Consider the following 71,903-nt stretch of genomic DNA (forward strand, 5'->3'; position numbering starts at 1 on the left):
TTCTAGTCTGAGAAAATCTCATTCCAGCTGATAGGGAATCCAGAGTGGACTATCTGTTACTGAAGTTCTGTGCCAGACAGGAATGTCCTGTCCTGGCTTCATTGGCTGGTAGGAGCTGAGGAGAGCATGACTTCAGTGTAAACACTGCATTCATTCTAAAAGTGCAGCAGCTGAAAGGTGGCTGCTCACTATCATCCTCATAGATGTTTGTCTTGAAGAGAGATCCGAGTGACACACTTCCCTGGCTACCTGTTTACCCCTTGTACAGCACAGATATCCATGCAGGTTAGGGGAATATCTGCTTTATGGTTTCTATGGCCCTTTTTACCTAAGAGGAAACTTAGAAGACATAGATTAGTATAATGAACCACAGCCCCTGCCACTGTAATTGGTCTCCAGGCCATAATTTGCTACTCATTCTTTTCTTCCTCTAATATCCATTCCAAAATTCCATCATTTTCAGATATCACTGTGATGATTAATTTTAGATGTCTACCTGCCTGGGTTAAGTGATACCAAGTAGCTGGTAAAGCATTATTTCTGGGTGTGCCTGTGACAGTGTTTTTGAAAGAGATTGGCATTTGAATCAGTGGACTGAGTAAGGAAGATCTACCTTCACCCAATGTGGGCAGGTACCATCTGATCTGCTGAGGGCCTGGATAGAACATAAAGGCAGATGAAATGCTAATTTGCTCTCTCTCTTCTGAAGCTGGGATGCCCATCTTCTGCCCTGAGACTTGCACCAGTAGCCCCTCAGCTTCTTAGGCCTTTGACCTGGGACTGAGAGTCACACCACTGGCTCCCCTGGTTTTTAGGCCTTCGGGCTTGGACTGAGCCATGCCACTGGCTTTCCTGATTCTTCAGCTAACAGATGGCAGTTCGTGAGACTTAACTTCCATAATCACATGACTCAATTTCCCTAATAAATCTCTATTATATCTATCTATCTATCTATCTATCTACCTACCTACCTACCTACCTATCTATCATCTATCCATCCGTCCATCCATCCATCCATCCATCCATCCATCCATCTAATCTATCTCCTATTGGTTCTGTTTCTCAGGAGAACCCTGACCAGTATAATCACCTTGCAAATCTTGGTGGTTTACCTAGTGATGAGACCCAAATCTTCATTCTTTAAGGGCCTGAGGCCTTAACAACCCTATCCTCAGCCCAGAGTGGCTGCAAATATGCAGTTAAAATTGAGCAAGGCTGTACCACAGGGTGCCCGAGTGAATTACCTGAGTTCTACATATTTTCCTTTTTGTACCAATTGTATAAAGCATCTTAACTTCTTCCTGCTGATTAAGGTCAATTACCCCTGCTAGTAATTGACTCTTCTCACCTGCTGGTCCAGGGAAACAAGAAGTCTTAAGTGCCCAGGTGATAATTGTAGCTTATAGTTCAAAGGGACACTTGCTGTGTCCCCTCGCAAAACTGCACCCCCTTGAGAAAAAGGACCTCTAACTTTGCATAGCTATGAGTTGTTGGGATGTGGGATAAAGTTTACTCCAGTGTATCATTTGGAGTACTGATAAATAGGGCTACTCCTGCATCTACCTTTTGGTTCTTGTACCTATGTGTTATTATTATTAATGACACAGCACTGTATAGAGTTCTCTGATTTAACACATCTAGTAGGTCCAAAGGATGCCACCCCATCCTTGCAGAGTATTTCTTCTGAGATCACACATTAACTATGTCTTTAGATGACCATTAAAATATGCTACGATTATAGCTTCTTTCTATATAGTATCATAGGTGACATGACCAGTGGATCCTATAGTTTCAGGAGCACTCCCACAGCTCCTTCTTTGTGAAGTGGGTCCCTGGGTTAGATGCCATGCTACGTGGACTTCCGTGCCTGTGGATCATGCATTCTATAAGATTCCAGATAGTGCTGAGACTGTGAGGGGGAGAAAAGGCAAACCTTTTCTGGAAATACTTATCTATTCCTGTGTGTGCAAACTCTTAACCCTTTTAGTATGGAAGGGGCACAATATAATCAATTTGCCACCAAGTAGCTTTTTGGAAATTGTGATATATTGGTGGCTTAGCATAGGTCTCAGTTTCAGGAAGGTTGCAAACTCATAGGCAATAGTAACTATATTAGCCTTGGTAAGTGGGATTCCAAACTGTTAGGTATATGCATAACTTCCCTCATTTTCCACACTTCTGAAGCAGCTGGCTTGATGGAATGGTGGAAAGGCCTTTCGAAGGCTCAGTTACAGCACCACCTAGGTGCCAGTGCCTTGCAGGGCTGGGGAAAGGTTCTTCAGAAGGCTGTATATGCTCTGAATCAGTATCCAATATGTAGGGTTGTTTCTCCCATAGTCACGACTTATGGGCCCAGGAATCACGGGGTGGGATTGGGAGTAGCATCACTCACCATTTGCTCTAGAGATCCACTAGCAAAATTTTTGCTTCCTGTTTCTGTGACTTTATGGTCTACTGGACCGGAGTTCTTGGTTTCAGAAGGAGGAATGCTTCCACCAGAAGACACAATTCCACTGAACTGGAAGTTAAGACTGCCAGCTGGCCACTTTGGGTTCCTCATGCCTCTGAATCAGTGGACAAAGAAAGGAGTTACAGTGCTGACTGGGGTGACTGATCTTATCAAGAGGAAATAGTACTACAGCTCCACAATCGAAGAAAGGAAGAATAGTCTGGAATATAGGAGATCCCTTAGGGCATCTCAATATTATCATGCCTTGTGATTAAAGTTAACAGAAGGGTACAACAACCCAATCCAGACAGGACTACTAATGTCCCAGAACCTTCAGTAATGAAGGTTTGGGTCACCCCATTAGGTAAAGAACCATGACCAGCCGAGGTGCTGGCTGAGGGCAAAGGGTATACAGAGTGGGCAGTGGAAGAAGAACACAATCACATGATCAGTTACAGAAACAAGAACTGTAATTGTCATGAGTATTTCCTTTTTATTTTGCTATGAACACATTTTTTTGTGTTTTAGTGTGTATCTTTCTGTCCTCTCTTATTCCCTTATCATATAACATAAGATATATTGACTTTATGTAATGGAATTTAAGTATTATTAACTTTATGTCATAGTACTTAAGTTGTGGAATATTGAGGAGAGGAGTAAACATCACTCAAGGGATTTATTTCTTCCTCTAGGGAAAGGGTTAGTACATTTTTGGTTGTACACAGGACAATGGTATCACATTAGGCAGAATTATGACCGTGTTATTGTATTTATTTGGAGATTAACTATGGTTTAAGAAGATGGATACGGCTGTCAATTTGATAGGGGGTGGACTTGTGATGATTAATTTTATGTTTCAACTTGGCTTGGCCATGGTATCCAAGATACTTGGTCAAACATTATTCTGGATGTTTCTGATTAGATAGCGCTGCCCTTAGGTCAGAAAGAGTGTTTTCAGTTTGAAGGGTCAGTTTTAATGCTGAAGTGTTGACACTCTGCTCTCCAATAGAGTGGTACCTTGGAAGCCATGACCTGTTCACTATCCTGAAGCTATGGCTACTGCTGGGAAAGACCTCACCGTGACTTGCACCAAAATGCTCTCTCCTTTTCATCAGGGTAATTGTTCAGATGGCATGGACTTCTCAGTGCACCACAATGTCTTAGTGTCACTCCTGAGACAATTGTTTTCCGCTCTCCAAGACTGTGTTCATTCTAATGGTCAGTGTCTCCTATGATGTCCAGTCTGAGGATGCCATCTGCTTACTGCTCTTGCCAGTTGCTATCAAAGGATAGAAAAGCCTGTTCTCTGGCTAATCTCTACACCACCCTCCTCTTTTGGGAAAGAGGAATTGGTTAAGGTTAAATCTCACATGCAAGCACTTCACGAGTTGGTTGTTTCTAATGGGTGTTCAAGTCCCAAAGGATTAGAGGAAATAATACAAAACAGTATCCAAAGAGGTGGGCTGGTATTCAACCAAAAGGACAAATCTGTAAACATTAGGCCTAGATCGTGACATCAAGTAAAAAGTCTACTAGCAACAGGAAGAGAGACAAAGGTGAGAGCAAGGTGGCTAATCACAGTTTATACCAGATGTCTGCTTCTAGGCTAGGATTGACTCTGTTATTCATAACTAGAGTTGGACTCAGGATATTCAGAGTGTTATAATATTTCAGGCTTGTATGACAAGGTGATGAGGTATTACCCATACAGCTTATTGGCCTGTTACAGACACCATATAGGTGCAATGGGTCCGATAGGTAAGTATTCCACCTCCCTGAGGGTGGACCAAGTTTGGAGGTATAGCTTTCAGCTGTGGCAGGTGGAACTCACCACCAAATCTGGGTATAGTGTCTCCAATTTTATTGCCAGCAGTACCTCTATCACAGGGCAGAACACTGGGTGCCAGGAAAGGTGCAGTGTGCAGAGGAGCTAAGAGCCACAGTAGCCCAGAAAAGGGCCATAAAACACAAAAGGAAACACATGACCACCCAGCCTTCACAAATCAATAGAAACCATTCAATGAAAAATCTGTTTTAAAAAAAAAAAATCTCCCAGGGTTTCTTGAAAAGTGTATTTGGATTAAAAAAAGATTATAGCCGGGCACGGTGGCTCGCGCCTATAATCCCAGCACTTTGGGAGGCCGAGGTGGGTGGATCACGAGGTCAGGAGATCGAGACCATCCTGGCTAACACGGTGAAACTCCGTTTCTACTAAAAATACAAAAAATTAGCTGGGCATGGTGGCAGGTGCCTGTAGTCCCAGCTACTCGGGAGGCTGAGGCAGGAGAAAGGTGTGAACCCGGGAGGCAGAGCTTGCAGTGAGCCAAGATCGCGCCACTGCACTCCAGCCTGGGCTACACAGTGAGACTCTGTCTCAAAAAAAAAAAAAAAAGTTATAGGTAAATAAGTTAAATAATAAATTACAGATGAATTTTAAAATGTAAGCATAAAAATGAAACACGAGGAAACTGCAAAAAATATCATGGGAATATTACCTTCTCTTGCATAGCGGCAATATAAATTATTTAAACATGTAAAAACTCAAAATTTAAAAAACAAAATTGAGAATATATCTGCTATAACATCACTGAGGGTTAATAAACTTCATAAATAAGAAGCTTATAAAAATCACCTGGAAGACACTCCAACCCTGAAAGAAATGCGGGAATATTATTTGACCAGTCAACTTAGGGAAGATGAAAAACAAATGACAACAAACATATGAACATGGTTCAACCTTAAAGTAATAATCGTAAGAAGTCAAATGGAAGAAATCATTAAAAATCCTTTTTTGGTCTATCAATTTAAAAGAATGAGAAAAGATGAAGAGTGATGTGGTGCAGTAAGGGGGGCCATCTCATAGTTTACTACTGGGAGTAAAAATTAATACATGCATTTTGTAAAGCAGTTTCCCAAAACGTATTCAGAGTCTCAAAATGTTCGTACCTTTTGTGTAATAACTCCATTTTAACACTGCCACCTAAAGAAATAAACACAAAAACATATGAAGATTTATGTTTAAAAATGGTAATCAGAGCATTACTTATAATAACAAAATAAATGGGCAGTCATAGATCACAAAGAAAGATATTAGATATATTATGGTACATATGTATTATACAGGCATTGAAATTAGGTTTTCTTAAATGCTATACTGATATAAGTTATGCTTCATGATATAAAATAACTGAAAATAGGTGGATCCACAACTGTGTATGATTATAATTATGTAACTTAAGAGCCATATACACAACTCTTGAACAGAAATAAATAACATATTAAATTGGTTCTTATGGGTGATATTCCTTTTCCATTTGGTATTATTCTACATATTCCCAGATTTCTACAATGACCACATAGTGCATTTCTAATCAGATATTGACAAGGCGCAAGCCCTCATTCCATTGGAAGGTGAGCAGGAGGACCTCCTTCCCCTCCTACTAAGGGGCCCACTCTGCCCTCAGCAGAAGAATGGTCCAGAGGTTTGTATGAAAAAGGATGGAGTGTTCTGGGCTTCCGCTCAGGGGTCTGGGATGGGCAGCTACTTGTTGACCGAATCACAAATCAGACAATGGCTTCCCATGGTGAATCCAAGAGGGCTTGCTCCTCAGGGATAGGTATGTCCAGGTATAAGTATCACTGTGACTCTGGCTTGATCCAACTATTCCTCTCTATCATCAAGGAAAACAGATTCCTGTACATTGAACTGGCACCACTGCTGGCCCAGTTTCAACTGTTTTAACAAACCAGTAGATGGTATAAAAATAAAAAAAGACTTCCTTTTTCAAATAATTCAAATTGTTCAATTAACTTCACCAGGACTTTGCTATATTAACATAGAAAAACTACTGAATTAATAAAATTTCGTAGTCTTAGTGCACATAATATAGCTCTTGTTTATTTACATCCCAGCAAATCACAGGGCACAGAATTAATGGATAGCAAAGCTTACTTGTCAAACAAAAAGAAAAAAAAGTAAAGCTATACCCGTGTGATATATATTAATCCTTCCACTTTTCTGGAAAAATCACCCAAAATGGAAATGAGGCAAAAAGATGACTCTGCACAACATTTTCATATCAGGGCAGGGAGTTTTCTAATAACCCTACCTGAGATCATCTGAGTCTATCTGGATATTTAACTCTGACCAACAACTAACTATGAAGAATACTACAATATTGTAGATTTAAGAGGTTAACTTAGAGAAATATGGTTAAGGAGTGATATTTTTCTGGGCATTGGCCAAGTTTGTTCCTAAATTAATCTTATTACCACATTCCTTCCCCGAAAGACCTTTACATGACTTTTTGAACTAACTCTGTCATTCTGCTGACTCCCTGAACAATGAGTTAAATAAACACTGATAGGTATTTACCAAAAAGCTGTGTGAATATTACAGTTTGTAACAATTTGAGACTTGTACTTTCAAGCCTCTTATTACACAAGTTCTCTCCACCAGGATTGCCCTGGAACCCAAAGTATCAGGACATTAAACCACTCAAAGGCCACAATGTCCCCTCTGTGCCTGTATTTCCCATATTAAGTTTTTGTGCATGTGTGTCACAAGATTTGCAGACATTTATCTTAATTATAGGCTTCAGGACAATAATGTCCCCAACCACCAAAAAAAGGGTGAATTACATTTTCTCTCTCATGCCTTTTATATGCATTGTCCTTTTACATTCACTTTGGAGATGTAGCTTCATGGTGGGGGATAGAATACATTGCTAAGAAGGAAGTGAGAAAAACAAACCAAGAAAAATAACAAGTGATAAGAATGCAAAGTAATTGCTATTGACTGATATTTATGTTTTTTGCCTACTCCCAAATTCATATGTTGAAACCTTAATTCCCAATGTGGTGGTATTTGGAGTTGGGGCCTTTGTGAGCGAATTAATTTTAGATGAGGTCATGAGGATGGGGCACCCATGTTGGGATTAATGCCCTTATAATAGGGGTCCCCAACCCCTTGCCCTCCTTATACTGGTCTGTGGCCTGTTAGGAACCAGGTGGCACAGCAGGAGGTGAACACTGGGCAAGGGAGTAAAGCTTCATCTATATTTACAGACACTCCCCATGGCCCACATTGCTGCCTGAGCTCTACCTCCTGTCAGATCAATGACGGCATTAGATTCTCATGGCAGTGCAAACACTATTGTGAACTGCACATGCGAGGGATCTAGGTTGTGCACTCCTTATGAGAATGTAATGTCTGATGATCTGTCACTGTCTCCCATCACCCCCAGATGGGACCGTCCAGTTGCAGGAAAACAAGCTCAGGGCTCCCACTGATTCCACATTATGGTGAGCTGTATAATTATTTCATTATATATTAAATAATAATAGAAATAAAGTGCACATTAAATGTACTGTGCTTGAATGATTCATCCTTAAATCATCCCCCAGCCCAGTCTGTGGAAAAATTGTCTTCTGCTAATCTGGTTCCTGGTGCCAAAAAGGTTGGGGACCACTGCCTTATAAGAAACAGACTGGAGTGTTCTTTCTCTGCTGTTAGATGACACAGCAACAAGGTGGTCTACAAACCAAGAAGAGGGCCCTCACAAGATACCAAATCTACCAACACCTTGATCTTGGATTTTCAAATCTCCAGAACTGTGAGAAATAAATGTTTGTTGTTTAAGCCACCCAGTCTGTGATAATTTATTATAGCAGCCCAAACTGAATAAGACAATAATGAAAAAGAACCTCCCTTCTCCCCTTACAAATACCATTTCTTCTGTCTCTTTATGAAATCTTGCAAAGATGTTCATGATTCATTCTTGTGAACTGTTATCCTCCCTAAGATATTTATAGCATAAAAGAAGACTTGTAATGATAGAACTAGTGTAGACCAAGGAAAAATTCCCTGACAGAGCCATTCTGTCAGAAGGAAGAAAACTGCTGAGGCATTGTTGAGGGGGCTATGCGGTTACTGATATGATTTGGCTCTGTGTCCCCATTCAAATCTCATCTCAAGTTGTAATTCCCATAATCCCCATGTGTCAAGGGAGGGACCTCGTGGGAGATAATTGGATCATGGGGGTGGTTTCCCCCATGCTGTTCTTGTGATAATGAGTGAGTTTTCACAAGATCTGATCGCTTTATAAGCGTTTGGCAGTTCCACGTTCACATGCTCTCTCTTGCTTGCTGCCACATAAGACATGCCTGCTTCCTCTTCTGCCATGATTGTAAGCTTCCTGAGGCTTCCCCACTCATGAAGAACTGTGAGTCAATTAAACCTCTTTCCTTTGTAAGTTACTCAGTCTTGGGTAGTATCTTTATAGCAGTGTGAGAACAGACAAATACAGTAAATTGGTACCAGCAGAGTTGAATACTGCTATAAAGATACCAGAAAATGTGGAAGTAACTTTGGAACTGAGTAACAGGCAAAGGTTGGAACAGTTTTGAGGACTCAGAAGAAGACAAGAAGATGTGGGAATGTTTGGAACTTAGTACAGACTTTTTGAATGGTTTTGACCTAAATACTGCCAGTGATATGGACAATAAAGTCTAGGCTAAGGTGGTCTCAGATGGAGATGAGGAACTTATTGGGAATTGGAGCAAAGGTCACCCTTGTTATGTTTCAGGAAAGAGACTAGCAGCATTTTGCCCCTGCCCTAGAAATCTGTGGAACTTTGAGCTTGAGAGAGATGATCTGGAATTGGAACTTACGTTTAAAAGGGAAGCAGAGCATAAAAGTTTGGAAAATTTGCAACCTGACCATGTGGTAGAAAAGAAAAACCCGTTTTCTGGGGAGAAATTCAAACCTGCTGAAGAAATTTGCATAAGTAACGAGGACTGAATGTTAATCACCAAGACATGGGGAAAATGTCTCCAGGGCATGTCAGAGAACTTCACAGCAGACCCTCCCATCATAGGCGTGGAGGCCAAGGAAGAAAAAATGATTTTGTGGCCTGGGACGGCCCCACCCCACTATGTGCAGCCTAGGGACTTGGTGTCCTGAGTCCCCGCCACTCCAGCTTCAGCCATGGCTAAAAGGGCCCAAGGTACAGCTCAGGCCATTGCTTCAGAGTGTAAGCCCCAAGCCTTGGCAGCTTCCATGTGGTGTTGTGCTTGAAGGTGCACAGAATTCAAGAACTGAGGATTGGGAATTTCTATCTAGATTTCAGAGGATGTATGGAAATGCCTGGATGTCCAGACAGAAGTCTGCAGCAAGGGCAGAGCCCGCATGGAGAACCTCTGCTAGGGAAGTGTGGAAGGGAAATGTGGAGTTGGAGCACCCACACAGTGTCCCCACTGGGGCATTGCCTAGTGCAGCTGTGAGAAGAGGGCCATAGTCCTCCAGACCACAGAATGGTAGATCCACTGACAGCTTGCATTGTGTGCCTGAAAAAGCCACTGGCACTCAATGCCAGCCCATGAGAGCAGCCACAGGGGCTGAACCCTGTAAAGCCACAGGGGCGGAGCTGCCCATGGCTATGGGAGCCCACTCTTTGCATCTGCATGCCCTGGATGTGAGACATAGAGTAAAAGGAGATTATTTTGGAGCTTTAAGATTTAGGCTGGGTGCAGTGGCTCACATTTGTAATCCCAGCCCTTTGGGAGGCCGAGGTAGGTGGATCACCTGAGGTCAGGAATTTGAGACCAGCCTGGCCAACATGGTGAAACCTCATCTCTACTAAAAATACAAAATTAGCTGGGTGTAGTGGTGTATGCCTGTAATCCCAGCTACTTGGGAGGCTAGGGCAGGATAATTACTTGAACCTGGGAATCAGAGGTTGCAGTGAGCTGAGATCACACCACTGCACTCCAGCCTGGGCAACAAGAGTGAAACTTCATCCCAAAAAACGACAAAAAAAAAAAAAGATTTAATGACTGCCCTGCTGGATTTCAGACTTGCGTGGGGCCTGTAGCCCCTTTGCTTTGGTCAATTTCTCCCATTTGGAATGGAAGCATTTATCCAATGCCTGTACCCCCATTGTATCTTGGAAGTAACTAACTGGTTTTTCATTTTACAGGCTCCTAAGTGGAGGGGGTGTGCCTTGTCTCAGATGAGACTTTGGATTTTTGTGTTAATGCTGGAATGAGTTAAGACTCAGTGGGGGACTATTGAGAAGGCAACAATCAGTTTTGAAATATAAAAAGGACGTGAGATTTGGGAGGGGTCAGTGTAGAATGATATGGTTTGCCTCTGTGTCCCCACTCAAATCTCATTTCAAATTGTAATCCCCATAATCTCCACATGTCAAGGGAAGGACCTGGTGGGAGGTGATTGGATCATGGGGGCAGTTTCCCCTATGCTGTTCTCATGATAGTGAGTGAGTTCTCACAAGATCTGACGGTTTTATAAGTGTTTGACAGTTCCACCTTCACATGCTCTCTCTTGCCTGCTGCCATGTAAGATGTGTCTACTTCCTCTTCCACCATGACTGTAAGTTTCCTGAGGCCTCCCTAGCCATGCAGAACTGTGAATCAATTTAACCTCTTTTCTTTGTAAGTTACCCAGTCTTGGGTAGTGTCTTTATAGCACTGTGAGAACGAACTAATACAGTTGCTGACATTGTTCAAAGGTTACCCATAAGGTCCCTGCCCATTCTACCTACCTCCAGAGCCAGTGGACACAGATCACAGGGAATATGTTGGCCTACTCTGTTGGGTAAATTGCTTCTAAACACCTCTCCAACTGCTTCAGCAGAATCTATGTTTAAATCCAAACAGTGAATATGCTTAACACACTGTCCTTTTCACTCATCCAAGAAAGCAGACTACCAGCACCTTGACATCTCATAATTAATTGAGTTTCAGTTGTTTTTAAGCATGCTATAAATAATGAAATAATAAATTGCTTTTTTTTTTTTTTTTTTTTGAGACAGAGTCTTGCTCTGTTGCCCAGGCTGGAGTGGCACAATCTCAGTTCACTGCAACCTCCGCCTCCTGGGTTCAGGTGATTCTCCTGCCTCAGCCTCCAGAGTAGCTGGGATTACAGGCACCTGCCACCACACCCGACAAATTTTTGCATTTTTAGTAGAGACAGGGTTTCACCATGTTGGCCAGGCTGGTCTCGATCTCCTGACCTGTGATCCGCCCCCCTTGGCCTCCTAAAATGCTGGGATTACAGGCGTGAGCCACCGTGCCTGGCCAATAAATTGCTTTTATTAAGCAATTCGATTTTTCCTTCAATTTCAAGAGTTAAAATTATATGTTAAACTGCAAATTAATGGTGGTTTTATTATTTGGAGGAACAAAAATATAATCAAGATACATTATTAGAAAATGTACCTCCGGTACCATATAAAGCCCTGCAAACTACAGCACACAAGTGATTCTGTGGTTTGAATATTTTTGTCCCTTCCAATTTCATGTCGAAATGTAATCCCCAATGCAACAATGTTGGGAGGTGCGCCCCTTTGAGAGCTATTTAGGTCATGAGAGTTCTGCCCTCATGAATGGATTAATGTCACTATAAAAATGCTTGCAGGAGTGGTTTATCTATCTTCACTCCTGTCACATGAACTTGGCATTCATCCTCTCTTGCCCTTTTACCTTCCACTGTGTGAGGACTCAGCAAAAAGGCCCTCACCAGATATCAGTGACTTGATCTTGGACTTCTCAGCTTCCAGAACTATGAGAAAATAAATTTCTGTTCTTTTTAAATGATCCAGTCTGTTGCATTCTGTTATGGCAGCACAAAAGGGACTAAACTAAATGGCAAAAGCTTATCTATTCAAATTAAGAAAGAGAAAAATAGTGAAAAAAACGCTGGTAGGATTCATTCTTTCATTCCCTGTTCTGGAAAATCACCAACAGTTAGAAATGGGGCAAAAAGTTGATTACACAGCCTTTTCACACCATACCAGAACATTGTCCAATAAGTCTACCTGTGGCTCACCTGATTAGTATGTTTAACTTTGTTCACTAACAGTTGGTGAGGAAGCATAAGCTTTTTACAGTACTGTAAATCTAAGAGATTAAACTGCAGCTAAACCATAAGAAGTGATTTTTTTCCTGCTTATTAGGAAAGTTTATATATAGTTTTATTGTCCTGCAGGTCATCAACCAGGTTTGTATCTAAATTAACAGTCTCATTTCTGCATTTCCTCCCACTACCTACATAATCAAGAATTTATAAATGCTTTTGAAAAGCACCTATATAATTCTGTTGGTTCCCTGAATCATGGGTTAAATAAAATTTTACAGCTGTTCACCAATAATCTGTGTGGGATTTATGGTTTGTGACAATTTGGGAATTGTGTTTTCAATCCACTTTCTGGAGCTGAGGATACCTTTTCCAAGGGCCTGCTGGCTGACTTCTCACAATGTTGGCCAAAATGAGGTAACCATTCATTTACTAAGAGGCTTGGGATAATCCTAACTGGTTTAGAGGATTCAACATCCGGGACAGAATGATCACCAGTGGGGACACTATCCCCAGGTTACTACAGGACTCTATCTTAGATGTTTTATAATGCAGGAGTCAACATCAGTCACTGAATGGCAGGGGATATCGCTTCTGAACAAGACATGGACCACGTTTACAGGACCAGGGAGGGAAAGGTGCCATATTCATTCAGACTCTTTCTTTTTCAATAGTGTCTGACATTTATTGGAAATATGGAAAATATTTTTCTCCAGGTAGTATAAAGGAGTTGAGCAGAAGAAACAAGTTATTTTGTTGATCAAAAAGCACCTGAGAAAATGCTGCAAATTCAGAAGAGAAATGGAATACGGGCAAAACTAACTGGTCCACAAGAGAAAATGAGAGACTCGATTTGGCTGCCAGGCACAGCTGAGCCCTGGCAGCCATGTGGCAGGAGCACAAAAAGTCTCTGGGATTGGGGAGGAAATGGGTCTCTCTGAAGGTAACAGGCCCCCTGAGGGGCAGCCAGCTGTCTGGATCACTGTCCAAGGACTGTGGCCAGCCCAGATACCTCCGAGGTGAGTCCAGATCACTAGGAGCAGCAGTCTGTCAGTGGGATGCGATGGATGGCGATGGCAGTGGCAGCGCAGGTCTGTGGGCAGAATGATGTAGTCGTCTGGCAGTCTGGTGGGGAGGAGGGGGGTTGGCAGCGGCGGCTGTGAGTGGGCTGTCCAGTGTGTAACAGGAGCCCAGCTTTGTGCAGCTGGAGCGCAGGACGGCGTCCAAATGTGCATGGGAGGGGCTGGGCTGGCACGAGAGGGTGGAGGCAGCCCACTCCAGAGTGAGGCCCAGGGGCGGCAGCAGGAGCCTGGAACGCTATTCCTGGAACAAAGGCAAGCACTACGCGGGAGGGGACAGGAGTGGGAGGGGACAGGAGCGCAGGGGACACTCGAGAGGGAGAGAGGCGCGGAGGGAGGGCGCCTGTAGAGACCCTGGCGGTGGCCACTGGCACAGCGGACCCTCCCCAGAGCACCCGCCCCTGGGCCCGAGGGTCTCCCGGCCTAGAAGTCCTCGTCCTCCTCCCATCCAAAGACCCGCTTCATCTCGGCCAGGAAGCCCCGGTAATCACTGAGTAGGGGGCTCTCCTTCTTGATGTAGGGGATCACCCACTGCAGGGCGGGCCCCGTGAGGCGGGTGATGAGGAACGTCACCTTCAGGGCGTCGTTGGAGAACGTGTTCTCGTCCACGAACATGTAGGAACCCGTCTGCACGATGAACTCCGGGAGCCGGTCGGTATCGCCATCAAACGTCTCGGGAAAAGGAATCGGGTTCCTCCAGCGACGCGCCGCGGGCCGGAGGGGCCGGGCCAGGAGGGCCTTCATCAGTTGCACCCGACCGTCCATCGCGCCGCGCTCGCTCGGCTGAGCTTAGCTGAGCTGCGCTGGGCTTGGCGGGGGGGCTGCACCGGGGCGTCGCGGGAAGTGCAGGTCGAGGGAGGAGGAGCCGGGATATGGGCGGAGCCATGGGAAGGGCCCAGCTGCTTTGGCAAGCTCTGCTCAGAAGGCCTTGAGGTCAGTAGTGCGCCAGGGAGTCCCGGGGCACCCAGCGGAGCAGGTGGTGGGAAATGTGGTGACTGGCTTAACTGGTCGAGGAGGCGGGGTCGCACCGTAGGGGTGGGGCGAAGTCTTTCTAGGTGGGTGGGGAGTGAAGATTTTTTTGGTGAGGTCTAAGCCCATTGTGCTTGGAGAGCAAAGCCTAGAAATTCTTTAAAGCTGAGTAGTCAGCCTGGTATATCTATCCCTTGTCCCATGCTATCTACCCTTCCGTGTTCCTTTCAATTCCTCGGCTTTGACACTTTTGAAAATTATTGGTCAACAATTTTTTTAAATGCCCCTAGATTTGCTTTCCTCTGATGTTTTCTCATGATTAGAATGAGTTATTTTTGCCAGGTATACTACAGCAAAGATTTTGTGTGTTAGTTTATCAAATCAAGGTGTTCATGATGTAGTATATTTTGTTATTGATTATGTGTACCTTGATCACTTGTTTGCCATAGATACTTTCAACGCAGTTGGGTTGACTAGGTTATGTAAGTCCTGATGAGCAGAGTAGCATGCATATTTGTGAAACATCCATACAGGCCATTCAGTAAAAGTGTCCTACCAGTACAACTAAATGTGATATATCTTTCCTCCAAATTACAAGATACCCTCCATGAATTTTATCTATTTCTTAATAGTAGGAAATGAAATCAGTCAAATGCATTTTCTGTGTCTATTGATGTGTCCTATGGATTTTCTCTTTGTGTTAGCTTTTTGTTGCTGTCTTAATGAATTACCACAAATCTAGTGGTTTAAAACAACAGAAATTTATCATCTTATTGTTTTGTAGGTCAGAAGTTCCATATGGGTCATACTAGACCAAAGTCATGGTATTGGGAGGCTATGTTCCTTTCTGGAGATTCTATGAAATAAGTTCTTTTCCGTTCATTTAGACTATTGGCAGAATTCAGTTCCTTGTGGTTGTAGGACTGAGGTACTGTGTTCTTGCTCTGTAATAATGAGGGCCATTCCCAGCTTGTAGAGGATGCCATATTTACTGGCTCATTGCCACCTTCTTCTTCTTCAAAGTCAGCAATAGTGGGTGTCAAATTTTTCTCATGTGGCTTCTTTCTAATCCTCTTTGCCTTCATCTTACACTTTTAAGAGTTCATATGATTAGATAATCGATGATAATCTTCATATTTTCAGTGTAACTGATTAGCAACTTTTGTTCTGTCTGTAGCTTTAATTCCTTCTTGCTTTATATTTTCAGGTTCTGGAAATTAGGACACACACATCTTTGGGGGATTGCCATTTTGTCTGCTACAGTTCCTTTTAGTTAGTACAGTAAGTTATAATTGATTTTTGATTCATAAAACAACATTGCATTGCTGGGATAATTTCATTTAATCATGGCATATTATTATTTTTATATTTTACTAGATTAGGCAAATGGATAAATAAATTATGGCATAGTCATACAATGGAACTCTGTATTAGTACACACAGCAATATGGAGGAGTGCTACAGATGTTACACTGAATGGAAGTTGTGAGGCACAAAATTTGTATATACTTTAGGATTTCACTTTATATCAGTGTTAAAAATAGGCAAAGCTAAATGCTTATAGAATTCAGAATAGTGGTCATCTCAGTGGAGGAGGAATTATAGTGTGTAAAATTGGATGAAAGAAACTTGTTTCCCAAATATGTTTTCCCAAGTTGCTAACATTCTGTATTCCCACTGGCAATATATGAAAGATTAAGTTGCTGTGCAAACTCATTTACGCTCAGTATCGTCAGGTTTTGTTTTGTTCTGGGTTCTTCATTTGTTGGTTTTCTTTTTTACTTCAGCCATTCTAATAGGTGTGATTGTGGTTTTAATTTGCAATTCCCTAACTGCATAAATTAGGGAACACAGAACACACATAGACACAGAAAATGCATTTGACTGATTTTACTTCCTACTATTAAGAAACATAAAATTCGTATGTCCCTGAACATCTTTTTTGTTGCTTATTTGTCATACATTTATCCTTTTTAGTGAAGTGTCTCTTCAGATATTTTTTCCATTTTAAATCAGGTTGTTGACATTTACATTGTTGTTTTGAGAGTTCTATATGTATCCTGTATTCAAATCTTCATTATATATGCCATTTACAAATATTTTCTTCCAGCCTGTGCCTTCTCTGTTCATTCTCTTAACATTGTCTTTTGAAGAGCACATGCTTTTTAATATGATGAAGTCCAATTTACCAAATTTTGCTTATGAGAATTGTGCTTTTGTTGTGATAGCTAAGAAATCTTTGTCTAATCCAAGGTTTCAAAAGGTTTTTTTTCCTGTTTTCTTCTAGGAGCTTTATAATTTTAGGTTTTACCATTAGGTCTATTAACCTTTTTGAGTTAATTTTTGCATGTGGTATGAGATATAGATCAAATTAATTTTTTTGTAAATGAATATTCAACTTTTCCTGCATCATTTTGAAAAGATTATCCCTTTTCCACTGAATTGCCTTTACAAAACTTTACAAAAATCAGCTATCCATATATGTGTGGGTCTATTTCTGAATTACATATCCAATTCTATTCATCTACAGTTGGCCCTCTATATCCATGGGTTCTGCATCTGCAGATTCAACCAACGGCTGATCAAAATATTCTGGAAAAAAATAATAAAAAATAATTTGTATACATTGATTTTGTATCCCGAGACTATATTGAATTCATTTATCAGATCTAGGAGCTTTTTGGATGAGTCTTTAGGATTTTCTAGGTATAGAATCATATCATTAGTGAACAACAATAGTTTGACTTCCAATAAATATAGTACATTTATTGATTTGCATATATTAAACCATCCCTGTATCCCTGGTATGAAACCCACTTGATCATAACATATTATCTTTTTGATATGCTGTTGCATTCAGTTAGCTAGTATTTTACTGAGGATTTTTGCTGCTATACATCAATAATGACCAAGCTGAGAATCAAATTAAGAACTCAATCCCTTTTATAACAACTTCAATAAAAATACTTAGGAATGTACTTAATGAAAAAGGTGGAATATATTTACAAGGAGAACTACAAAACACTGCTGAGAGAAATCATAGATGACACAAATGGAAACACACCCCATGCTCATGGATGGGAAGAATCAATATTGTGAAAATGACCATACTGCCCAAAGCAATCTACAAATTAAATGCATTTACCATCAAAATACCATCATCATTCTTCACAGAAGTACAAAAAACAATCTTAAATTTCATATGGAACCAATAAAAAGCACCCACATAGCAAAAGTCATACTAAGCAAAAAGAACAAATCTGGAGGCATCGCAGTTACTGACTTCAAGTTATGCTACAAGGCTATAGTTACCAAAACAGCATGGTACTGGTATAAAAATAGGCATGTAGACCAATGGAACAGAATGGAGAACCCAGAAATAAAGCCAAACACAACCAACATATCTTTAAAAAAGCATACAAAAACAAATTTGGGGAAAGGACATCCTATTCAATAAATGGTACTGGGAAAACTGTCAAGACACATGTAGAAGAATGAAACTGGATCCCTATCTTTCGCCCTATAAAAAAAATTCAACAAGGTGGAGCAAAGGCTTAAACCTTAGACCTGAAACGATAAAAATTCTAGAAGATAACATAAAAACTCTTCTGGATATTGGCTTAGGCAAATAATTCATGACCAAGACCCCAAAAGCAAATGCAACAAAAATAAAAATAAATAAATGGGACCTAATTAAACTAAAATCTGCTGTACATCAAAAGAAATAATCAGCAGAGTAGACAGACAGTATTAACAAACTATGCATTCAACAAAGGACTAATATCCAGAATCTACAAGGAACTAAAAAAAAAATCAGCAAGAAAAAAAAATCCCATCAAAAAGTGGGCGAATGACATGAATAGACATTTCTCAAAAGAAGATACACAAACAGCCAGCAAACATGAAAATATGCTTAACATCACTAATTCTAGAAGATAACATAATTATCAGGGAACTGCAAATTAAAACCACAGTGAGATACCGCCTTACTCCTGCAAGAATGGCCATAATTTAAAAGTCTAAAAAAAATGAATGTTGGCATGGATGTGGGGAAAAGGGAGCATTTTTACACTGCTGGTGGGAATGTAAATTAGTACAACCAGTGTGGAAAACAGTACGGAGATTCCTTAAAGAACGAAAAGTAGAACTACCATTCAATCCAGCAATCCCACTACTGGGAAATAAGGAAAGAAAAATAAGTCACTCTGTGAAAAAGACACATGCACATGCATGTTTATAGCAGCACAATTCACAATTGCAAAGATATGGAACCAACCTAAGTGCCCATCAACCAACGAGTGGATAAAGACAATGTGGTATATATACAACATGTACTACTACTCAGCCATAAGAAGGAATTAAATAATGTCTTTTTCAGCGACTTGGATAGAGCTGGAGGCCATTATTCTAGGTGAAGTTAACTCAGGAATGGAAAAGCGAATATTGTATGTTGTCACTTAGAAGTCGAGTTAAACTATGAGGATGCAAAGGCATAAGATTGATACAATGGACTTTGGTGATCCAGGGGGGAAGGATAGGAGGGGAGTGAGGGATAAAAGACTACATATTGGGTACAGTGTACACTGTTTGGGTGACAGGTGCACTAAAATCTCAGAAATCACCACTAAAGAACTTATCCATGTAACAAAAAAACCACCTGTACCTCAGAAACTATTGAAATAAAAGTAAAAATTAGAAAAAGAGTACAATTAAAAATATGAGGTAACAACTATTTACATAGAATTTGTATTGTATTAGGTATTATAAGTAATCTAGATATGATTTAAAGCATATGGGAGGATATACATAGGTTATACGCAAATATTATACCATTTTATATAAGGGAGTTGAGCGTCCTCAGATTTTGGTATTTGCAGGGATCCTGGAACCAATCCCTTGTAAATACTAAGGGATGACTATATTTGTCTATTTTGATAACAATATCACATTGTCTTAATTGCAGTAGCTTTATTATAAATCTTGAAATCAAATATCAGTCCTCCAACTTATTTTTTCTATTTCAAAGTTGTTTTTGCTAATATATATATATATATATTTTTTGCATTTCCCTACGAATTTTAGAAGCAATTAGTTGTTTTTTATATGTTAAAACACTCACTGGGACTTTGAATCTATATATCAATTTTTGGGAGGATTGATATACTAACAACATTAAATCTTCCAGTCCATGAATATATCTCTGCATTACTCAGATATTTTGTAATATATGTCAGGAATGTTCTGTAGTTTTCAGGGTACAAGTCTCATCTCTTTTGTCATATTTAACCCTAACATTTTTTACGTTTTTATGGTGTTTAAAATTCTAGCTCAAATTTCTCTTGTTCGTTACTAGGAATACAATTGATTTTTGTATATTCGCCTGTGTCCTGCTACCTTGCTAAACTCGCTTCTTAGTTCTAGTACTTTTTGTTGATCTTAGAAAATCTGTTTTCTATATGCACGATCCTAGTGCGTATGAATAACAAAAGTCTGCCTTTGCCCTGTCCAATCTAGATGCCTTTTATTACTTTTTCCTTTCCTTATTTTCTTTGCCCTCATTGCACTGTCTAGAATCTCCAGTACAATACTGCACTGAAGTGATGAGAGTGGGCATATGTACTTGTTTTGTTCGTCTTTTTTAACTTTCAAGTTCAGGGGTACAAGTGCAGGTTGTTAACATAGTTAAACTTGTGTCATAGGAGTTTGTTGCACAGATTATTTCATCACCCAGGTATTAAGCTTATTAGCCGTTAGTTATTTTTCCTGATCCTCTGCCTCCTCCCACCCTCAACCCTCTGATAGGCCTCAGTGTGTGTTGTTCCCCTCTATGTGTCTTGTTCTTGATCTAAGAGTGAAAAGCATTCAGGCTTTCACCTTCGAGTATGACAGCTGTAGGATTTTTGTAGATGCTCTTCATCAGATTTAGGAGTTCCCTTTTAAGTTTGATGAGAGTTTTTAATGGGAACCATATGACACAAATCTTTGCTCTAGGAATTTGCTCTAGAAAAATGAAAATGTGTGCTCACACAAAAATCTGTACGTAAATGCTTATAGCTGATTCATTTGTAATTTCCAAAACCTGTAAATGTGCCAAATATCTTCCAACAAATGAATGGCTCACCAAATTTGTATATCCATGCTATGGCAGACAGATTCTAAGGTGGCCCCCAACATCCCAATATCCTGGTCATACCTTTCAGTGTAGGTAGGGACTATGGCTTGCTTCTAACCAAGAGAATGTGGCAAAGGTGATGAATTCCCATGATTATGTTAGTTTATACATGACTCCATCTTTCAAGGAGAAACATTCTCCCTTTGTTCCATGAAGAAACAAGCTGCAGTGTAGTGAACTGCCTAGAGACAGGGCAACGTGACAGAGAACTGAGGGCAGCTTTTATAACAAATTAAGGGATTTCTTAATATTTAACTCTCCTTACATTAACTGCTTGTGGTATATTATTCTTTTTAAAAATTTATTTTCTAATTTTTGTGGGTACATGATAGGTATATGTATTTATGGGGTACGTGAAATGCTTTAATATAGGTATACAATGCATAATAATCACATAATGGTAAATGGGGCATCCATCCCCTCAAGCACTTATCCTTTGTGCTACAAACAATCCAATTACACTCTTTCAGTAATTTTTAAATGTACAATTAAATTATTTTGACTGTAGTCATCCTGTTGTGCTATCAAATACCAGGTCCTAATAATCACATCATGGAGAATGGAGTATCCATCCCTCAAGCGTGCTGCATTACTCTTTGAACATGCTGCTCTGGATTATATTTGCTAATATGTGGGGCTTCTCTATTAATGTTGCAAAGTAGGGAGCCAATAATCTGGTTGAGAGACGCAAGAAGGAGCAGGAAAATGTGTTCACAGAACCTCATACTAGTGGCGTCCAGGGCCAAGGCTCCCTGAATGCATACCCAAGGGCTGATGAGAGGTGGGGACCAGTGCAGCGGGAGGACTCCTCAACTACCAGAACTAGGTAGGGCCCCTAACATACCCTTGGAGCGAGCTCCTCGCGCCCCGTACACCACCAGGTCTCCCTGGTTCCTCCCCTGCTCCCCGTCCCGCCACCTTAGGAACCCTCAGCCCAGCCTCTCCGATACGACCCTGCCTCCTTGAGGGCTTTAGGCCCTTCTTCGCAAGTGTGTGCCCCACGACGCGCCTGCGTACTAGGGAACACCCGGCCTTGTGGGCGGAGTCCATGAGAGGGCTGGAGCCCCGCTCGTGGCCCCGCCCACCCTAGCTTGGGCAGGCCTTCGTGGACACGCATTTCCGGCGACGCCTCGGTACTGACCTCTGCAGAGCCGGGTGGAGCCCATTGACGTCCAGCGAAGCGAAGAGCAGCGATGGACGGTCGGGTGCAGCTGATAAAGGCCCTCCTGGCCTTGCCGATCCGACCTGCGACGCGTCGCTGGAGGAATCCGATTCCCTTTCCCGAGACGTTTGATGGCGATACCGACCGGCTCCCGGAGTTCATCGTGCAGACGGGCTCCTACATGTTCGTGGACGAGAACACATTCTCCAGCGACGCCCTGAAGGTGACGTTCCTCATCACCCGCCTCACGGGGCCCGCCCTGCAGTGGGTGATCCCCTACATCAAGAAGGAGAGCCCCCTCCTCAATGATTACCGGGGCTTCCTGGCCGAGATGAAGCGGGTCTTTGGATGGGAGGAGGACGAGGACTTCTAGGCCGGGAGACCCTTGAGCCTGGGGGCGGGTGCTCTGGGGAGGGCCCGCTGTGCTACTGGCCGCCGCCAGGGTCGCCACAGGCGCCCTCCCTCCGCACTTCCCTCCCCCTCGAGCCGCCGCGATGTCCCCTGCGCTCCTGTCCCCTCCCGCGTAGTGCTTGCCTTTGTTCCAGGAATAGCGCTCCAGGCTCCTGCTGCCGCCCCTGGGCCTCACTCTGGAGCGAGCCGCCGCCCTCTCCTTCCAGCCAGCCAGCCCCTCCCATGCACATTTGGACGCTGTCCTGCGCTCCAGCTGCAAGCTGGGCTCCTGTTACACACTGGACAGACCACCCACTGCCGCCGCTGCCAAGCCCCCTCCTCCCCACCAGACTGCCAGACGACTACATCACTCTGCCCACAGACCTGCGCTGCCACTGCCATCGCCATCCATCGCATCCCACTGACAGACTGCTGCTCCTAGTGATCTGGACTCACCTCGGAGGTATCTGGGCTGGCCACAGTCCTTGGACAGTGATCCAGACAGCTGACCCCCCAAGGGATCTGTCACCTTCAGCGAGACCTATTTCCTCCCCACCCCCAGAAACCTCTTGTGTTCCAGCCTAGACCCAGGTGTGCCTGGCAGCCAAATCGAGTCTCTCATTTTCTCTTGTGGACCAGTTAGTTTTGCCTATAACCCAGTTTTCTGAGTTTGCAACTGTCTCTCTGATGTGTGCCTTTTGTTCAACACAGTAACCCCTGCATTCTGCTCTGCTCTAATACACTACCTGGAGAAAGTCTTTTCCTTATTTTCAATAAATGTCAGACATTATTGAAAAGAAATGGTCTCAGTCAATATGGCACTTTTCCCTCCCTGGTTCTGTAAATGGGGTCCATATCTTGTTCAAAAACTATATGTCCTGCCACGCTATGGTTGATGTTGACACAGAGTCCTGTGGTGTCCTGCAAATGGAGATCCCACCGGTGACTAATCCCAGACGATTAATGTTGTAAACAAGTCAAGTTTTGTGCCCTTTAGGAAATGAACCTTAATCTGACTGTGGCCAAGATAAGATAAGGAATAGTCAGATAGGGTGCTTTTTCTTCCCTCTTTTCCAAAAAACTGTCTGAAAGCATATACCCCAAATGGTTACAAGCCATGCATCTCACACATTTGTTGGTGAACACTTCTTACAGTTTTATTTAATGCATTATCAGGGAACCAGCAAAATGGCTTAGATACTTCAGAAAAAGCATTTACATTTATATTGCTTTAATTGGGTAGGTGGTGGAGAAAGGAATGCAGAACTGTAGTTAATTTAGGTACAAACTTGTTTAATGAATGACCTGAAACACAATACAATTACCACCTTCCCTAATGGGCAGAAAAAAAAAGATTCTCTTCAACGTATCTCTGCATGTGAATCTTTGAAATCTACTGTGCTAACATGCCTCTGCCACCCCATCTATCTCTGGGAAAAGCTCAATATCCCAATAGAAGCAGATTATCCTAAGGTGGGCTTATAGGGCAGCACTCAGTCAACAACTCTCTGCCTTTTTTGTTGTTGTTGTTGTTGTTGTTGAGATGGAGTCTTGCTCTGTCACCCAGGCTGGAGTGCCGTGGCATGATCTCAGCTCACTGCAACCTCTGCCTCCTGGGTTCAAGCAATTCTTCTGCCTCAGCCTCCTGAGTAGCTGGGACTACAGGCACGTGCCACCACACCTGGCTAATTTTTGTATTTTTAGTAGAGATAGGGTTTCACCATGTTGGCCAGGATGATCTCAGTCTTCTGGCTTCATGATAACCCAGCCTTGGCCTCCCAAAGTGCCGAGATTACAGGCATGAGCCACTATGCCTGGCCTCTCTGCCCCATTTTTAATACGTGTTATTTTTCCAGAGCATACGAATGAGGAATAGATCACAAGGGTTTTTTATGTTTGTTTACTTTATTGCTTCTCTCTCTTCATTTAAATAGGTGAAATTTTGCCACTCAGCAGTGATTCATAGGGCTGTATGTGGAGGTGGAGGTACATTATTATCTGTATTATGTATGTGATAATATTTGTATTCCCAGAAGTAGTGGAAACATCATTAATTTGTAGTTTGGCATATAATAGGTCAAAATCTTTTTGAAATCAGAGATGCAATTCAAATTGCCTAATAAAATAAAGTTTTTATGATTTACAGGGCTCTTAAAACAACTGAAACTGGGCTAATCATGAAGGCCAGTTCAAGGTGCTGACAGTCACCTTCCTGGATGGGTATGAAGGAAGATTGTGTTAAGCATATTCACTGTTTGGTTTTAAACACAGATTCTGCTGAAGTGGTTGAATAAGTGCTTGGAAGCAGTTTACATTACTGAGTAGGTCCAGCATATTCCCTGTGTTCTCTGTCCACTGGCTCTGGAGGTAGGTAGAATGGGCAGGGACCTTCTGGGTATCCTTTGAACAATGTCAGTAACTCCTCACCTCCCTCAACAACGATGCCCAGCAGTTTTCTTCCTCCTACAAGAGTGAGAATTATTCCTTGATCTATGCTAGTTTTATCATCTCAAGGGTCCTCTTTTGTGCTGCAGATGTCTTGGGTAGGGTAATAATTCACAATCATGAACATCTTCACAGGATTTCATAAAGGGACAAAGGAATGGCAGTTGTAAGAGTAGAAGGGGTTCTTTTGTATTACTTTGCAGTCTCACCTTTTCAGTTGTCACTGTTTGTTTGTTTCCTTCACTTCATTCTCTGCAATGTGATCAATACCCAAGCAAGAGGCCTTACCTCCAAAGGATGGAGAAACATAAAAAGTGACAATATGGAAGATGAATATAAGAAGGAGAACAGAAATACAGTTAACCTCTTTCTTTTGATGATCGGGACCAGTAATGACTTGAAACCTATAATTAAGATAACTTTACACAAATTTTTGTAACGCTTAGATCCACAAAGATTTAATAGGGGAACAAAATAGGCTTTGGATGGTTCAGTGGCCTGAGACCTTGGTTCTCAGGGGAATCCTGGTAGAATATACTGGTGAAAGGTCACTCCCCACTTACTCCCAGTGGCCTAAGTGCAATCCTGTACACAGAGTCAACCTTAAGGCAGAGATGTAGTAAGGAAGGGGATTTCAAAGGGACCCTTTGTGAGTGTCCCTGATTTGCCTGTCACTAGGAGGCTGGAGGACCAAAGGAGTAGGCTGAGAGATTGAGTACCAGAAGTCCTAGACGTAGGGATGCTTCCTCCAGGTGCCACTGCGGAGGTCTGATGACCTGCCTGCTTCTATAGATACTGCAGCAGTGTTTTGTCTTCCATCATGAAGGTCACTCAGACTACACAGGTACAGCAATAAGCAGTTCTGAGCAGCAAAGAGCCTAAAATGAAAAGTATGAAATCTATTGGGACCAAGTATGGGATGGACAAAGGTCAGTCAGAATACATACCCGGTGAAATAAAGTAAAATGAAAGGCCATGATGATCTCAAACTATTTAATGACATGGGGAAATGATCACATCTGAACAGTAAAGAATAAAAGGAGCGTACAAAGCCTTCAAAACTTGGTGAGGGCAATCAAAGTCCCTCTGTCTTACCACCACTGAAGCTCATCATGGACCCAATACTGAAAGTACCTGGACTTTATGTGCATGAACGATCCCTGACTTTATGATGATGGAGAACGTGGTTCAGGGAAGGCTGCTTGGCTTGATTCTTAGCTGCCGGCCCAGAACTGAGCTCTTTCTCTTCCCTGTACACTGCTGCTTTTGGCCCTCTTGATGGTTGTACCACATTCTTTCACTCGTCCCCAGTCCTCTTCATACCCACTTTCTTACTGCTCCTTAACAGACAGTCACCAAACTCATTCTACCCCCAACTCTCACTTCAGTGGGTCCCTCTTTTCCAACCCTGAGGCAGTACCCCAATTCTAATGCCTGTCCCCTTTAGCCCACTGCTTGCAGAGGCCCTGCCATAGTGCCTAGCTGATCCTGGAACCTATTTTTCTCTCCCTGCTGTGGCTGTTGCTGTGTCTTAGGCTGCTGAGAGCATATTATCACATGATCAAAAAGAGAACATTTAGGATTTCACAACCCTGAAATTATAGTAAGCCTGTTAATTTGGGTCTTGGGCTAAAGACTGCAATAGTACCCGTTCTGCAACCTGAGTGGAGGACTGCATATTTACTCACATTAGAAGCAAACACAGTTTTGGTAAGATCATTAGGATAGATTCCTAAAACTAATGTATATATCAAAGGCCATACGATTTTAACTGTTTGTTAAAAATCTCACTCCAGAACGATTGTTTTCAAATTATATTCTCATGAGTAATGTGAGGGAATTTTTTTTGCCTCTATCATTACTAAAACTTTAATTTCAATAAAGATAATATTCCCAAAAATAAATACTTTTTCCCACAATAAAATTCCTTTTTTTTTGGGGGGGGGTCCTGTTTCGCCTCTATCACCAAAAAGGTAAGGCTTTTACAAAATGTTTATTTTCTCCCTCTCTTCTGCCCTACCATAATTGAGACAATCGGAATACTTTTAATTCTACTTTCACACCCTTCTCTCATCCCCCAAATCATGGGGCTGGTGGAGATAGTTGGTGTCTGAAGGTATAAAAGTAATACAGCTAGGGATTTTTAAAAAATCATTTTTAGGCCTCTATAGGGAGCAATATTTAACTTATAATATGAATGCCTATTAATCAACTTTCAGATATTGAGCATTAAATGACATTTTTAGGGATGAAGACAACAGCAAAGTTGAATTTAGACCTTGTCAAAATTTAAGGAAGTCTTCAACATTGAGATGTTCCCAACTTCCCAAAAGAATATAAGTATATTTAAGTAATGAGTTAGCAAAGTTACCAGGTATAATGGTGAAAGAAAAAAAGAATACCTGCCCATAAGATGTTGTGAAAAAATACAAGGATCAAACATTAAAAAAAAAAAAAATTCAGATGTAACCACCCACAAATTTGGGGGCCACATTCACATTCAGCAAGAAATCTTAAGGAGGAGAATTTATTCTAAAGTGGTTCTGGGCTGCTTGTCTAGAGAATATAAGGTTAAAGGATATGTACATTCAAATTGACTTTCAACTTAAAAGATTGCCTATAATCCTTCCAAAGGCTCCACTACTCCCAGCTTGATCTACCTTCATGGAATCACACAGAGACAGCCCATGTTAGAAGCCAAAGCTGAGTAATACCCTGACTATAATCATCATTCTCAGTGCTTTCCTGTACTATTATTACTTCAGTGGGAATATTACCCTGGCTGATTTTGGAGTCCCTCTCTCACCAACTGTCCAGCCATTTCCAAAGTGAGTTTAATGAATATTCTTATATCTCTAGTGTTAGAAGAAGACTAGACAACAGAGTGCATTGAACAGGACTCTCCTGGGCAACGCTGGAACCTCAGACCAGCATGGGTCATTTGAACCCATTCGATGAATTGACATCTACACAATGTATGTAATCAAGGCCATCAAGATGAGAGTAAAGAACTTGCATGTAAGTAGCCATGACATCAGATCCAGCCTTGTCCCCTCTGCCAAAACAAAAACATATTAATTTGTAATACTTAAAAATGATGAAGAAATGTGTAGTGAGGTCCTAATATGTACAAAGAAATGTTAGATGTGCCTCGTGCACATGACCTTATTTCATCATCATTTTAAGATGGAGTCCATATTTCTGCCTACTCTTTTACACCGGTACAGATAGAGAAACAGGCATTTGCAAACAAGAGAATATACTCCAGGTATTTTTTTAAATTGGAAATTTTAACAATGTTTTCTCAATATTTAATATAAGAACTAGACAAAATACCAGTACGGACGTAGAAAATCTAACGAATAATACACATGTCTAGAACACTGTATCAAACAACTAATACACAGTGTTTTCGAGTGCATATGGTGCATTCACCAAGATAAGCCATTTACTAAGGCATTAAACAAGTCTCAATAAATTTTAAAAGCTTGATGTTCTTTGGTCATAGTAGCAGAAAAAGCATTTGACAACATTGAACTTCAGTTCATAAAAAACCCCAGCAAATTGGGATTGGAAGAGAATTCTTGTCTGATAAGGAGCATCTACAAAAACCTATAGCTAACGTCATACTTGATGGTAAAATGTTGAGTGTACTTTTAAGTGGGTATATTTAAGCCCTTAGTTCAGATAATTGCAAGGAAAGCTGAGGGAGAAGGATCTAGCTATCATTATTTTTCGTGGTGTTAAGACTAATACCCACTAAAACAGCCACTGTTAATATTCTATTCTTATCCCCTTGGTATTCTTGGCCATTTTAATCCACCTTTGCTCTGCTTTTGCTTTTTCTCCCAATAGCCAGAATCTGTGGCTCTTTGTCACAGGACTGCAGAACCAACCTCCTTTTGTCTCCAAGCATGAAGAGCCAGTATCTGAGAATTAAAGTCCGCCAGAGAGTAGACTTTAGCTAATAATTAGTAGATATATAGTTATAAATACTGCAGCTCTGTTGCTCCTGTTTGAGACAACTCTGATTTGTGACCTGTATTGTCTCCAGTGTTCCCCTATTGGATTGTGCCACAGTGATCCTTAATGGTACCTTGGTTGATATCAAAATATTGTTTGGCCTTCTTCCTCTCCCTGTTGCATGGTCCCACTCCCTGGTCACTATATTTTTACTTGGACCACTTCCTAATACATCACTTTCAGATGAATCCTCAGTCAGAGCCAGCTTATGGGGAACCCAATCTAAAGGCACAGTCAAGTCGTTTTCCAAAATATTTCTTTTACTTTACACTCTTGTCCTCAATGTATGTGGTCCCATTTCCTCACTAGTATTTGGTACCATCAGTGTAACTTTTTGTCAAGTGTGTTGCTTTAATTACTTTGTATTGACTAAATTTATATGTTAACTATGCATATTAACTTTTTGGAGTGATCACTAAAATAATGTAAATAGAGTGTATAACTTCTTAACGAGTAGAAAAAAGCAATGAATTAATATAAGGAACTTAGAATGTTTTAATTACAAATAATTGCCTCCCAGGGTAAATGTTCTTCTTCTCATTATTTTAGCTGTTTTTTCATCTTCAAATTAGACATTTATACTGTTGTTTGTTTAGATTTAGCCATGTATTTGCCATTTTCTTTGCCAGCATTCCAGACATTTATAATAGTACATTTTCCTTCTTCTAAAGTATATCCTATAGATACTCCTTTAATAATGGTCTATTAGGGAAAATGTGATGCCTTTCATTTTCTGAAAAGTTATTTTATCCTCATTCTTTTAAAATTATTCTTGTTGAGTCTCTTTGGTTTGTGGAACCATTGATATCTCTTTTTTTCTATATAATATTGTATTATGTGCCACCAAAACCTTAGTGATGCAATAGTTCTTAAATGACAATTTCACTCTTTTGTCCTAAATTTTTCCCCTTAATCCATCATCATCAGTTCGGCAAGTTTTGATACAGGTGCTTTTAATGTTTGCATATGAGCAGGCAGTAACTACTATGTCACAGCAGCCCCTTGGCCAACAACAATTCATAATTTTGATTGATTGTAAGAAACACCTTGATATAAGAGATATTAAAACGTGGCAAATTTGAACAGAATTGATGGAAACAGCGTTATTCTCTAGTCTTCTAGCTTCCATTTTTGCTGTTGAAAAATTATTTGTCAGCCTAATTTTGTGTTTCCTCTTTGGTTGTTTGAAAAATCTCTTTGTATTGGTGTTCTGTAGCTTTTCTACTGCTTATCTAAATATACAGTCCTTTTCTGATATTAAAAAAAACTGAGATATGGGTTACATCCAGCAAAGGATAAAAATCTTGAGTGTATAACTTGATGAACATTTACATATGTATACATTAATATAACACCACTCAGATCAATGTATAGAACATTTCCAACATTCAAAAAGACTCTCATGCCGCCTCTCAGGTAGGAGCCTCTTAATTATAAACATTCTTCTGACCTTTATCACCAAAGATAAACTTTACCTCTTTTTGAACTGCTTGTAAATGAAATTATACAGAATTTATGCTGTATGTCTGTGAGATTCATCTATGTTGTGTGTTTCAAGTGTTCACTCTTATTTATTGAGGTTTAAGTTGATAAGTCTGTGGCGATATCTCATTGTGCTAAATTTGCATTTCTAGGCTGAGTGAAGTGGCTGACACCTGTAATCTCAGCACTTTGGGAGGCTGAGGCCAGAGGATCACTTGAGCACAGGAGTTCCAGCCCAGCCTGGACAACATAGTGAGACCATATCTCTAAAAAAAAAAAAATTACAAAAAATTAGCAGGGCATGGTGGTATGCACTTGTAGTACCAGTTACTCAAGAGGCTGACGTGGGAGAATCACCTGAGCCTGGGAAGTCCAGGTTGCAGTGAGCCGTGATTGTGCCACTGCACTCCAGTTTCAGTCTTACGCATATGCTAGCCGGTTATCCCTGCACCATTTATTGAATAGGGATTCCTTTCCTCATTGCTTGTTTTTGTCAACTTTGATGAAGATTAGATGGTTGTAGTTGTGTGGTTTTACATCTGGGCTCTGTATTCTGTTACATTGGTCCATGTGTCTGTTTTTGTACCAGTACCATGCTGTTTTGGTTACCGTAGCCTTGTAGAATAGTATGAAGTCAGGTAATGTGATGCCTCCAGCAGTTTTGTCATTTTTGCTTAGGATTGCTTTGGCTATTCTGGCTCTTTTGTGGTTCCGTATAAATTTTAAAATAGATTTTTCTAGTTCTGTGAAAAATGTCATTGATAGTTTCATAGGAATAGCATTGAATCTTTAAATTGCTTTGGGCAGTATGGCTATTTTAACAATGTTGATTTTTTTTTTTCTGTACGTGAGCATAGAATGTTTTTCCATTTGTGTCATCTCTGATTCCTTTCAGTGGTATTTTGTAATTCTTGTTGTAGAGATTTTTCACCTCCCTGGTTAGCTGTATTCCTAGGTATTTTATTTTTTTGTGGCTATTGTGAATAAGATTTCATTCTTTATTTGACTCTCAGCTTGGATGTTGTTTGTGTACAGAAATGCTACAGATTTCTGTATACTGGTTTTGTATCCTGAAACTTTGCTGAAGTTGTTCATCAGATCCAGGAGCTTTTGGACAGATACTTTGGGATTTTCTAGGTATAAAATCATAGTGTCTACAAACAAATAGTTTGACTTCCTCTCTTCCTTTTTGGATGCCTTTTATTTCTTTGTTTTGCCCGATTGCTCTTGCTAGGACTTCCTATATTCTTGATGTTCATATCTTCCAGGCAAAGGCCACTAGGAACATCTCGTCATTGAACAAATATTGAGTTTATTATTCATTGCAATGAAGGAGAACATACCGTGGCGAATTGTTGGGAATCTCAGCAAAAAGGTGTTAGAAAATGTTTGAAGTGTTTGGGCGTATGTTAGGTGATTTTCAAGAGAATTTAAGGAAGTGAAGCTTTGCTCTGGATTGGATACTGTCAGGAAGCAGGGTTAATTGTATGCTGAGTGTCTTAATAAACATTTTATCTGGGAGGGCAAACATTATTAGTGTTTTTTTGTGTCCTGTTTAATACATCTCTGCCAAACTTAATATGATAGTCTCCTATATGTTCCTCTAATATCATGTTTTAGCTTTCAAATTTAAGTCTATGATCCATACTGAATTAATTTTTATGTATGCTGAGAGGTAGGGACCAATGTTCATTTTTCAATATAGGTATCTAATTGATCCAATAGCACTTATTGCAAAGACTATTCTTTCCCCCCAGTGAATTGCAATTGTGCCTTTGTTATAAATTAGGTCACCATATATGTGTGAATTTCTTTCTGGACTGTTTATTGTATTGCATTTTTCTGTCTATCCTTGTACCAATACTATACACCTTAATTTATGTTCCTTTATAGTAAGTCTTAATATCTGGCAATGTAAGTCATCTAACTTGTACTTCTTAAATATTACCTTGGCTATTCTAGATCCTTTGCCTTTCCATATAAATGTTAGAGTCATTTACCAATGTCTCTTGTGGAAGAAATCTTTGTCTAACCCAATATCATGAAGATATACTCTACTTGTTTTCTTCTAAAATCTGCTTGATTTTTATTGGGGTTGCATTGAATCTAAAAATAAATTTAGGGAGAATATATACCGTAACAATTTTGAATTTTCCAATTCAGTAACATCTTATATCCTTCCATTTATTTAGTTGTTTAATTCATCTCAGTAATGTTTTGTAGTTACTAGTGTTGAGGTATTGCAGCTATTTTATAGATTTATTTCTAGATATTTGATACTTTATAACACTATCATAAATGGTATTATTTTGTTAAATTTTATTTCCCCTACTTTGTTGTTATTAAATAGAAATACAATTAATTTTTAATAACAGATTTATTGAGATACGATTCACTTACTCTAATATGTACCCTTTTAAAATATACAAGTCAGTGGTTTTTAGTATATTTGCAGAGTTGTCCAACCATTACCATTATCTAATTTTGCAACATTTCCATCACCCCAAGAAAATACCCTATGTCTCCCTGTTTTCTTCTTCCTTAAACCCCAGGCAACCTCTAAATGGTTTTCCACATCTATATATTCGTGTATTCTGGAAGTTTCATATAAATGGAGTCATACAATATGTGGTATTTTGTGACTGGTTTCTTTTATTTAGCATTATGTTTTCAAGGTACATCCATGTTGTAGCATGTATGTAGCATTCATTCCTTTTTAAGGTTGAATAATATTCCATTGTATGGATATACTATATTTTATCTATTCATCAGTTTCCGGAGTTTTTGGGTTGTTTCTCATTTTTGGTTATTATGAATAATGTACAAGCTTTTGTGAGGACATATATTTTCAGTTCTCTTGGATATATACCTAGGAGTAGAATTGCTGTATGGCAACTTTCTGCTTGACAATATTAATAATTTTATATTAACACCAACTCCTACTGGTGACACTTATGTTGCTTCAAATTTTGGCTCCTGTAAACAGGGCTGCTGCTTATGATCTGTAGGTTGCTCACTTCAGAAGTGCCTCTTACCAAATGAGTGACTGAGGCTACAATCTAGCCCCTACCTAGTCCGCCACGTCAACCAGTGGGGCTGCGTACACACTTAATACAGTTTGCTTTTTTTTTGAAGCACAAAATTACTAACAGCTTAACAAACTCTGCATTCATGAGGCTGCTTTCCCCAAGAGGAGGTACCTTTTATTAATTTAGATAAAGGTACTATGCAGCTTAGCAGAGGTACTAATCATATATACATTTAAAAAAATGCTATAGTCAACATCCTTGTTGGAATTGCTTCGTTGTAGGGTATGTTTGTCTTAAACTTTACAAGGTGCTGCCACATTCATCTCCAATTTTGTTGTACTATTCTACACTGTTATAAGCAGTATATAAGAATTCTCATTTCTCCATATCCCCTCAACACTTAATATGGTCATTTTTACTCTTTTTTTTTTTTTTTTTTTTGAGATGGAGTCTCGCTCTGTCGCCCAGGCTGAAGTGCAGTGCCGTGATCTCGGCTCACTGCAACCTCCGCCTCCTGGGTTCAAGCGATTCTCCTGTCTCAGCCTCCTGAGTAGCTGGGATTACAGTCACACGCCAGCATGCCTGGCTAATTTTTGTATTTTTAGTAGAGATGGGGTTTCACCATGTTGGCCAGGCTGGTCTTGAACTCCTGATCTTAGGTGATCCACCCGCCTTGGCCTCCGAAAGTGCTAGGATTACAGGCATGAGCTACCGCACCCGGTCTACTTTTGGCAATGTAATGCTTTTGAAATGATACCTGTTTTTGTTCTATCTAAAATCTCTCTGATTACTATTGCAATTATGCATCTTTTCAAATGTTTCTCACTCAGAATTGATTGTTCACATATCTCTTGGATACCTTCCATTTGCTCTTCCAGATTCACTTTCCACTCTCCTGTATCCTGGAACAGGGACAGCTCTGTTCCCAGAGGCTGACCTTTATGGACTGCATAAACTGTTCCCTTGCTCTCTGGCTTCTGGTTGAGTTTGGTCAATGGGAGAGCTCCATCTCTAACAGATTAAGAGGTGGCTGTGGCTGAGTTCCTCTATCAAAGGCCACAGGTCCTTTCCAGGGATTCTCTTCTATAGCTAGAGCTCTCTGTGTTCCAGTAACCCCTCCCAGCCCTTACTCTTTTATGCCTTGGTGGGAGGCAACAGCTCACTACGGTTGCTAGCCCCAGGATAATTCAAAATCGATTGTTGGTTTCAGTATTAGTCAGCTATTGCTACAATAATGCTGTAGAAGAAGTCTCCTCCAAATTAATTAACAATCATTTGTTCTCTTTGCTCATGTGCTATGGGCCATCTGGGGCTGTTCTTCTCCAGGATACAGTTAGGGTGGGCTTGGCTCTGGGATTCAGATTGTGTTTAGATCTGTTCCATGTGAATCACTGTATGGCCCAAGCTGAGGGATCAGCAACAACCGGAGGCAAGAAAACAAGCAAAACCACTCAAGCATATTTAAATCCTCTATTTACGTCATGTCTGCTCATATTCCATTGACAATAACAAATGACGGCCAAGCTTAGAGCCAGTGGAGCAGGGAATTACATCCACCATAGGGGTGTGGGAAAGTGAGGAGTGAATATTTGTGGAACAGTTATCCAATCTATCATAATTTATCTGAAACCTACCCATACATCTGTATATAGTTTGTTCTTTTAATTCTCCTCAATCACCCCATTTGTATATACCTTCTGTTTCTTTTTGGGACCCTGACTGATACTATATACTCCTCACAAATTTTTATAGATTTTTCAGTTTTCAATGCCATACATTTAATCTCCCTGCGTTTTAGAGCAGCCTTTTTTTCTTTCATTTTGTTGTGTGCATCCCCCTCTCTAAGGCCCTACTCCATCTCTGGCATCAACCTTTCCTCACGTCTTGTGGCCTGCGCTAACACGCTAGTGTATATATGTCTATATTTTTCTTCATACTTAGCTTATTGTATATGTGTGTGACTGTGTGTGTGTATTCATATGTAGGCCTTTGGGGTTAACATCTGTTTAACAAAAAAATGGGCCACATTATGCAATTTTCTGCATATTGTGTTTCTTACTGAACAAAACCTTGCAAAAATCTCTCCAAAGTAGCTAGCATAGGTCTATCTTATTCCTTTTAAATGGTGAATTAAAAAAAAAAAAAGAGTACACCACCTCCTCCAGGTAACACCACATCGAAAAACTAGTCAATGTGGCCTCTCCTCAATTCAGACAATTTTTTTTTCTTTTCTTTTCTTTTCTTTTTTTTAGATAAGGTCTTCTCTGTCGCCTAGGATAGAGTGCAGTGACGTGATCATAGCTCACTGCAGTCTCCAATTCCCGGGCTCAAGCGATCCTCCCACCTCAGCCTCCTGAGTAGCTGGGACTACAGGTGTGCACTAACACACCTGGCTAATTTTTAAATTTTTTTGTAGAGACAGGGTCTCACTGTGTTGCCCAGGCTGGTCTCCAACTCCCAGCCTCAAGCAATCCTCCTGCCCCGGCCTCCCAAAGTGCTGGGATTACAGGTGTGAGCCACTGTGTCCAGCCTCCATTTAGAACATTTCTGAATGGCTGTGCCAACTTTAGATATCCCTGTGGGAGCAGGTGAGGCATCTGTTGTAAAAGTATGTTTCTTCATAAATTGTCCCTCTGCTGGATCCTACTTCTATCACTCCATTACAAGTGTTGTTCATGAGAGTCTGTTTCTGAGGGAGCTTAAAGTTTAATATTTGGTGTTAGTGGTGGTCATGAGGCAGATTATAAAATTGGATTTTGGAGCTTGATTACCTGCCAGGTGGCTAGTAATGGGAACTACATCACTGTTGGTAAAGGAAGTACTGATAACCTGCTATGTGGTAGTGGTGCAACTGTCAAAACTTCCACCCGTGGTGAACTGAGATAGGATATCAATGGAAGGAAATTTACTGACAGGTGCAGTATCTCAAGAATTTGAAAGGTTCAGAGGAAGTCGTAATTATAAAGATTATGCGATCATATATGGTTGTTACTGGAGGCTATTGAATTGCAGAGAGACAATGAAAGGCTAAGGGTGATTAATCACCAATTTAAGTTAAAGTTGAAAGACAAAGAGTCTCATCTCCCCAAGGTAGAGGACAGAAAAGTATAAGGACCAGTCCTTTTTGTGGTACAATCACAGTCTGTTTTCATTTTCCACCCACACATCAAGCAAATCTAGCTACACACTAAGCTCAGCCTATTCCCACCTCTTTACATGTTCTGGAAATTCACACAAATTGGAAATAAGGGACAGAGTTGGATGCGTGATCTTTTAATACCAGAGTGCTGTGCTATTGGATTCTACTGGAATAAATTTCACCAACAAATTTGAACATCAAATAGTTGATGGAACAGAGGCTGTTTGTAGCGCTATAGATTTAAGAGATTAGCCTACAGAGAAACAGTAATGAGTATTAACTTTTATTCTGCTCATTAGAGAAAGTTATAATTGTATCGTCTCGCAGGTCATCAACCAGGTATGTACCTAAATTAATAATCACAGCTCTGCATCCCTTTCCTCATTACCTCCATATTCAAGGTTTTATAAATATAAATGCTTTCATAGAACACCTCTGCAATTCTGATGTTTCATTAATGAATCTCTGGTTAAATAAAACTTTGACAGGTGTTCACAAACAAATGTATGGGATTTATGGTATGGAGCAATTTGAGATTTGTGTTTTGTAGCCATTTTTTGAAAATAAGGAAACCTTTTACAAAAGTTTTTCCACAGTTTTTCACATTGCCTTGGCCAAATCAGATCAATGTCTACCTCAAAAGTGGCATGAAACTGCCTGGTTTAGAAGGGTCATCATTTGGCATTAGATGGTTGCCTGTAAGATCTCCATCCCTAGGACACTCCACAGGACTCAATCTTTTGTTTTTACAATGCAAGAGTCAACTTCAGTCATAGCATGGCAGGGCACATAGCGTTTGAACAAGATAGGGACCCTATTTACAGAACCAGGGAGGGAAAGGTGCCATATTCATTGAGACTCCATTTCTATTTAATAGTGTCTGACATTTATTAAAAATAAGGAAAAGACCTTGTACAGGTAGTGTATTAGAGCAGGGCAGGGAGCAGGGCTTACTGTGTTGAACAAAAGGCACACATCAGAGAGACAGCTGCAAATTCAGAAGAAAACAGGATTCTAGGCAAAACTAACTGGTCCACAGGAGAAAATGAGAGATTCCATTTGGTTGCCAGGCACACCTAGGCCCTGGCAGCTATGTGGCAGGAACACAAGAGGTCTCTGGGGATGGGGAGGAAATGGGTCTTGCTGAAGGTGACAGGCTCCTTGGGGGGCGGCCAGCTGTCTGGATCACTGTCCAGGGGCTGTGTCCAGCTCAGATGCCTCTGAGGTGAGTCCAGATCACTAGGAGCGGCAGTCTGTTGATGAGATGCGGTGGACGGCGATGGCAGTGGTAGCGTAGGTTTGTGGGCAGAATGATGTACTCGGCTGGCAGTCTGGAGGAGTGGAGGGGGGTTGACAGCCACGGCTGTGTGTGGGCTGTCCAGTGTGTAACAGGAGCCCAGCTTTGTGCAGCTGGAGCGCAGGACGGCGTCCAAATGTGCATGGGAGGGGCTGGGCTGGCACGAGAGAGTGGAGGCAGCCCGCTCCAGAGTGAGGCCCAGGGGCGGCAGCAGGAGCCTGGAACGCTATTCCTGGAACAAAGGCAAGCACTACGCGGGAGGGGACAGGAGCGGGAGGGGACAGGAGCGCAGGGGACACTCGAGAGGGAGAGAAGCGCGGAGGGAGGGCGCCTGTGGAGACCCTGGCGGTGGCCACTGGCACAGCGGACCCTCCCCAGAGCACCTGCCCCTAGGCCCAAGGGTCTCCCGGCCTAGAAGTCCTCGTCCTCCTCCCATCCAAAGACCCGCTTCATCTCGGCCAGGAAGCCCCGGTAATCACTGAGTAGGGGGCTCTCCTTCTTGATGTAGGGGATCACCCACTGCAGGGCGGGCCCCGTGAGGCGGGTGATGAGGAACGTCACCTTCAGGGCGTCGTTGGAGAACGTGTTCTCGTCCACGAACATGTAGGAGCCCGTCTGCACGATGAACTCCGGGAGCCGGTCGGTATCGCCGTCAAACGTCTCGGGAAAGGGAATCGGATTCCTCCAGCGACGCGCCGCGGGCCGGAGGGGCCGGGCCAGGAGGGCCTTCATCAGTTGCACCCGACCGTCCATCGCGCTGCGCGCGCTCCGCTGAGTTTCGCTGGGCTGCTTGGGGGTCAGCTAGAAGGCGTCGCCGGAAGTGCATGTCGAGGGAGGGGGCCCCCGGCCAGGGCGGGCCGTGGGCGGAGCCATGGGGAGGGCCCAGGCGCTTGCGCGAGCTCCGCCCACAAAGCCTTGTGGTCACTAGTGTGCCGGTGCGTCACGGGCCGCAGAAGGCCAATGCCGGGAGGTCGGGGTTGGGCATAATACTGTCGAGGAGGCGGTGTAGCCTCAGAGGAGTGGGGCGGAGATTATGCGAGGCGCGCCAGTGGGGCTCTCAGGACAGCAGTCGGTGTGCGGGGAGGCTGAGCCTGTTGCCTCTGGAGAGCAGAAGATCCCTGTTGCTGGATTTTGATGCGGCCTCCTGCCGCACCCCTCCTGACCCCTCACTCGTTAGTCCTTGGACATTGCATTCAGAACCCTGGGCTCTGGACGCCACTTGAGTAGAGTTCTGTGAACACATTTTTTTTGCTTCTCCGTATATGTCTCAGCCAGATTATTTGCTCCCTGGCCGCAGATGTGGTTGCTTTGCAACATTAATGGGAAAATCCCAAATATTAGCAAATATAATCCAGAGCGGCATATTCAAAGTGTAATGTGCCATGAGCAGTTAATGAAAGGTGAGTTAAATATTAAGAAATCTCTTAATTTGCTATATTAAGACACCAAAAGGACAATCAGTTGATTATCAAAAGAGAAGTTGAAAGAGGAAACTGAGAATGGTTGGATGCTTTCCAAACGACATTATACGTATTAATACATAAGAATAAAGGAAAGAAATAACAAAGTTTCACGAATTGGAAAGGGAGAGGGAAAATTAAGCATTACACTTTGTATCCTAATTTAGTTGTGTGGCTGAGTACAAAATTAATAGTAATTCATCACTAGATTTCACATATACAGAAAATAACCTATTAAAATATATAATTTGGCTTTGGGAGGCCGAGTTGGCGGATCACGAGGTCAGGAGATCGAGACCATCCTGGCTAACACTGTGAAACCCCGTCTCTACTAAAAATACAAAAAATTAGCCGGCGTGCTGGTGGGCGCCTGTCGTAGTCCCAGCTACTCATGAGGCGGAGGCGGGAGAATGGCGAGAACCCGGGAGGCGGAGCTTGCAGTGAGTGGAGATCGCACCACTGCAGTCCAGCCTGGGCGACAGAGTGAGACTCCGTCTCAAAAAAAAAACAACATATATATATACATACATACATATATATACACACATAGATATATACACACACATATATATATGTGTAAAATTTGGTTAAAGACGCAATTTGAAAAGTAATTCAAAATAAGTAGGGATTTAGAAATAAACATTAAAAATTATAAATTGCCACATAAAACGTTTTTTTATTGCTGAGGAGGAAAACAAAAGAATACTCAAAAAATGAAAGGCTATCCCTAGATCTGGGATGGGATGACTCAACATCATAAAGATGTTAATTTTCTTTATGTGAGGAGATGAAGGAGTTGTAGATTTATACCAGGAACTTCACATAACTGCCCCAGGAGTTGGAGAAGCTGAAGGAGACCCAGCAGGGGTAAATGAACTACAGATCCAGCTATTGGCCCATACCAACAAGGTGACACAACAAATTTGCCTTCAGCTGTGTGAATTGCAACAGTGCCGGGTGACACCATAACCTTTCACATGCAAAATATCTGGCAGGCCTGATTAAGGCAGTAGTATTCAGAGAAAGCTGTTCTGAAAAGTGTTGTTCCATTAATGCTTAGTTGATACAATATAAATACATTACAACTGTGGCGGTAAACCAGTATACCCCACTGTAATTCAGGCAACACTTATTTCTTCTGCTTGGCTGGTCCCATATCAGCACTGACTCCTTAAGGACACATTATATTTATTTATTTATTTTTAATTTTTAAAAATTATACTTTAAGTTCTAGGGTACATGTGCACAATGTGCAGGTTTGTTACATATGTATACATGTGCCATGTTGGTGTGCTGCACCCATTAACTCCTCATTTACATTAGGTATATCTCCTAATGCTATCTCTCCCCCCTCCCCCCACCCCACGACAGGTCCCGGTGTGTGATGTTCCCCTTCCTGAAGGACACATTATATATAGCATTGCATATAAGAGTACATGCATCCAGCCAGATATGTAGTCAGGGGTATTCTGGGTGGATTCATGGCCTCACCACTGCAGTCGTGCCTCTGCTAAATTTAAATAGGCCATTTTGAACGTTGTCTCTGATAATGTTACTCTTGTATAATATACTAAGATTAAAAAAAAAAAAACTGTGGTAGATTGTATTATTGTTTGCTGAATAGTCTGATTGCTACCCTGCAGTGTTCCTTGCTAGGTAGCACTCCCTGTCCACATACTTGTCCTGTTGAATGCATGTTGAATGCATTGCATGGCCATGTGACTTGCTTTGACAATGATACATGGGCAGAAATGTTATGTGTCACTTCAGGGTCGAAGCTTTAAAATATATCAGATGGGTCACTGTGTCTTTTTTCCTTCATTCCTGGTGACTGCTAATATCGCAAACAGGCTTCTCTGTCAGCTTGGACCCTGGAGTGGAGATGATGTGGAGTAGAATCTTACATGACCCACAGTGGGCATGCTGTATGAGCAAAAACCAAAATTCTGTTGTTGGAATCTAGTGAGATTTTTGGTTGTTTTTTTTCCTCAGTTTACCCTGTCTGCACCAACAACAAAACTATTTTGCCTCTTCAAAATTTGTAATGACATACTGAAGGTAGAAAGGGGCTTTGGCCATCTCTTCTTGACAGCAGCTTAATCTGAAGAGATTTTAGAGTAATTACTATAGAGTTAGCTGTGGAAAGAGATTATGTTTTTTCCTTTGTACAGTAAAGTTGGTTGTTAAAATTCATTGCTTGGGAAGGCTGAAGTGAGGCTAGAATTTCCACACTCTGATGATGGTCTTGTGAATTGAAACACCATTTAAAAATCAGAATAGCAATATGTAAGAGTCACTTTGACTCACTGCTATGGACTAAATTGTGTCCCCCAAAATTAGTATGTTGAAGCCCTAACATCCAATGTGATGGCATTTGGTGATAGGCCCTTTAAGAGGTAATAAGGGTAAGATGATGGTGTGAGGTAGGCCCTCATGATGGGATTAATGTCCTTATAAGAATAAACACCAGAGAGCTTGCTCTATGTCTCCAGCATGTGAGGACACAATGAGAAGAGGGTCATATGCAAGCCAGAAGGAGAGCCTTCATAAGAACCTGACCATGCTAGCATCTCAGACTTCCAGCCTCCAGAACTGTGAAAAATATATATATATATATTTATGTTGTTTAAGATAGTAGTCCCTAACCTTTTTGGCACCAGGGATTGATTTCATGGAAGACAATTTTTCCATGGATGGGGGTGGGGTGGGGAATTTCAGGAAGAAACTGTTCCACCTCAGATCATCAGGCATTAGATTCTCATAAAAAGCATGTAACATAGATCCTTCACATGTGCAGTTCACAATAGGGTTCCCGCTCCTATTGATACAGGAGTGCTGGGAAGGGAAGAGTGTGGTCCCTTTAAATGATACGGGAGCGGTGAAGGGAAGTGCTGGGTAGAGAAAGGTGGGTCCCTGGCCAGGGCTCCACCCCCATGGACCTAGGTAAGGACAGGCACTCCTGCTTTCACGCCCAAATGTTGCATTTTCTAAGACCACCCTGGCCCGCCACGCCCCCATCCTGGGCCTATAAAAACCCAAGACCTAGTGGGCAGACACAAGTGGCTGGACGTTGTGAGGAACACATTGGCAAAAGAAGACACATGCGGCTGGTTGTTGAGAGCACGCTGGTGGAAGAGCACATCAACAGGCACTGGCAGGCTAGCAGGCCATGGACTGGTGGAATGACGTGGAATTTGACTGGAGTGGTTGGAGAAGAGTTGGGCCATGGAGTGGCCTGCCTCCAGGGGAAAACCATCTCCTATCGGGCTCCCCAATCTGCTGAGAGCTACTCAATAAAACCTTGCACTCATTCTCCAAGCCCATATGTGATCCATTTCTTCCAGTACACCAATACAAGAAACCCAGGGATACAAAAATCCTTCTGTCCTTGTGATAAGGAAGGGGGTCTAATTGAGCTAACAGAAGCCACCTATGGATGGCTAAATTAAAAGAGTACCCTGTAACACATGCCCACTGGGGCTTCAGGAGCTGTAAACATTCACCCCTAGATGCTGCCGTGGGGTTGGACCCCCACAGCCTGCCCGTCTGTATGCTCCCCTAGAGGTTTGAGCAGTGGGACACTGAAGAAGCGAGCCACACCCCCATTGCCTCCCCTGAGAGGGGGACAGGGGAACTTTCACAGTTCACTGTGAGAATCTAATGCTTCCCACTGATCTGACAGGAGGCAGAGCTCAGGCATTAATGCTGGCTCTTTCTGTGCAGCCTGGTTCCCAACAGGCCACGGACTGGTACCAGTGTGCAGCCCGGGGATTGTGGGCCCCTGATTTAAGCCACCTAATCTGTTATGGCAGTCCGAGCTGACCAAGACATTCATTAATCCAACACTTGAGAATTGAAAAGAAAATAATTAACAGAAGAAAATATTATTGAGGCATAGAGATATCCATAGCAAGAAAATCTATAATCCTCAAAATAAAAAAAAAAAAAAACCCTAAATATCCAATGAAGGAATCCCCTACACATTAGTATTTATTAATACAATATATATGCAGTCATTAAAATAATTATGAAAACTAAAGAAATTAGCAAAATAATTAACGTAAAAAGCAGAGTCCAAAATGGTATAAGATGATTAAAACTATGCCAAAGTTAAAATTCGCTGTGTGTAGCAGCACCAAGCATCTGATGTTATGAAGTGGCTACCCAGTCAGGTAGCACATTTCTAGTCCTCTGTGAATCCTCCTGGGTCTTTGTGCTTAAGTTTGGTAAAAGGAATGTATGCAAAACTTCCATGCCTGTCCCAGAGAATAGAACCGAAGAGAACGCTATAGAACTGATTTCATAAGGCTGGCAAAACTTGGCATGAGAACCTGCCATGGACATTATGAGTCAGGAAAATCACAGGCTGATCTCACTTATAAACACAGATGTTACAATCTGAAACAACATATTGAATCTTGCAATATGTAAAAATCATAATATTTCATAAACAAGTTTGGTTTATTCCAGGACTATAGAATAAAAAAATCAATATAATCCACAATTTTAATTAGAAAATGGGGGAATCATTCATATAATGATTTCTTAAAATCTAGAAAAAAAAAGCATTTGATAAAACTCAGCTACCATTCATGATAACTATTAGCAAGTTTGGAAAAGAATGGAACTTTATTATTTTGATAAGCAGAATTAAATTCGTTAAATGGATAGAAGTTTTCCGGCATTGTTTGTTCTTTAAACATATCAGGCCGGGCTCCGTGGCTCATGCCTGTAATCCTAGCACTTCGGGAGGCCGAGACGGGTGAATCACCTGAGGTCAGGCATCCGAGACCAACCTGGCCAATATGGTGAAATCCCTTCTCTACTAAAAATACAAAAATAACTGGGTGTGGTGGCTCACGCCTGTAATCCAAGCCACTCAGGAGGCTGAGGCATGTAAGGAAAGGAGAGATCAGACTGTTACTGTGTCTATGTAGAAAGGGAAGACATAAGAAACTCCATTTTGACCTGTACCCTGAACAATTGCTTTGCCCTGAGATGCTGTTAATCTGTAACTTTGCCCTAACCACTTTGCCCCAACCACTTTGCCCTAACCTCTTTGCCACAACCTTGAGCTCACAAAAACATGTGTTGTATGAAATTAAGGTTTAAGGGATCTAGGGCTGTGCAGGATGTGCCTTGTTAACACAATGTTTACAGGCAGTATGCTTGGTAAAAGTCATCGCCATTGTCTAGTCTCGGTAAACCAGGGGCACAATGCACTGTGGAAAGCCGCAGGGAACTCTGCCCTGGAAAGCCGTGTATTGTCCAAGGTTTCTCCCCATGTGATAGTCTGAAATATGACCTCCTGGGATGAGAAAGTCCTGACCATCCCCCAGCCCGACACCTGTGAAGGGTCTGTGCTGAGGAGGATTAGTAAAAGAGGAAAGCCTCTTGCAGTTGAGATAGAGGAAGGCCACTGTCTCCTGCCTGCCCCTGGGAACTGAATGTCTCGGTATAAAACCCGATTGAACATTTGTTCAATTCTGAGATAGGAGAAAAACCGCCCTGTGGTGGGAGGCGAGACATGTTGGCAGCAATGCTGCTTTGTTATTCTTGAACTCCACTGAGATGTTTGGGTGGAGAGAAACATAAATCTGGCCTACGTGCACATCCAGGCATAGTACCTCCCCTTGAACTTAATTGTGACACAGATTCCTTTGCTCATATGTTTTCCTGCTGACGTTCTCCCTGTTATCACCCTGCTCTCCTACCGCATTCCTCTTGTTGAGACAGTGAAAATAATAATAAAAACTGAGGGAACTCAGAGACCAGTGCCGGTGCAGGTCCTTGGTATGCTGAGTGCCGGTCTCCTGGGCCCACTGTTGTTTCTCTATACTTTGTCTCTGTGTCTTATTTCTTTTCTCAGTCTCTCGTCCCACCTGACGAGATATACCCACAGGTGTGGAGGGGTAGGCCACCCCTTCAGATAAGCAGGATTGGATTCGTTAAATGGGTAGAAGTTTTTTGGCATTGTTTGTTCTTTAAACATATCAGACCGGGCACAGTGGCTCATGCCTGTAATCCTAGCACTTCGGGAGGCCGAGACGGGTGGATCACCTGAGGTCAGGAGTTCGAGACCAACCTGGCCAACATGGTGAAATCCCTTCTCTACTAAAAATACAAAAATAACTGGGCGTGGTGGCTCACGCCTATAATCCCAGCTACTCCGGAGGCTGAGGCATGAGAATCCCTTGAACCTGGGAGGTGGAGGTTGCAGTGAACCGAGATTGCGCCACTGCACTCCAGCCTGGGCGACACCAGTGAGACTCCATATCAAAAAAAAGAAAAAGGTACATATACACAATGGAGTATTATTCAGCCATAAAAAAAAATGAGATTCAGTGATCTGCAACAACATGGGTGGAACTGGGAATCATTATGTTAAGTAAAATAAGCCAAGCACAGAAAGACAAACATCTTATGTTCTCACTTGTTTATGGGATCTAAAAATCAAAACAGTTGAACTCATGGACATAGAAAGTAGCAGGGTGGTTACCAGAGGTTGAGAATGGTAGTGGGAAGGTATGGAAGAGGTGAGGATTGTTAATGAGTTTAAAAAAAAAAAAACACAAGAAACCCCAGAAATAATTAATAAGACCTAGTATTTGATAGCACAGCAGGGTGACTATAGTAAATAGTAACTTAATGATATATTTTTAAATAACTTAAAGATTGTAATTGGATTGTTTTTAACTCAGAGTATAAGTACTTGAGGGGATGGATACAATAATAATAAATTAATAAGTTAAAAAAATCATTTAGGGATGAAACAAGCATCACTCAAACACAAAGAGGATAAAAAGCAGAGAATACCTCCCAACTCATTGTTAGGGTCAGCAAGACTTTAAATGCAAAATGTGACAGGGAGAGTATGATAAATATAAATTATGAAAGTATCTTACTTAGGAATATAAATGCAAACATCCTAAGCAAAATATTACCAAGCCAATTCCAGCTACATATAAGACAATCAAGTTGGGTTTATTCCATGAGAGCAAGTTTGGTTTAGCATTTAAAAAATCTATCAACATAATTCATGATACAATTGTGAGGTAGGAGGTTGGCAGGACTTATTTCCTAGACCGGGGTCCCCAAGCCCTGGGCCATGGACTGCTACCAATCTATTAGAAACCAAGCCGCACAGCAGGAGGTGAGTGGCAGGTGAGCAAGCGTTACCACCTGAGCTCTGCCTCCTGTCAGATCAGTGGTGACATTAGATTCTCATAAGAGTGTGAATCCTGTTGTGAATTGTGCATGTGAGGGATCTAGGTTGTGTGCTCCTTATGAGAATCTAACTAATGCCTGATGATCTGAGGTGGAACAGTTTCATCCTGAAACCATCCTCCCCCAACTCCCATCCTTGGAAAAATTGTCTTCCAGGAAACCAGTCCCTGGTGCCAAAAAGGTTGGGGACAACTGTCCCAGACCAGACAGGAAACTGGCCAGAGCCAGCAAGTGATGCTGTAAGCAATCTCTAGTTGCTCTCACTGCCCATCAACATAAGACACTCCCACCAGTGCCATGATAGTTTAGAAATGCCATGACAACACCTGGAAGTTACCATCTCTTTCCATGGCAACACCAAAGGTTACCCCTCAGTTTTTAGAGATTTCTGAATAACCTGCCCTTAATTTGCATGTAATTAAAAGTGAGTATAAAGCTAGCCAACAGCCCATACACTGCCACTCTTGGTGCACAGCCTATGGGCTTGCCCTGCTTCACAAGGCTGTCACTTCAATAAAGCTGCTTTCTTCCATTGCTGATTTGCTCTTGAAATCTTTCCTGAGTGAAGCCAATAACCTGCCTTGCATCATCTGGTGCCTGATGTGGGGCTAGGGAAGATGGTGGCAATTGCAGAGGTAGCTAGACAGCAAGATGCAGAGAGGCAGCGACTGGAGAGAGATGGCAGCGAGGTGGCAAGCCAGTGAGAGGTGACGAGATGGCAAATGGCAAGAGACAGCGAGACAATCTGTGATTGAAGCTGCAAGAACTGTAACACAGAGGTTATAATGCTAAAGAGCTGCTAATGCTGAAGAGCTGTAACACTAGTCTAAGGCTCTTTTCAGAGCCGTCATCTTTCCTGACAGGTGGAGGCAGCAGAGCTGTGTGGATGGGCCAGTGGCTGCGCAGTGCTGCCATCTTGTGTGGGACCAACTGTCTTGGCTGGCAGGTCATTGGTGTGTCAGCTGGACCTCCGTAACAGCCAAACCTGCCCAAGCTGGTGGAACCTGGGAAGAACTTCACCCAGGTCCCACATTGGAGACTGGTCAGCACCATTTAGGCACGTGAGGATGGGTGAGTGTCCTCGCTGCCCCTCCTTCAATATCAGATAAACCAAGAAATAAGGCCTCTGTTTAGGTGGTCAATTCAAAGTCCCCCATCATTTGGGTGCCCGGGAGAGAAGCATGCCTGACCACCTACATTCTTGTCACCCTTCTCTTGATCCTTTCTCCTCTAATGCTATTTTATTTGGGGCATTTGGTGAGGGGATCCTCAATGGCTATTACTTGGGTGCATTGGGTTTGTTTGCATTGGGTTGTTGTCTACCCCCGGATGCTCTGGGGTTTTTGACATTGGCATTCCCTCTAGGATTGTGAGTTATAGCCCCTTCCCCTTGGAGAACCTTGGTCTTTGATAAGGTTTTGGTCTGTGTCCCCATCCGAATCTTATGCTGAATTGTAATTTCTAATGTCGGGGGAGGGACGTTGGAGGAGGTGATTGGATCATGGAGGCAGATTTCCCCCCTTGCTGTTCTCGTGATAGTGAGTGAGTTCTCATGAGATCTGGTTGTTTGAAAGTGTGTGGCACTTCCCCCTTTCTCTCTCTCTGTCTCATACTCTGCCATGTTAAGACATGCTTGCTTCCCTTTCACCTTGTGCCACGATTATAAGCTTCCTGAGGCCCCCCAGTCATCCTTCCTGTACAGCCTAAGGAACTGCGAGTCAATTAAACCACTTTTCTTTATAAATTACCCAGTCTCAGGTGGTTCTTTATAGCAGTGTGAGAATGGACTAATACAGTCTTGTTTTTTTCTGCACTGAAGTTGAAAATTATCATTTTCCATAACAGCCAGTTGTGGGCCTCTCCCTGTGTTCTGTCTTCCTTTCTGTCCAATAAATTACCTTGCTCAAGTGCATCTTGGACCCTTGGTTGAAGAGACCAGGTGTTCCCAGACCCCTGACCTAACAGATGAGTACCCACAGCAGTGGACAAGTGGCTGCCTTAACACTTTCTTTGGTGTCTCTACTGCTGGCTGGATTATCCAGTAGCTGAAGGTCTCTGAGGTCTCCCTTTGAGCCACACTGTTTGCCCGTACTCTTCCTCCCTTCCACAATCACTTTCTATCTTTTTTTAATCCATCTTTGCCCAAACTGAAACACTTTCTTCACTCTCTTTGGAATTCAGACCCATCATTCTACTGCTCACTCATATCTCATGATCCACTTTTGTAATGCTTTGCTACCTATACTAACACCTTTTCTGCAGGACGCGAGAATTTGAAAGGGAAAGTAAGGCTCTCACTAAACTTAGGCAAACTTGGAAACCTCCTGTACAGATTCTTACTGGACAATGGGAACAATGGTGAGCATCCTGGAAGACTCAACAGTAGGGTGTCTTGTAGGCAATTGGTGCACATTCAAATTAGAAATTTTAAAGAGAAAAGGAACTCATTTTTTATTGCAACATCATTTGGGTCCAATACAAATTGGGAGACCAGGAAATTTGGTCTAAAAATGGTTCTTTATGTTAAAATATAATACTATTTTACAATTAGACTTATTCTGTAAAAAAGAAGGAAAATGGGGAGACGTTCCTTATGTGCAGGCTTTTATATGCCCTCTACCAGAATCCTGACCTAAGGGATAGCTATAGAATGCATCGGACTCATGTTACTTCCAGGCACCAAGAAGCTGTGCCAGGTATCATAGGTGACCCCCTCCTAACTGCTCCCACTGGAAGGTCCATGCCCCCCTTGGAGCCTCCTCAGTCCTGCAGTTCTGAGGGGAATTCTGCCAGTTCTCCAGCACAGGAATCCACCCCAAAGTCGTCAGGCACCCCTCCCCCTTATCCAGCTAGCCCTGTCATATACCCCTGTTGCCTGAGAAAGTAAGCCCAACCAGTACCACCAGGAGTGGGACCCCGTATCGGCCCCTAAAAATGAACCTGTGTCCATTGTGGGAGGTAGCTGATGGAGATGGGGGAACAATCAGAGTATATGTGCCATTTACTATATCGAATTTGGCTTTGTGCAAGGAGAAATTTGGCTGGTTTTTGGAGGATCCATGGAAGTTTATAAAAGAATTTGATACATTTACCATGTCCTCTGAAATAACTTGGCATAACTTGCGCATATTATTATCCACTTGCTGTACCATAGAGGAGAAACAAAGGATTCTAAGTATTACACATGAATTTTCAGATGGAGTGGCCAATAATATCCAAGGCCATGCCATTTATAATGTGGGGAGAGATGCAGCTCCTTATTTGCACCCTCAATGGGATTCCCAGAGGGGTTCCCAAGATCTCAAACACAGAAATCACATGCTAACTTGTTTAATAGAAGGTATGAAAAGTATGTGGTTAAACCAGTTAGTTATGACAAGGTTAGAGAAGTAACTCAAGGAAAATATGAAAATGCCACTCTATTTCAAGGCCACTTAGTGGAGGCCCTCAGGAAATATGCTAATGCAGACCCTGACTCTCCGGAAAGGTGAGCTCTCCTGGGCATGTATTTTATTACTCAATCTGTCTCTGACATTAGGACGAATTTACATAAGGCAGCAATAAGACCTAAAATCCCCACGAGCCAACTTTTAAATATGGCCTTTGAAATTTACAATAATAGGGACAAGGTGGAGAAAGAGGTGAAAACTAAAAATAATAGCCAAAAAGTGCTATTATTCATGGCTGCCTTAAGCCCCCTACTGCCTTAGGGTTACCAATGCCAAGAAAGTGTTGCAAGAGTCGTGGTTGGGATGTCCAGATGAAAGCCTCTGACTTCTTGGCCCCTGGGCCAAAATCAACGTGCCTGTAAGCAAGAGGAACACTGAAGGAAGGACTGCCCCAGTCTTGAAAGGGAGTCTGAGCCACCCAGACCTGTAATGACTGAGAGAACAGAGGACTGACAGGGCCTGAGATCTCTTGTGGTTTCCACTGGACACCTTACTATCTCCACAGAGGAGCCTCAGGTAACCCTTGATGTGGCAGGTAAAAATAATGAGTTCTTGGTGGACATGGGAGCAGACTTCTCAGTTTTAACCTATTTCTCAGGGCCATTGTTTTCCCATTCTTGTACCATAATGTAGATTGATGGCCAACCAAAAGTTAGGTGATTCACCCATCCCCTCAGTTGCACTGTGGGGAACCATGTGTTTTCCCATAGCTTTTTGCTTTTGCTTGAGTGCCCTATTCCTTTACTGGGAAGAGACTTACTTCCCCAGCTACAGGCCACAGCTCAATTTGGAGAGCCTTTTGAGAAGGCAACAGGCCAGGAAGAGACACTTCTCCTAGTTCCAAGTACATGCCTTAACACAGATAAATAAAAGACCTCTATTTCACTACATCTTACTTCTCAAGTAGACCCCTCTGTTTGGGACATGGAAGTTCTTGGTAGAGATGTTAATGTACTCCCAGTCCAGATTATTTTGAAACCCAATGTTAAGTATCCATACAAAAAACAACGTACCTTGAGATCTGAGGATCAGAGGGGCATTCAACCCCCTAATACGGAAGTTCCTAAAGTATGGATTACTACAGTCCTGTCAGTCCCTATGTAACACCTCCATTTTGGTTGTGAAGAAACTGAATGGGGAATACAGATTTGTTCAGAATCTGAGGGCAGTTAATGAGGCAATAGTCCCAGTCCACTGAATAGTTCCTAATTCATGCACAATATGGACCCAAGTCCCTGAAGATGCTAATAGATCGTGGTATTAGACTTGAAGGATGCTTTCTTTTGTATACCTTTACACGTGGGCTCCCAGTATATCTTTGCTTTTGAATGGACTGATCCAGACATTCATGCTGCATCTCATCTTACAAGGACTGTTCTTCCTCAAGGTTTTAGGGACAGTCCCCATTTCTTTGTCAATACATGGCAAAAGAATTAGGGGAACTCTGGTTAAATAATGGGTCTCTTTTGCAATATATGGATGATCTATTAATTTCTAGGCCAACCAGGGAAGATTGTGACAGGAACACAATCCAGATTCTTAATTTTTAGGGAAGATGAGGTTATTGAGTATTCCTACAACAAAGCCCAAATTTCTGCACAAAAGATTAAATATTTGGGGTATGTGTTAACTCCTGGGGCAAACACCCCAGCCCAGGAGTAAAAAGAGACCATCTTGGCACTCCAGTCCCCTCAGACTAAGAAACAATTAAGAATCTTTCTGGGAATGGCCAGATTCTTCTGGATTTGGAGTCCCAGGTTTGGGCTCATAGCAAAACCACTCTATGAAGCTCTGAAAGGGAGTGATCATGAGTTTTTGAATTGGGATGGAACCTGCCAATAGGCATTCTTAACCCTAAAAGAAAAACTGGGAACAATCCCTGCCTTGTGACTCCCAAACTTAGAAAAACCTTTCACCCTATATGTGGCTGAAAAACAAGGGATAGCTTTGGGTGTTCTAACTCAGAGTCTCAGGAATAGCCCTAGACCAGTGGCTTACTTTTCTAAACAGCTAGACCAAGTGGTGGCTGGGTGGCCAGGATGCTTCTGAGCTGTGGCAGTCACCATTCTATTGGTAAAAGTCAGTAAGTTTACCTTGGGACAACAATTAGATGTAATGACCTGCCCCAGTCAAATACAGGGGATCCTAGAGGCAAAAGGACACTAATGTCTAACAGTGGTTCAATTACTTAAATGTCAGGTTCTTCTATTTGACACCCCAGATGTTACCTTTAAAGTAGTTGTTTTAAATCCTGCTACCCTGTTGCTGGACTTCACATCCCAATTCCCAACTCATTCACTCCTGTGTGGAAACCATGGAACAGAGCTCCTCTAGCAGGCCTGACCTTAAAGATGAACCCCTGCCTAACCCCAATGTTGAGTGGTTTAGAGATGGAAGTAGCTTTATTCATGAGGGATTAAAAAGGCAAGTTATGCTGTGGTTAGTCAGCAATAAGTCATTGAGGCCAAAGCTCTTCCTCCCCAGACTTCTGCTCAAAAAGTGGAATTAAATGCTCTAATTAGGGCCCTCCAACTGGGAAAAGACTTAAGAATCAGTATATTTACTGATGCAAATACAGGTTCCCGGTACTCCATACTCACAAGCCATATGGAAGAAAAGGGGACTGTTAACAGCCATGGGATTCCCCCATACAACATCACTCTGAGATCTTGGAACTTTTAGATGCTGTCCAACTCCCAAAGGAGATAGCAGTTATTCACTGCTGGGGACACCAAAAGGGAGACATCTCTATTATCAGAGGAAATGCCCTGGTGGATAGAGCAGTCATGGCTGCCGCTAAAGGAAGATCAGTACTGCTGGCTGCTGCACAAATACCTGATGCCCCGCCCATGTCAGCAGTGCCATATTATACAGCTTAGGAAATTAAATGGGCAGAATAGAAAGACTTACAAAAGGATCCCTCAGAGTGATTGCTAGAAATCAATAAACTCTTTCTCCCTGAGGCCGAGCAATGGAAAATAATTAAGCATTTCCATGATTCCTCACATTTAGGATGGGATTCTGTATTCAAATTCGTTTCCCTAATATTCTTGGGAAAGGGACTATTCCAGACTATAAAAAGGGTCACCAAGGCCTGTGAACTGTGTGCTCATAATGACCCAGGAAACCACCCCATACCCCAGTCCCTACTCAAACCTGTACAACACCAAGGAACATACCCGAGGGACGACTGCAAATAGATTTCACCCAGATACCACCTTACAGGGACTAAAATATCTTCTACTATTTATGGACACTTTCACTGGGTGGACAGAAGCTTTCCCTACAAAGACAGAAAAAGCATTGGAAGTGTCCAAATTCTTAAAGAAAGCATCCCCATGTTTGCATTACCAAAAAGTTTGCAAAGTGATAACTGACCTTCCTTTACAGCTAAGGTGACTGAGCATGTTTCCTCAGCCTTAGGCATTATCTATCATCTTCACTCCTCCTGGTGGCTTCAATCTTTAGGTAAGGTAGAAAAAAGTCAACCATGTTTTAAAAACGATATTAGCAAAACTCTGTCAGTAGACCTCAGAGGCCTGGGCTTCTCTCCTACCATAGCCCCTTTGTACATAAGGATGGCTCCAAAGGGAACCTTAAAATTTAGTCCATTTGAAATGACCTATGGGAGGCTTTTTTTTTTTTTCCTTCAGACCTCCTATTTGACGAAGAGACACATAGAATGCTCACCTGTATTATCAACTTAGGCCAGGTTCAAAAGGCCCTTCAAGAATATGGAAATGAAGTGTTGCCTCCTCCCACAAGGGAAATAATTAACTCCCTCATTCAATGAAGAGACTCAATCTGACTAAAATCTTGGAAAGAAGGATCCCCCGAGGATCAATGACAACCCAAATGGAAGGGTCCTTATCAGGTGTTAAGTACCCTTATTGATATAGTTTGGATATTTGTCCCCATAGCAATGCAAGAATGGCCTAATACACCCACTGTGGGTGGCAAGCCACCCAGGTGCCAAGGCAAGAGACTGAGGGCATAAGCTGTTCCAGTATAATAAAGAAAATATATAGAATAAGAATAGTTATACTGGAAATAGATTATAGATATGATTATATATGAATATTATTAATCATTAGTTTGTAGCATTACTCTTTATTCCAATATTGTAATAATCTTTCTTCTACAATTATAACCTAGGAAAAACCAGGCCATATAGAGATAGGAGTTGAAGGGATATGGTGAGAAGTGACCAGAAGACAAGAGTGTGAGCCCTCTGTCACGCCTGGACAGGGCCACTAGAGGGCTCCTTTATCTAGTGGTAGCGCCAGTACCTGGGAAGGCACCCGTTAGTTACTTAGCAGACCAGGAAAGGGAGTCTCCCTTTCCCCCGGGGGTATTAGAAAAGACTGCTCCACCATCTCTTGTGGAAGGCCTGATATCAGTCAAGCCATCCGGAGGCCTAACAGTCTCCCTGTGATGCTGTACTTCAGTGGTCACGTTCCTGGTCCGCTTTCATGTTCCACCCTGTACACCTGGGTCCACCTTCTAGGTAGCAGTAGCAGAATTAGTGAAAGTACTAAAGTATTTGAAATGCATAGAAGAAATAATGACGTAAGCTGTCCCCATTCTCTCTCTCTCTGCCTCGGCTACCAAACAGGGAAGGGCACCCTGTCCAGTGGACAGGTGACTTGTGTGACCTTACCTATCATTGGAGATGGCTCACACTCCTTACCCTGCCCCCTTGCCTAGTATCCAATAAATAACAGCGCAGCCAGGCATTCGGGGCCACTACCCGTCTCTGCATCTTGGTGGTAGTGGTCCCCCGGGCCCAACTGTCTTTTCTTCTATCTCTTTGTCTTGTGTCTTTATTTCTATGATCCCTCGTCTCTGCACATGAGGAGAAAAACCCACAGGCCTTGTAGGGCTGGACCCGACAACACACTGCTGTTAAACTTCAGGACATCACTAGCTGAGTACACCTATCCGGGATTAAACCCGTTTCTTATGAGTCCCCACAAGTGGAAAAGAAGAACACCATGACCTATACCTATGAACCTTTGGAGTACCTCCACTACCTATTTAAAAGAATCAACACTCAGCCAGAAGTGGTAATGTGATGCTGTGGGTGGGAGTAGGGACATTAATTTTTCTCTTCTTCCTGATTGTATATTTCTTTTCTATTGCTTTGGCCACTTGCCTCCTCCTGGGAAATACCTCTTTTGTCCTTGTTAGGTGTAGAGGCCACTCTAAGGTCCAACCAGACACCATCCTGCCTCTGTTAATCCTGTTTGCCCTCCTGATTAACCTAATCCAGTGTGGTGGGAATAAAACTCTATAGTAAATATTTCAAAAATCATAGCATCAAGGAATCATCTTCATGATTGCTGGATTTGTCATCAACATCCCCAGGATAAAGAGTTCTACCTTCTGACACATCTGGAAAACCTCATGGCCATCTCCCTGGACCTCCTGATTAACCATAGTGATCCGTTAGTACCCAGATCCCTACTTATTAGGTGGAACTTTTTCCCACTTAATGAATTCGACCTAACTGCTCCTGCCACTATTACCTGAACTTGGGAGATTGGGTACCTGTACTTCAGGTGTCCTAATGACACTGTGTTTTGCACTCATTGTGTTAACGACAAAAAAGTGGAAACTTCCCTGACTTGCTCTGATCCAATTCTAGTTGCCAAATTCCTGAGGCCACAGAGAGGTAAATGGGATCCCACTTGTAAGTGAGAAAACCACACGTTGTGCTTCCTTCTCCATCAGAACAAGCAAGGGAAAAACAACTGCCTAATCTAGGAAGGTAGGAGTACTGGCTTCTTCTGGAAAACAAGGGATGTTTGACTACCCCCATTGGAGCAAGGGAAATATATCTATAGACATGACTGGGTAACAAAGGATAGACATCACATCTCATAGGCCTTCTATTTGTGCCCCAACTGGACTTATTTTTGTCTGTGGTCATGAGTAAGTAGAAGTCCCATCTCCTAACCACTCCTGACTCCCTGGGGAGCTACCTGTTCTTTTAGGAGTAGCTTTCCCTTGTATACTAAAAACTAGAAATGGGGTGAATGTATGCTGGCCACAATTGCCCCTCTGGGAGTCACCATCTATAATCCCCATAAGGCCCAGGAATATCAGAAATAAATGAGCAATATGATTAATTCTGGCAGGAATTGAGACAGTAATAGGACTAGTGGCCCCCTGGGGTAGCTTTGTCTACCACAAGTCAATCCAAAAGAACTTGACTCAAACCCTAGAATCATTGGCCACCAATACAGGCCAGGCAATAAACAGAATTCAGTAGTTCCTAGACTCTTTGACAAATGTTGTCCTTGACAACAGACTAGCATTGGATTATTGGATTATTTACTAGCTGAACAAGGTGGAGTCTGTGCAGTTATTAATATGACCTGCTGCATGTACATTAATAACTCTGGAAAATCAAGGTTAACATTAAAAAATCTACGAACAAGCTACCTGGTTAGATAGATATAACCAGGGCACTGACCCCAGCTATAGCTGGTCACTTATCCAAAGTGCCCTCCCAAATCTTGCCTGGTTTTTACCTTTCCTAGGACCTTTGCTAGCTATCCTGTTACTACTAATTTTTGGCCCTTGCTTGTTTAACTGCTTAGTCAAGTTTGTGTCTTCCAGATTACAGTAAATCCATGTAAAGAATGCTGGCACAAGGCTTCCAACCCATCCTGTATCCTGACCTGAAGAATGAAAACATCCTGCCTTTGGGCCCCTTAGATCAGGTATCCAGAAATTTTTACTCCTCCAATGCTCGGCAGGGCTTATGCCCATAAAAACAGCAGGAAGCAGCTACAGAAGATGGATCTCTGACCTTCTGCAGCTCCTTTAAGATTAAGGAGGCATATCTAATCTCCGACGGGGGAATGAGATAGGAGAAAAGTAGAATTTGTTTTCTGGACCAGATAGAAAACCAGCCAGAACCAGCAAGTGGCACCAAAAGCAACCTCTGGTTGCCCTTGTTGCCCATCAGCATAAGACACTCGCCTCACCAGTGCCATGACAGTTTGCAAACGCCATGGCAGCAACCAGAAGTTACTGCCCATTTTCTAGAGATTTCTGAGTAACCCACCCCTTAATTTGCATGTAACTAAAAGTGGATATAAATACAGTTAGTCAACAACCCACACACTGCTACTCTTTTTTAAAATTTTTTATTTTTAATTTTTGTGGGTACATAGTATGTGTATATATTTATGTGATATTTTGATATAGGCATGCAATGCATAATACCCACATCAGGGTAAATGGGGTATCCATCACCTCAAGCATTTGTCCTTTGTGTTGCAAACAATCCAATAATCCTCTTAGTTATTTTTAAATGTACACTTAAATTATTTTTTACTATAGTCACCCTGTTGTGCTAGCAAATACTTTGTCTTATTCATTCTTTTTAACTATTTTTTGTACCAGTTAACCCTCTCCACTTCCCCCAACCCCCATGACCTTCCCAGCCTCTGGTAACCGTCCTTCTATACATGCTGCATTGCCTATGGGCTAGCCCTGCTCTGCAATGAGCAGTCACTGAGTTGTAACACCGCTACTTCAATAAAACTGCTTTCTTCCATCACTGGCTTGCTCTTGAATTTGTTCCTGGGCAAAACCAAGGACCTGCTCTGCATCAATCGGCTGTGTAGAATACTCAGAATTATCCACAGATGCATCATTAGAATATATCACTGTTGCTGGATACAAAATCATTGTGCAAAACTCAATTGGTGTTTCTGTATAACAACACCATTTAATAAATGAAATTTTTAAAAACTCTACCATTTAAAATTGTATCAAACTATCAAGTCTTTAAGATTAAGTTTAAAAAAATGTGTGCAAGGCCTGTAAAGAAAACACTCTAAATGTTTATTGATATATATTAAAGAAAATTAAATAAATTTAAAGTTACACTATGCTCATAGATTACAGGACTCAATATTGTAAATACTCTTAAAGAAACAGAAGGAAGGATTTGCTTTAGCAAATGTAAAGTTATTATAAAGCAATAGTAATTAGGACACGTTGGTACCGATATAGTGATGTACACATAGATGAATGGATATACTAGACAGCCCAGAAACTGACCCTGAGCCTGCTTTCGTGGCTACTTGATTTATGACAATAGTAGCACTGCAGAGCATTTGAGAAAACAAAATGTTTCCAACAGTGTTGAGACAACAGATTATACACTTGGAAAGAAATAAAAATAAAACCACTACTTCGCACCAGATATGGGAAAACAATCTCAGGTGTATTTTAGACCAAAATGTCATAGGCAAAATAATAAAGCTTGTAGAAAAAAATGTAGAAGGATTTTTCACGCCCTCTGGGTATGGAAGGATTTCTCAAACAAGTCAAAAAATACTAATTATAGTGGGAAATGTTTAAAAATTATGAACCACATTAAGATTAAGACCTTTTGTTCATAAAAAGACAACATTACTAGCAGGAAAATGCAAGACACAGAATGTAAGAAGATATTTATCAAATATTTAAGTGACAATAGCTTATTTCCAGAGCACATAAAAGATTGTTGGAAATCAAAGACAGGAAGATAAATAACGCAATAGTAATGACCAAGAGACTTAAACAGAACATTGTCCAAAGAGGAAACCCGAATAGCCAACATTATTAATCATTAGAGAAATGCAGTGAAACCACAGTGCAATACCATTATATACCCACCAAACTGACTAAACTTAATGAGTCTAGTAACATCAAGAGTTGGTGAGGATGTGGATCAGTAGGCAATTTCTTTTTGTTTTTTCTTTTGGAAACTGATGAGTGCTAAAGTAGGCAATTTCATATGCTGCTGTTGAGAGCACAAATTAGTTGAATTGCTTTAGGGAAGAGTTTATTGTTTGTTATGTATTCAAGATGAAGATACACATTCCCTTATGACCCAACCATTTCCCTCTTAAATATTTATCCCAGAGGAATTATGCATATGTGCACTAGGACACAAGTAAAATAATGATCACGTCAACATTATTTACAATAATCCCAAATTGGAAACAACTTGAATTCCCATTGAGTGTAACCTGGATAAAATAATTGTGACAGATTTGTACAATGGAACACTATGCAGAAACAAATATAAAAACCTGAAATCACACATGGAAAATCCTGGATTAATTCTGAAAACATATTATTGAATAAAAGAAATCAGACCAAAAAAAGTACACACTAGCATGATTATATTTCTTTAAATTTTAAAGCCATGAAGAGACTATGTTGCTTAGAGATGCGTATTTAGAAGGTAAACCCTGTACAGAAAAGCAAGAAACTGATTACTGTAAAGGACATCATGATTACCTCTAGGAAGAATACCGGAGTTGTCAAAGAGAATGGATTCTGGCTGTTGCTGATGCATTTCTGTAAATATCTGGGTGGTATTTCTAGGAATATTTGCTTTATACTAGTTTAATAAACTGTACATTTAGTCTTTATATACTTTTCTGTATGTTATCTTTAATAATTAAAACGATTAAATTATGTGTTGCCTAAGGGTTTTTTTTTTAAAATTTTTGAGATTTTGGCCAGTTGTGGTGTCTCATGCCAGTAATCTCAGCTCTTTGGGAGGCTGAGGCAGGAGGATCACTTGAGCCCAGGAGTTTGAGGTTACAGTGAGCTATGCTGATACTGCTGTACTCCAGCCTGGGTGACAAAATGAGACTCTGTTTCTTAAAATAAAAGAAGAGAGTGCATAATATAGGCAACATGGGTTATTAAAGATTGGATACATTAAAAGGGAACTGAATTTAAAGTCTAGAGGCCTAGGTTTGGCCTCCAGCCTTACTGTTCAGTAGCTGTGAGCCTTTGGGAATATTTATAATCTTCTCTGACACTATTTGTTCAACTACAAAATAGGCACAGCACTTACTGCTTTACTCATGTATATCAATGAGGCCATGCTTTTGAAAGACATTTGTAAGCCATTAAACACCATATCTGTACAGTGTCTATAAAGGAAGAATAAAAGGCAAAATATTCAAAATAAATGTTTTAAAAATATTGATGTCTGTGAGAGAAAATAGTCACAGGAAGACATTCCTAGGTCGGTTTGCTAAATTATCAATCTTTGAAAGGTGGTTCATAACAGATGTAATAAGATTTTTTTTTCTGGCATCAGAGGTTAGGACTTGTAATTTGTCCCTAAGACTGCTTTCCTTTACCAGATACCCAGGCATAAAAACTTGTCTATAGGGAAAATGTTTTTGTACATGGGATGAAACAATATAAATTCAAAATTTACATACAAGGATTGTCTTGATCTCATTTCTTTAAAATGTTTATATGACTATCCAGTCAAAACCAATGGGAAATCTTCCTTGAAATTTTATATAAATGGAATTCCAAGTACGCTGCAAGACTGCATGCTGTCTTGAGACTTCATAGTCTTGAGAAGGAAGGACCTTCATTCAGAATCATTTCTCTAATGATTAACAATGTTGGCTATTTGGATTTCCTCTTTGGACAATGTTCTGTTTAAGTCTCTTGGCCATTACTATTGTGTTATTTGTCTTCCTGTCTCAAGACTTCTTCTCAAGGAGCCTTCATTCAGAGTCCTCTGAAGACTCTGACATTGATCATGTAACAAAAACTCGAGTTCTTACTTTCAAATGGAAGGAGAAAAGACTGAGGGATAGAAGAAACTATTTCAACTTGATCTTCTTTCGTTGTGGCTGTGATGTCCTCCTTCTTTTCCTCCTCAGAAGTCTTTCTGCCCAGCTGGGCATGGTGGCTCACCCCTGTAATCCCAGCACTTTGGGAGGCCGAGGTGGGTGGATCACCTGAGGTCAGGAGTTCGAGGCCAGCCTGGCCAACATGATGAAACCCCACCTCTACTAAAAATATAAAAATATTAGCTGGGTGTAGTGGCACATGCCTGTAATCCCAGCTACTCAGGAGGCCGAGGCAGGAGAATCACTCGAACCCAGGAGGCAGGGGGGTTGCAGTGAGCCAAGATCGTGCCATTGCACTCCAGCCTGGGGGTCAGAGGAAGATTCCGTGTCAAGAACAAAACAAACAAACCAAAAGGGTCTCTGCCCCCCAAATACTATGTGATCTCTGCCAACAAATCCACCTTGGCCTCTTCTTCCACCCCCTCTACCTTCAAATCCTCTTCTGCTTTCTTCAGCACCTCCAAAGCTGCCTTTGCTTTTGGGCTTGGCCTATTCTAAAGTAACTTTGTTTTCATTAATTTTGCCATCTTCCATGGCCTCCTTAGTGGATTTAGAATCTTCCTTACTGCTGCAGTCTAGAAACCAAACCCATCCTGGTTGGTGACTATCCTGGATGGATAGAGGCATCAATGAATAGAGGCATCAATGAATTGTTTCAATGTTTCTTCTGTAGTATCCTCAGATAGATCCTGAGAAACACTTTCAGAGGGCTGGCTTTTTGCATTAGTTGCTCTGGGTCTTTGCAGCTTCAGTGTGATTGCTCTGCCTTGATCTCTTTTTCTCTTTTATTACAGGAATTTAAAGCTTCTTTAGCATTTCAAAGGAAGCAAATCCTATCAGTGTATACCCTATAGATCTGCCATTGTGGTTCTGGGGCACCTTGGATAGAAGTTACCTTCACAAATACTTCCTACAAAGTTTCTTCTGTTACATTTTAGAAGAGGTTGTTTAAAACCAGTTTTCAATATACTAATCCAAGCGGTACACTTTCCACCTCTGTAGTCCTGATTTTGATCTTTTTCTCCGGTTTAGCAGAGGGAAACAGACTTCCCTTTGACTTCTGTTCCCTGCTTTCCTTCCAAGGTTTTCTCTGCATCAGCTTCTGTCTTAAGTTCAATGTAGGACATACCTTTGCTCTTTCCATCCTCGTTGACTAATCTGATCTCCACAGAATCTTCAAACACTTCTTTAAATTCATCCTGAATGACTCCAAGACAGAATTTTGAATAAAAGTGTTATGAAGTCTCAATCTTATATTTTCCCTTTGGCTTCTCTAGTTTAATTTTATTGCCAAACACTTTTGAACTAGTGAGTTCCAAGGCTTTTTCCAGGTCAGAAGATTCAAAATTCACACAGCTAAGCTTCTAGGATCCATGAATACTGACATCCATTTTCTATTTCTCGGCTTTGGAAGCTGGTTGCTGTTTGGACATTTCCTTCTTCCATTTTCCAGGTGCTTCTTTGGCAGGCTCTTCATCATTGTCACTGTCTTCCTCCTCATTCTCCTCTTCTTCACCATCTTCCTCATTGTTCTCATCATCTTCATCATCGTCCCTGTCCTCTTCATCCTCCTTGTCCTCAACCATGCTTTTGGCCTTCACAGGAAGAGATTCTGCATGAACTTTCTTTTCTATCAAAATTATAGTAAATTCATTGCATCTTCTTCAGAGTTATTTTCCTCTTCATCACCTTTGTCCTCCTTGTTGTCTTTGTCATCTTTTTTTCCTCCTCAGGGCATCCTTGCTATTCTTTGCCTCCTTAGCTGGAGTGGCGGTTCCCTTCTAGCTAGTGGTTGCCTCAGCTGCTTTTCCCAGTGTACTTTTCTTGCCACATATTGCTGCTGCTTTGCCCAGTGCAACTATCTTCTTGGCTGACATATCTGCTGCCATTTTGCCTGGGAAGACAGCTGCTTTCTTGACAGGTATGGAAACTGCAACCTTGTTGCTTTTGTCAGAGTTGTGTCTTATTGCCTTTTTTCCCGTGAGGTATAATAAGCTCTTTTTCACTGCTGTCTTTATCATCTCACATGTCCTCATCTTCACTATCTTCTTCTATCTTCTTTGGGGTATAAGCCATTTTCTTGAGTGTGTCTTAATTTTAACCAGTCATCATAAGCTTCACCATTATGGTCGCTTGTGACTGTGCAGTGTGTCACAGTGGGTCCCAGAAGAACCCACACAATGTTGATGGTGACTGGAGATTACTGAAGATACAGAAGCACACATGTCAGGCTGCTAGCTAGAATTCGAAACTGAGGCAAAAGAATAAGAATGTTTTTAAAAACAGCTTTAATAGGAATGGTTCATTTCTCGTGACAGAAGGTGAAATACATATTTCTGCTTATTGAATTATAATTCTGTATATTTGTAGTAAGATTTTTAGCATTTTCATCACGATGTTTATAGGTTATGTTTTTTCTCCAATCTTTGTGGCCACTTTCTGTTTTGCCAACATCATAGTATTTATTTATTTATTTATTTATTTATTTATTTATTCACTTATAGCATTTTAAAGAGTTTCACCAATGAACTGGTTGGTTTTCCCTTCACAATTTTATATGTATGGTTACTATGCTTCAGCTTTTTAATGCTAATATATATAGAACTCATCTGGGTACCCTCATTTCCTTTCTACTTCTTTGAACATGTTCAGGAGGAATTTTATGTAAACTTATCAGGGTGGCATACCTTAAATGTCCCTTGCTAGAATTCAATTTCAGCATTTTATACTTGACAGTTTTTTTGAGCTAATTCTGATTTTCTTCATGTTTTGATAGCAATTGTAATATAATTATAATTTAATTAAATATACATTTTAGAGGTAAATTTTATTATTTATTAATTTATTTATTCGGGACAGAGTCTCATTCTGCTGCCCTGGCTGGAGTGCAGTGGCACCATCATAGCTCACTGAGGCCTTGATCTCCTGGGCTCAAGTGATTCTCCCACCTCAGCCTCCTGAGTGGCTGGGACTACAGGTATGTGCCACCACATCTAGCTAAATTAAATTTTTTTTTTTTTTTTTTTGGTAGAGATGGGATGTTGCTATGCTTCCCAGGCTAGTCTCAAACTCCTGCCTTGGCTCCTGCCTCCAACTCCTATTGTTCAAGTGATACTCCTGCCTTGGCTTCCCAAAGTGCTGGGATTACAGGCATGGCCACTGTGTCTGCCCAGTAAATTGTATTGTGAATTCCAATTCTTCAAGACGCTTTAGAGTGTAAATTCGTTTTTAATTAAGCTTTAATCCAAGACAAATGAATTGAACTTAAATTTAAATTGAATTAAAGTGTAGCATTTAAATTCAATTTATTCATTTTAAATTTTAATTTATAATTCCAAGAAACGAAATGTCAACTTGAAGAATTTGAAAAAGAAAATCCAAAGTGATTATGGTTTGAAAAAATAGAAAATAAGATATAGAAAAATTTAAAAAGTCAGGTGTGTTTCAGGTATAAACAAAATTTTAGATGGGAAAAGTAGGGTTTGGTACAAGAATATTTCAATTTATACTCATACAGGTCCCTGATTTTGAAATTTTTCCTCACTAAGGTATATGCACATTATCTTAGGTAATATTCAAAAACATTTATTCTAGCTTTAATAAACAAAATGGAATGTTCCTGTTGAAGCTGTTTGCAGACACAATAATCAGTAAATTTGGCAAATACAGTGAATGGGTCATTTTGTAAATTCCTTAGGTGGTAAACTGGATTTGAAGAGTTGACCTGCATTTAGAGAGCTGTGGTCCTGCATCGCAAAGCAAGGCAGAAAGACTCTTCAACACCATGGCTATGCCTGGCTAATCTAAACTGCGTGCTTGTGCATGGAAGAGAGGTGGCTCCTTGTTGGCAAGGTGTCTTTTCAGCTCCACTTGAATTCTGGTCTCGTACTCACAGGTCCTACTGTAGGTTTTGAGCTTTCATGCCACACTGGGAGTAACCAATGGTAATTTTAGCTATCATTTGTTAGGTCTTCACTACTTGTCAGGCACCATACTCAGTGCTTTATAAACCCTGTCTATTATAATACCTATAGCTTCCCCCACCTCAATTATTACCCTCATTTTTCCAAATCAAGCATCTAAAGCTGAGTGTGGCTAAGTAATTTGCCCAAGATCACAGAGCTAATGAGTGATAGACCAGGAATTTAAAATCATATTTGTTTCCCTCTTAAATAGTGTACTATGTTGTCATCTGGGTGATCTTGACACCTTTGAAGGCGTACTTTCCCAGGATACTAGAATGTCTTTAGAAATCAAGCCTTAAACATACCGGTAATTAGTGGATAGGCGGGCATTTTCTTTAGGCTCAGAGGATTTCACAGACATAGACATAGTCTGCTGTGCAAATCTTTGATTAATGACCAAGGGTTAGGGTTAGGGTTAGGGTTAGGGTTAGGGTTAGGATGAATGAAGAACCCTATGAATTACTCATTATTTTACAAATGAAGAAAGTGAAGCCAAGAGTATGAGGGACCTGCCAAAGTCACCCAGCTCATAACCTGTAAAGCCAGGATTTAAGCCCAACTGGTTTCTCCCTCCAAAACCTGCTTGAACCACATGGTGCCTAATGTAAAACAGGGGGCTGAACTGTCTCCCAGTGTTTATCAGTGTTCTGAGAAGGCCGTTGTGACTTATCTGGGTATCGGAGTCTCCAGTACCGTTTGCAAATCTCTGTTGTAGTGTGTTAGGAATTAAAAGAACGTAACCACCTCAGAGGTTCTTATTTGCTTAAGATCGTACACCTCCTATAACTTTTGAAAACCTATTTATCTCATTCTTATGGGCTATTCAATTACAGAAAGCTAATTTTGTCAAAGCTGCTTGGTGAAACGCCTCTTTTCTCAGCTCACCTGGCTTGCGCTAATGAGAATAGCGCCATCTGTTGGCCACTTCCCTGAACTATATCTGAAAGCCCTTGGGAGGGTATTGCTAAGGCTTTCAGCAAGAGACGCAGTCATCACTGCATCACAGGCTTTGATAAGGGGAAAAGAAAGGCTACAAGGTCGTGGGGCACAGGAAGGGAGTGAAGGAAGTAGGTGTCAGTGTGAAGCTGCAGAGCCTCAACTTTAACCATTTTGCTGTGATTCCCGGGGTAGTATGATCTGACATTTTATTAAATTTGACATTAAACCTACAGTCATTCCCAGGTGGCGTGTATGTGGAGAGTTGCTGTCACCAGGAAAAGTCATAGAAAGTGAGAAACTAGGCAATGGAAGAGAGATGAGTCTGTCAGTTTCAAATGTTGACAGACACTGTGAACGTTGCTTCCACTTCATGAACTGCTGTGCCCATGGGGCGGAGAGGGAGGCAGGTGCAGAGGGGCACAGTGACATGCCCATGTTCCCAGGGCTGATGAGTCAGAAGCTGAACCCCCAAGCCAGCCTTTGAGCTCCCAGGCTGGCCTCTGCTCTCTGCATTTCCATGGGTAAAAGCCCGTAGAAAAGGGAAGTGGAAAGAGAAGTATGGGAAATACAACCGAGGGTCTGGGGTGAGGCTTTGCATCACATCTGAGCAAAAACTGCTGTAACCAGTGCTTAGATTTGCCATGGTGTTCACTTGGAAAGGCCTTTAGAAAAGACATTCCAGAAAAACTTCTTTGAGAGCACTTTCGTAGTATTAATGAAATCACCTTCCAGCTGTGTCTGGTGTGTCCAGTGGGATTCATGCTGCATGTACCCTGATATTTCTTTTTAACATGCATGATTTGAAAAATGAAATCCTTTGGTGGCAGTCTCTGGGAACTGGGAAGGCCATCTTGCTGCTCTGCTGGTCTGGGTGGCCCAGTTTTTCTGTTGACCTTTTCCCTAAAGGTAGCGACATCACCCATATCCTAGATTACTTCCTTGGTGGTGGTGAGGAGCATCACATTCCTGTTAGTTGAGCCCTCACTCACACCCTGGCTCCTACTCTGCACTTACATGTTCCTGTGAGCTCCTCCTCTAACTGCCCACAGGGAATCTGTGCCTGGTGCCCACCATAGTATCAGACATGGAGAGGGGCTAGAGAATGAGCCATGAGTCCATTTTCAAGGTGTCCTGAAGGCCTTTCCTGGAGCATGAAGGCCTTCTGATTTTTACAGGTGGTGGGGGATTGTGGCATGAATTAGTGTATGTGGGGAGAAAGAAGGAAGGTTTCATTAATGAGTGAACCCCTGATATCTGTGGGAAGGGGTGTCTTGAGTGGAAAAGCAGCCACAGTTTTTACAGATGGATTCTGGTGGCCAGGAAGAGGAAGTGCTGTCATGGCCGCCACAGAGGGAGCCTTCCAAGAAATGGCTAGTGGCAGGGCATGAGTCAGTCTAGATTCAGAAGGCCTTGGGGACTGCTCTGTCAAACTGGGAGAGGGCCCAAGGTTCAGCCTTGTTCCAGGTGGCCAAGTTGGAACAGATGGCAACAGCGACTGGTGTGTTTGCCACAGTCAGCATGGCAGCAGGAGGAAAGCCAATAGGGTACAGCCTGTAGCAAGACTGTCTCCCAGTTTCAGGGCCCAGAGAGCAAACCCTTGGAAGTTCCAGCCTGTTGGTCCTGCTGAAACTCTGAGGGTCTGGTCACCCCACTTGTGGGACTCTGATATGGTTTGGTTGTGTCCCCATCTAAATCTCATCTTGAATTATAGTTCCCATAATCCACACATGTTGTGGAAGGGACCCAGTGGGAGGTAATTGAATCATGGGGATGGTTATCTCCATGCTGTTCTCATGACAGTAAGTTCTCATGAGATCTGATGGTTTTATAGGGTGCTTTTCCCCCTTTGTACTGCACTTCTTTCTCCTGCCACCATGTGAAGAAGGATGTGTTTGCTTCCCCTTCTACCATGATTGTAAGTTTCCTGAGGCCTCCCCAGCCATGAGGAACTGTGAGGCAATTAAACCTTTCTTGCTTTCAATTTTACAGGCCCTTATGTAGAAGGGAACTGCCTTGTCTCAGATGAGACTTTGGATTTGGACTTTTGGGTTAATGCTGGAGTGAGCTAAGCCTTTGGGGGACTGTTGGAAAGGCATAATTGTGTTTTGAAATGTGAGGACATGAGATTTGGGAGGGGCCAGGGGTGAAATGATATGGTTTGGCTGTGTCCCCACCCAAATCTCATCTTGAATTATAGTTCCCACAATCCCCATATGTGGTGGAAGGGACCCAGTGGGAGGTAATTGAATCATGGGCTTGGTTACCCCATGCTGTTCTCATGATAATGAGTCAGTTCTCATGAGATCTGATGGTTTTATAAAGGGTTTTTCCCCCTTTACTTGGCACTTCTCTTTCCTGCCACCTTGTGAAGAAGGATGTGTTTGCTTCCCCTTCCATGATCATTGTAAATTTCTTGAGGCCTCCCCAGCCATGCAGAACTGTGAGTCAAGTAAACACTTTTTCTTTATAAATTACCCAGTCTTGGGTACTTCTTCGTATCAGTGTTGGAATAGACTAATACAGACTCAATGTCTGCTCTCCATCAATGTCATATTTAAACATTGTGCCAAGTGACTGAGCCGCCTCGGCTGGTCTCTGCTGCCTGGGGTCTGCTTGTCACTTGATCCTCTTCCTGGGAGGAACTGGGAATGTGAGATGATGTAGGTTTGTGTCCAGAGGGTCAGCCATTCATGTGTTTGTGGCATCCAATATAATTACAAGGCCAAGACATCCATGTCCAAGGAGAAGGCCCCAGGGTTACAGCCAGGAGCCCAGACTAAAGGCAGTATGGGCGAGTCAGCCAGGATGGGAGGGGAATGTTCTTTTTTTCAAAAACAGGAGGCCAGGAGGAAGAGTCAAGAAGTCTGTGCTGTTCTCCACTGGTCAGGCAGTTGAGGAATATGGCCAGATCAGTCCTCAATGATCCCATTGTTCGCTAGAGATTCCCACTCTCTGAGCCACCCTAATGGGGAAGGAGTTGAGGGCTAGGATTGCTTGGGAACTAATGGGATGGGGCTACTTTTCTAAGCTTTTTATACCACAGGGGCAGGACAAGGGCTGCAGGGGATTGAATGAAAGGGCAGGAGAGAAGTTCATCTATGGAAGAGGCCCAGTGGTGAGATAATAAAATGTGTCAGCAAATTTTGTTTTCATTATTGAGTTGAAATCCACATAACATAAAATCAACCATTTTGAAATGTATAATTCAGGGGCACTTAGTACATTCACAATGTTGTGTAACCATCACCAGTTAGTTCCAAAACATTTTCACCTCCCTAAAAGGAGACCCTGTACTCATTAAGCAGTCACTCTCCATCCTTCCTTCCCCTAGACCATGGCAGCCACTAATCTGCTTTCTGTCTCTATGAATTTGCATATTCTAGACATTTCATATAAATGGAATCATAAAATTTGTAATCTTTCGTGTCTGATTTCTTTCACTTAGCATAATATTTTCAAGGTTTATCCACCTTGTAATATGTGTCAAATACTTCATTGTGGGATTATTTTGGGGCTGAATAATATTCCAGTGTATAAATATACCAAGTTTTGTTTATTCATTTATCAGTTGATAGACTGATAGACATTTGGGTTGTTTCCACCTTCTCGCTATTGTAAACAGTGCTGCTATGAAAATTCATGTTTCAGCACCAGCTTTCAGTCCTTTGAGTATGTACCTAGGAGTGGAAGTGCTGAGCTATAGGATAATTCTAGGTTTAACTATTTGAGGAACCACCAGTTTTACACAGTGGCTGCTGTACCAGTTTACATGCCCATTAGTAATGAACAAGGGTTCCAATTTCTCCACATCCTCACCAACACTTGCTGTTTTAAATTTTTTTTTTAAAGTTGAGCTGTGCATGGTGACTCACACCTGTAATACCAGCACTTTAGGAGGCTGAAGAGGGTTGATCACTTGAGGCCAGGAGTTCGAGACCAGCCTGACCAACATGACGAAACCCCGTCTCTACAAAAAATTCAAAAATTAGCCAGGTGTGGTGGCCACGTCTGTAATCTCAGCTACTTGGGAGGCTGAGGCATGAGAATCACTTGAACCTAGGAGGCAGAGGTTGCAGTGAGCTTAGATTGTGTCACTGCTCTCCAGCCTGGGCATTGCAAGACGCTGTCTCTAAATAAATAAATAAATAAATACGTATCCTAATGAGTGAAGTGGGTGAGGGTGAAGTGGTAGCTCATTGTGGTTTTGATTTGCATTTCCCTAATGACTAATGACATTGAGCATCTTTATGTGCTTGGTGGCCATATGCATCCCTTCTTTGGAAAAATGTGTATTAAAACTCTTTGCCCATATTTTGATTGGGTTGTCTGTCTTTCTTTATTGAGTAGCTAGAGTTCTTTTTATATTTCTGGATACAAATCTCTTATCAGATATATGTTTTAAAATATTTGCTCCCACTCTGTAGGGTGTGTTTTCACTGTCCTGATAGTGACTTCTTATGCACCAAAGTTTTTAATTTTGATGAGGTCCAACTTATCTGTTACTGGAATGTTTATAACAACAAAACCACAGAAAAAAACCAAACAACCAAGAAACCAAACTCCCCAAATAAACAATAAAGGGAAATAACCAAGAGGCATTCAGAAATGCATGATACCTTCATACAAGAGACTACTAGGTGACTTTGGATATAGAAAAATACCTAATAACATGGAAAGATAAAGATGAAGTGGGAGGAGAAGTTTTCAAAGTAGTATGTTCTTTCTCCTTCCCTCCACCAACACAAAGTAGAAATTTGTCCAAATGCAGCAGTTTCCCTTGTGGGTGGAGTGAAAAGGAGTAGGATGAGGTTTTGCATGCTCTTTATATTTCCCATTTCTCATTGTATTTGCTCTGGCGCCCCCGGAACCGCCCACTTAGCTGCTCTCTTGCCCTCTCCTGACTCAGTCTCTTATGTTTCAATCAATCTCTGGAGGGAGGATAGAGAAAAGACAGGTGAACCCATCTTAGGGTGGCCCCAGCTGCTCCCATTGGGGAGCTCCATTTGGAGAAGGCTCCCAAGTCTGTCCCCCATCCAAGCCCTGGATTTCTTTTCTTTTCTTTTTTTTTTTTTCTTTTTTTTTTTTTTTTTTTTTTGAGATGGAGTCTCACTCTGTTGTCCAGATCTTGGCTCACTGCAACCTCTGCCTCGCAGGTTCAAGCGATTCTCCTGCCTCAGCCACCCAAGTAGCTGGGACTACAGGCGTGCGCCACCATGCCAAGCTAATTTTTGCATTTTTAGTAGAGACAGGGTTTCACCATGTTGGTCAGGCTGGTCTTGACTCCTGACCTTGTGATCCGCCCACCTTGGCCTCCCAAAGTGCTGGCATTACAGGCATGAGTCACTGCACCCGGCCACACTTGGATTTCTTATCTGCCTCCTGGACCCCACCCAGAAAGAACAGGGTCATCTTCGACCTTTGCTATTCCATTCCACCACTACTCCAGCCCAATTCCCTGCCTCTCCAGTGGGCATTGGGAGCTCAGGAAAAGAGATTCTGCTTGGGGTTCTATTTCAGACTTGGTTCTTATCCTCAATTTCTCTGTAAAATGGAGATTAGGAATGCAAAGCACCTAGAATGGTGCCTGGTACATGGCAGGCTCTCAGCAGATGTCCGTTCCCTTCACTTGGTTCCCTTTCCCCACATTAAAAAGGCTGCTCCAGGTGAGACCTGATGACAAACATTGAACAGACATTGTATTCACTGCTGACAAGCACCCCAAAAGAACCTTACTAAAAACTCCAGGTTGTGCAGTTTGCCTGGCACCACACAGTAGGAAGTGGAAGACCTGGACTTACAGCTCAGGGCTTTGGTCTCCTGGGGTCCCATTTGAGCAGAACCGGCCTTCCTGCTTTCCCTTCCTCTGTAGCAGGGATGGGAGGGGTGGTCCTCCCTCTTCAGGAGGCCTTGGAGCCATGCTCCAACCCCATCTTGGTTTGCCAAGTCACGTGATCCCTGGAGTGGGGATGGGACCATCAGGGACTGAAGAGGACCATCTAGACAAAGGGGAGGGAAGTTCAGGGACTGGGGTCCATTTCTCCTGTGGCAGCAGATGCCATAGGGTATTGGCACCAGTGCTTTTGGAGGGGTCCTCCTTGTCAGGGTGCTGTGGCCCCTGGGTAGCCCTTGGCAACAGGGGTGCCCCCAGGGCCCCTAAACCCAGACTGCACTCCTGAGTCTGAGCATAGCCCTGTGTCCTCAGGATGCCTCTCACCCGGGGCCTGGTGGGTGAACAGAGGCTGTCAACAGGACAAGCAGTCACCTCTTGGGGCCAGCTCAGGCTGCTGCCTTCTTCTCATGGGGCAGTGGTCCGGGTCAAGTCAGTCCTCAGCACAGCCTCTGAACAGGAAACACGGTCCCTGCTACAGCCTCCCCAACCCCTACCTTTCAGAGGCTTCTCCCTGGCCATGGGAGCCGGTGACCTACCATGGGGCCTCTCTCCACCCGGGGCCACTGCATCACCCCCACCAGACACGGGAGGCCTCCAGTTGGGATTTTAGTGTATTAAACCAAGGACTTTTTTCTTTTTTTTTTAACTTAGAGAAAACAAGAAGACATGACAACACCAGAAACAAGAACATGTCTCTGGCCAGCCTGTGCTGACCAGTACACAGTGAAACACGCACAGAAAAGTATGTCATTCCGGTCGGTGTCTAGAAGCTCCACCACCT

The 71,903-nt window shown here is 42.0% G+C and overlaps 4 protein-coding genes across 7 annotated transcripts; 2 read left to right on the forward strand and 2 right to left on the reverse strand.

The window, feature by feature from the left end:
* Positions 1-12,985: 12,985 nt before the first annotated feature.
* On the reverse strand, positions 12,986-14,255 carry LOC105538414 (protein FAM127C). Of its 2 annotated transcripts, XM_011978271.1 has the most exons (2): positions 13,979-14,170; positions 12,995-13,419 (listed from the first exon to the last, which is right to left on the reverse strand). In XM_011978271.1, exons 1-2 carry the CDS (start codon positions 14,168-14,170, stop codon positions 13,360-13,362), a joined length of 252 nt encoding a protein of 83 aa, XP_011833661.1. In that variant the 3' UTR covers positions 12,995-13,359. The 2 variants fall into 2 exon arrangements, with proteins under 2 accessions (XP_011833654.1, XP_011833661.1); XM_011978264.1 differs by having other exon boundaries at positions 12,986-14,255.
* Positions 14,256-21,659: 7,404 nt separating this feature from the next.
* On the forward strand, positions 21,660-22,895 carry FAM127A (family with sequence similarity 127, member A). The gene has a single exon (XM_011978278.1). It carries the CDS (start codon positions 21,740-21,742, stop codon positions 22,079-22,081), a length of 342 nt encoding a protein of 113 aa, XP_011833668.1. The 5' UTR covers positions 21,660-21,739; the 3' UTR covers positions 22,082-22,895.
* LOC105538437 (CAAX box protein 1) lies at positions 21,660-22,895 on the forward strand. Its single transcript, XM_011978289.1, has one exon. It carries the CDS (start codon positions 22,057-22,059, stop codon positions 22,681-22,683), a length of 627 nt encoding a protein of 208 aa, XP_011833679.1. The 5' UTR covers positions 21,660-22,056; the 3' UTR covers positions 22,684-22,895.
* Positions 22,896-37,079: 14,184 nt separating this feature from the next.
* On the reverse strand, positions 37,080-38,412 carry LOC105538443 (protein FAM127C). 3 transcript variants are annotated; one of them, XM_011978319.1, is made up of 2 exons: positions 38,075-38,306; positions 37,080-37,539 (listed from the first exon to the last, which is right to left on the reverse strand). In XM_011978319.1, the coding sequence occupies exons 1-2, from the start codon at positions 38,264-38,266 to the stop codon at positions 37,456-37,458; spliced, it is 276 nt and encodes a 91-aa protein (XP_011833709.1). In that variant the 5' UTR covers positions 38,267-38,306; the 3' UTR covers positions 37,080-37,455. The 3 variants fall into 3 exon arrangements, with proteins under 3 accessions (XP_011833709.1, XP_011833692.1, XP_011833701.1); XM_011978302.1 differs by having other exon boundaries at positions 37,080-37,670; XM_011978311.1 differs by having other exon boundaries at positions 37,080-38,412.
* Positions 38,413-71,903: the final 33,491 nt, after the last annotated feature.

This window comes from Mandrillus leucophaeus, unplaced genomic scaffold, assembly GCF_000951045.1.
Source record: "Mandrillus leucophaeus isolate KB7577 unplaced genomic scaffold, Mleu.le_1.0 Scaffold1032, whole genome shotgun sequence".
Lineage (NCBI taxonomy): Eukaryota > Metazoa > Chordata > Mammalia > Primates > Cercopithecidae > Mandrillus > Mandrillus leucophaeus.

Excerpts from the sequence above, each read along its gene's own strand:
- LOC105538414 (XM_011978264.1), bottom strand. The coding sequence starts at position 14,170 with ATGGACGGTCGGGTGCAACTGATGAAGGCCCTCCTGGCCCGGCCCCTC.
- FAM127A (XM_011978278.1), top strand. The coding sequence starts at position 21,740 with ATGGACGGTCGGGTGCAGCTGATAAAGGCCCTCCTGGCCTTGCCGATC.
- LOC105538437 (XM_011978289.1), top strand. The coding sequence starts at position 22,057 with ATGGGAGGAGGACGAGGACTTCTAGGCCGGGAGACCCTTGAGCCTGGG.
- LOC105538443 (XM_011978302.1), bottom strand. The coding sequence starts at position 38,266 with ATGGACGGTCGGGTGCAACTGATGAAGGCCCTCCTGGCCCGGCCCCTC. Across the intron at positions 37,671-38,074 it reads TCTCCAACGACGCCCTGAAG|CCCAGCCCCTCCCATGCACA; the intron begins GTGACGTTCCTC and ends CTCTCGTGCCAG.